Source organism: Phocoena sinus, chromosome 7 (assembly GCF_008692025.1).
Source record: "Phocoena sinus isolate mPhoSin1 chromosome 7, mPhoSin1.pri, whole genome shotgun sequence".
Classification (NCBI taxonomy): Eukaryota; Metazoa; Chordata; class Mammalia; order Artiodactyla; family Phocoenidae; genus Phocoena; species Phocoena sinus.
Window position 1 is genome coordinate 81,376,104 of NC_045769.1, and position 72,089 is coordinate 81,448,192.

The following is a 72,089-nucleotide window of genomic DNA, read 5'->3' on the forward strand; positions in this document are numbered from 1 at the left end:
GGGTTTTCTTTGTTTGTTTGTTTAATCTGGATGCTGGTTATGTGGTGTGTTTAGTTTTCTTTAAATGTAGTGAGCTATATACTCTTTTTAAAAATTTTTCTTGTTTTATTGAAGTATAGTTGATTTTCAATGTTGTATTAGTTTCAGGTGTACAGAAAAGTGATTCAGTTATACATACATATATATCTTCTTTTTCAGATTCTTTTCCCTTATTAGGTTATTATAAAATATTGAGTAGAGTTCCCTGTGCTATACAATAGGTCCTTGTTGGTTATCTATTTTATATATAGTAGTGTGCATATGTTAATTCCAAACTCCTAAATGCATTTTTTTGGTTGCACCAGGTCTTAGTTGCAGCAAGTAGGCTCCTTAGTTGTGGCTTGTGGGCTCCTCGGTTGCAGCACATGGGCTCCTTAGTTGTGCCATGCGAACTCTTAGTTGCAGCGTGCGGGATCTAGTTCCCTGACCAGGGATCGAACCCAGACCCCCTGCATTGAGAGCACAAGCCTTATCCACTGTACCACCAGGGAAGTCCCTTTCCCTATATACTTTCGATATGACACTTTTCTGTATGAATATTATATTTCATTAAAAAGGAAAAATATGAAGGAGGTTGAAATACATTTTTCTAATTTTTTTTCTAAAATTCTACTATTCTGTGAAAACTGCCTTCTTATAATAGGATACCCACCATAATTCAGGCACTTTTAGGTGACTCAGAGACATCATTCTGAACACTGAGGAATGTGCAGTAACAGATTTCTATTGCTTTTTACATTTTTCTGCTTCCTCCCTCTGTGCTCACTCTTGTGACTGTCACTATGCGTGACTTCTAGTAGCCTTCTCATCCTGACTTCTTACTTACTCCTAATCTCGTGCAGGCTAGAAAAGAAACAGATAATCACACTGCCAAATTTTTTTTTTTTTTTGCGGTACGCGGGCCTCTCACTGTTGTGGCCTCTCCCGTTGCGGAGCACAGGCTCCGGACACGCAGGCTCAGCGGCCATGGCTCACGGGCCCAGCCGCTCCATGGCATGTGGGATCCTCCCGGACCGGGGCACGAACCCGTGTCCCCTGTATTGGCATGAGGACTCCCAACCACTGCGCCACCAGGGAAGCCCCACACTGCCAAATTTTGCAGTAAATATCTGAATGCCTGCATTCTGAAAGCTTAGGGTTGCTGGGAATCTGACCTTTAGATAAGTGTGGCAGTTCTCTACTCCGTCTTAAAAAACCTTAACCTCAGAAAGGACCTCAGATTTTTACAGTGGCCTTACACATAAGCAGGGATTATTTTAGCTGGATCCTCAGAAGATTTGTTTTTGTTTTTTAATCTCTATACTTCCAAGAGTTTTCAAAAACAACTTTGTTGCCAACCCAGATATTCTCTTGCAGAACATTTGTTAACAAGACTATTTATTCTTTCCTTTTTTTAAAGCTCATATGTATCTCCCTATAATTTCTGTGCAAATGAAACTCCTGAGACTTTCAATTGGACAAGCAAAATAGGTCTACACTGGTGGTTCTTAACTTCAGCTTTGTGGTGAACACCAGAGTGACCTAAGGAGCTTTGTGCAAAACAGATGTCCACGCAGCATCATGGGAGGTTCTGATTCAGTCAGTCTGAACAGGCTGAGGGTTAGGTATTTTTGTACACTCTAACAGGTGATGTGGACACACAGTTAGGTTTGAGAAATATGCCTACATCTTCTATATGACAGCCCTTCCCTTCTAATACTGGGACGTGGTCATCTGTGTCCTGTCCTTTCTAAGTCACATAGCTCTGGTTTCTTCAACTGTTCTTGGGCCTTGGTTTGCACGTCTTATCACTTAGATCACTACCCCTGAACTTAACTTTCATAATGTGCTTTTTAAATATGGCAACTGAGTGTTGAACTCCAAGCTCAGATGTGGTCTCACTAGAGTGGAATTGAACTGGTCCCTCTCTTTGTTTAGATTCTGGGCTTCTCTTGTTGCAGTCTAACAATATGTTTGCTTGAGTCAAGTTGTATTGTTGTCTGACACTGACAGTATAGCCAGTCATAAAACCCAGGACTTTTTACCTGACTTTCCTTTCCTTCCTTGTCTGCCTGCCAGCATTTCTTCTCTCCTTCACCAGTAATATTTGAGTATTACTTGGGGTTTGGCCCTGGGCATTAAGAAGGGATCAAGACAGACACAGTCCCTGCCTTGCCAGAGTCAGGATTCAGACAAACAAAGCAGCAATTATAGAACTAGTCTTAGGCTAGTTCTCAGCTATGCTGTGCTGGTGTAACTGATTTATGAGCACCTCGAACTTGAGCCAGAAAGGATTGAGGGCTGTTGACAGAGCTCTTGAGGGAGTCTGTCATCTTGCTCACATGGAGGGCCAGAATCTCTCTTGAGTGAGTCAGGTAGGTTCTGGTATCGGTGTTTAACAACACCTAGAAGGGCTCTTTAAGTCAAAACTTTATGGGACTAGCCAGAGCATTTGACAAGAATGATGGGACTGTGATTGTGTGGTAAGAACTATAAACATTTTATTACATAGCCTTATATTATCTCATCAAGATTGCCAGGCTGGTAGAGGTAACCATCTCTGTTCTGGTTCCTCTGAATCCCCTTTTCTTTGTCCCCTGATGACTATAATGAGGGGTCTGGACCATGATTGATTCAGGATACTGTTCTCAGGGAGCCGTTATTTTGCTTAAAGAACCCTTTTGCTGTACCCAGACTTGTACTCCTCCCAGACGCTGGTTGCCTGTTTTGCCACGTGATAGGAGGAGCTATGGGCTGCCCCTGCTGCTGCTGCTCTTTGGTTTTCAGTCCTGAAGGCTCTGTGTGCGTGCTTTGTGTGTTTTTGCTGACCCTCTCTGAGGGTTAACTGTTCTATGTGTTCCTGCGATTGAGGGAGCGTTTTAAATTCCCTCTGAATGCAAGAGCCGCTTGTTCATCAGAGTCCCAAAGCCAGATCAACCCATGGAGTCGTGTCTGACATTTTCTTGGGCACCTCCTGAAACACCTCTTGGCAGCAGGAGCCCTGAAGCCTTCTCTGCCTAACCCTGGCAGCCAATGTTTGGTGTGCTACGCCTCCATTATCCCTGAAACATTTCCTCTTGTTGGTTTAGGGCTAGAATTACAAGTCTGTCAAGACTATTTTGAATCTCGTTTCTGTCATCCATCTCCGTTTTATGCTTCTGAAAATGTCATAATCATGGCTCCTTCAATGTTAGATAAATTTTGAACCAAAACACTGGCAGTTTCGGATAAAGAACTGAGAACAGAGCGAGACACCTCTAAGTGGATATCGATCCACTAACACATTCTATTTTGTTATGGCCGTTCCGCCAGTCCCCAGGTTTTTGTTGGTTGCTTTATATTGTGAAATATAAAATACACACTGAAAATTACCCCAAACAAAAACATACTTAATAAGTTATCACAAAGTAAACTGTATAATCTCTTCCCACATTAAGAATAGAAACTTTTCTCCAAGACAGTACACAATTCTTATCCTCTTCTCCCTACCCCAGAGTAGTTACCATTGTCCTGATTTTTCTGGCGGGCTACCACTCCTAGGGCACTGTGCAGACAGAACACTGAAACACACCCCCAGCCTTTCTGTAAAACATGCCTACTTACTTATCCTGGAGCTTCAGCCTGAGGGGCAGGCTTCAGGCTTACCATATATCTAGTGGCTACAGAAATGCTCTCACGGAATGTAGGCTGGGGATCACCATCTTTGTGCTCTCCTTCAGCCTTACTACTAATGGCCAAAAGAAGAGCTCTTTGGCACCTCCCAGAAAGGAGCTTATACATTCATTTGGAGCCCTGATTTTTACAACAGTTGCCCAGAGGATACCTTGAGATCATCTTGTCTGGAGGCCAGCAGGGATTATGATCATGGTCTGATAAGACTGTATAAATTTGCATACATTAAAAGCTGCTGCCTGAGGCCTGATTTTCAATCTGTTTGAAACTCGGTGCAGACTGAGATCCCTCCCTTTGGAACACTGATAGGGCTTGGCACACCCTCAACAAGTGAGACCTATCAAGAAAAATATCAGCTTTTCAAACTACTCTAAAAAGTTACAGTAATCAAAACAGTATGGTGCTGGTACAAAAACAGACACAAAAACCAACAGAACAGAATAGAGAGTTAAGAAATACACCCACACTTAATAGTCAGTTAATCTACTACAAAGGAGGGAAGTAATTACAATGGAGAAAAGACAGTCTCTTTGATAAATGGTGCTAGAAAAATTGGACAGCTCCATGCAAAAGAATCAAACTGGACTACTTTCTTATGTCATATACAAAAATAAACTCAAAGCAGATTAAAGATTTAAATGTAAAACCTGAAACCATAAAACTCCTAAGAGAAAACACAGGCAGCATGCTCTTTGACATAAATCATAGTGGATCAGTCTACTACGGCAAAGGAAACAAAAGCAAAAATAAACAAACAGGACTTCTATGTTCTAATTAAACATAGAAGTTTTTGCAGAACAAAGGAAACCATCAACAAGAGGAAGAGACAACCTACTGAATAGGAGAAAATACTTCCAAGTGATATGTCTGAAAAGGGGTTAATATTCAAAATTTATAAATAGTTCACACAACTCAATATTAAAAAAAAAACAAACCTGATTAAAAAATGGGAAGAATACCTGAATAGACATTTTTCCAAAGAAGACATACAGATGGACAACATGCATATGAAAAGATGCTCAACATCACTAATCATCAGAGAAATGTAAATCAAAATGATCATGAGGTATCATCTCACACCTGTCAGAATTGCTATCATCAACAAATAACAAATGCTGGAGAGGGTTTGGAGAAAAGGTAACCCTTGTGCACTGTTGGAGGGAATGTAAATTGGTACAGCCACTATGGAAAACAGTATGGAGTTTCTTAAAAAAAACTAACAATAGAACTACCATATGATCCAGCAATTCCACTTCTGGGTATTTAACCAGAGAAAATGAAAACACTAATTTGAAAAGATAGGTGCACATAGTTCATTGCAGCATTATTTACAATGGCCAGTATATGGAAACAACCTAAGTATCCACTGACGGATAAATGGATAAAGAAGGGGCAGTAAATGTACAGTCAAATACTACTCAGCCATAAAAATGAATGAAACCTTGCCATTTAAGACAACATGAATGGACCTCGGGGGTATTATGCTAAGTGAAATAAGTCAGACAGAGAAAGACAAATATTGTACAATTTCACTTATATGTGGAATCTAAAAAACAAAACAAATGAGCAGATGAAACAATCAAACAAAACAGAACTTATAGAGAACAGAATGGTGGTTGCTGGAGGGGAGGGGAGTTGAAGGTTGATCAAAATGGGTGAAGGGGGTTATGTGGTGCAAACTTCCAATTATAAAATGAACTTTTATAATTTTACAGTCTCTGTAAAAGTTCATTCATGTAGCTTGTAAGACACACATACATTTTCTGTATGGCAGACAAGTTTTATCCCATAGTAGAATGGCAGCCTCTCCTACTCATGTGTAGAACACAGAGCTTCACGCAGCTTCGGGGGTGTAATGTACAATGTGGTGACTATATTTAATAATATTGTAGTGTATATTTGAAAGTAGCCAAGAGAGTATATCTTAAAAATTCTTATTGAAAGAAAAAAAAAATTGTAACTTTCTATGGTGACTGATGGTAACTAGACTTACTGTGGTGATCATTTCCCAGTGTACACAAATATCAAATCATTATGTTGGACACCTGAAATTTATATAATGCTATATGCTAATTATACCTCAATTAAAAACAAATAAGTAAGTAAATAAATAAATAAGTTCTTAAATGGTTAAAAAATAGATTTTATTCCATGTTCTTCACGTTTATAGAATTTCTATTAAGTGATCAGCTGTCAATGGGATTTTCCCTCTTTAAAAGTTTTTGTTTGGTTTTGCTACTTTTAAGGCTTTATCACTGCTTTTGGTTTTTGGCAGCTTTGCTTTGATCTGTAGATGTAGATTTCTTAAAAGTTTATCTTGCTTTGAAGTTTAACAGATTTCTTAATGTATCCCATCAATTTTGGGAAGTTAATATTCATTATTTCTTGAATTGTTGCTTCTATCCTATTTTCTCTCTTCTCTCTTGTGGGACTTTAATACACATACATTACATCCACTCACTATATCTCTATGTCTCATACTCACTACAGGTATTACTGCTTTTCAAAAGTTTGCTATTCACCACTTTGCTTTTGGGAAAGTTCTACATTAGTACCTGTTTTCGTTAACCAAAAGGAATCTGAAGAGGATTTTCGATTTTACAAAAAAAGTTAATTGCTTCTTCACTTTACACCATTTTTGGCATATGAAAGTTTTAGTAGGAATGTTCTACTTTCAGATACCAGGGGGATCTTGTATTCTGTTTTCCATCCTTTTACCACCATATGCTTCATTCTAGATTTTTTTCTCTTTAATTTCCAGTTCACTAATTCTACAGCTGAGTGTAATCTATTATAACCCCGTTTATTTAGACCTTTTTCATTATTATATTTTTCAGTGTTACAATTATAATCAGGTTTTCTTTTATAGTTTCCAATCTCTGTTGAAATTTTAATTTGTCTTTTATATTCCTTAATACAGTAAGAATAATTGTTTTAGAGTCTGTATCTGATGGCTTCATTATCTGAAGCCCCTGTAGTTCTGCTTCTGTTTGTTGTTTCTACTGGTGTCTACTCATGTTGACTTGTCTCCTTTTATACCTGGTTACTTTGATTTGTTGCTATTCATTTTACTAGTAAAAATTGTTTGTAGAAATAATTTGAGGCCTGAATGATATATTACATCTTACTAGGTCTCTCTGATTCCATCAATCAAATTTCAGGCTTTGAGGTGATTCAGAACTGTACTGTGGTCCTCAGTGCAATCTGTCTACTTACAGTTTATCATTATTCCTAGAGTCTCACTATATTCATGGTTCCATCTATATGCAAAAGGCTTTCATCAAGGCTCCCACATGTGAGAATTCTAATTCCTATCTCACTAGCTTAGTGAGACATTCAAAAGCACCATTAAGTCTTTTTTTCCCCAGCTTTGACAGATAGTTGACATACTGTGTATGTTTAAGACATACAATGATTACCAACATAGCATTAGCTACCACCTCCATCCAGTCACATAGTCACCATTCCTTTTCTGTGGTGAGAACATTCAAGAGCTACTTTCTTAGCAATTTTCAAGTATGTAACACAGTATTTATTAATTGTAATCACCATCCTGTACACTAGATCCTTAGAACTTATTCATCTTATAACTGGAAGTTTATACCCCTGGTGAACATCTCCTCTATTCCCCCATTTCCGTCCCTGGTAACCACCACTCTAGTCTCTGTTTCTACTGAGTTTGGGTTTTTTAGATTCAAATGTAGGTGATATCATACGGTATTTGTCATTCTCTGTCTGACTTATTTCATTTAGCTTAACATCCTCAAGCTCCATCCACGTTGTCACAAATGGACCAGTAAGTCTTTTAGGTTCTCAGCTACTCCCACTAAATCAGCAAGTGTGCTTAGGAGAAAAACAACCCCCAAATTCTGGTTTCACTTCCATGGGCATCAGTTTTCTGCCAGATCTTATCCCAGTAATTCTCTTCTATTTTGTTAATGCCCAGTGTTACCAAAGAGATTTTAAAAATATTTTGTTCAGCTTTGCAAGTAGTCTTTAGCAGGAGTGCTGGTTGAATTACCTACTCTATTATTACCAGAAATAAAAGTCTTCCAATTTACACGGCTTCCCTTATCCATAGTTATAGTCATCCACAGGTATCCTTGGAAACTGGTTCCAGGACCCCTCATAGATACCAAAATCTGAATATACTCAAGTTCCTTATATATACTGAGTACCGCACAAGAAGCTTATGAAAATAAAAGAGATGCAGCAACTGAAGGCACTTTGAACATTGTAAACCTGTGTACAACATAAGCCAATATTTTATAAGAGTGAACAAAGATATAATAGAACTCTTTTAATAGGACATTTTCACTCATATTTAAATGTTATCAGCAGCTTCTCTGAAATGGTTTAGTATTATTTCTTCGATTCTCAGAGCATATATGTTTCTAAGGCTACTCCATTCTTATTCTAAAACAAAGGAAAACAAAGAGAAATTCTTGTTGTCCACATTCATCTCTTTAGGAAATACATCAATAGATACATATCACCTTCAGTTTAGTATTCTATTTTATACCAAACCAAGAAAACAATACAAAACAAACAAGCACACTCTCAGCTCCTCTCCATTTCCAGCTTTGTCTAATACACTTCAAGTTAAACAATACAGATTCAATCATGATTAGCCATCCAAAATGAGTCTTATGTCTTTGGCATTTCTATGTGACTGAATTATAAACTTGTCATTTTAATTTAATATTTTGATTAGAAAATTACTTCATCTTCTCTACAGTATTTTAATGTTATATTTGTGAGTTTATTCATATGAATATCATTTTTTCTGTTAGTCTGTTCATACAAATATTATTTTTCTCTGTATACTTTTTGTTGATGAGAAAATAATATTTAATAGAAAGATTTGATAAGAAAATAGTTATATGCAGTTGAAATTATATAACCAAAGTAAAAATGGAGAGAAATCAAGTAAAACACATCAAAGTTTATATTGCTTTTATCAGCAATAGAAAGTCATTGCTGATTTTATAGAAAGTATCACTAGTGGGGTTCAATCAAAGGTGTGTGGGAAATTTGAAACCAGTTCTTTTGAAGGAGACATACAGAAAACAGTCTTTTGTTCTTTGTTTTTTTAAAGGGGATCCCCATAGTAGTTTCAGAATATCACTGTTTATTGCAAATAAAAGTTCTATGTGTGTGTATTTATATTTATATTCATATATTTCCCCCAAATCTCCTCATTGCAACAGCCAAGGCTGTCATTTTGGTTCAAGTATTTTTTTTCAACTATTTCTTTGCCAGTTTTCCTCCTGAAAAATTTATTTGGAAAAAAAAACCCCACAATAACAGATGGATTTTGAGTAATCAAATTTCCTACTTAATGTCTATAGTGGCTTCTTATCATGGAATAGAATTATTCCAACATCTACAGTATTTGGCAAAGCTTTTGTCCAACATGTTTAGGGAAACTTGCCCAAGACTTGCAATCATAGTACTATTTTAGCTCTCTATTGAAATTCTTGGTTAACTTATCAAAAAGAAGTGTGAACATGGCTTTGGTTTAATAGAAAAACAAACTCCTGTCAAGATTAATTCTAAAGAGCACTCCTGCTGAAGTAGTTTGTATTTGATCCCATACAGAGGTCCTTAACATGAGCAGTCATTACAGAAGAGTCTGGCATTTCATGTAAAATTCAAGTGATCATTAATAATTATTGATATCAGAAAGGAGAGGGAATCTATCTTACTTTTTAAAACTTATCTTTCTGATTAGAAAGGGACTCTATCAACATTAAGAGGTGCGTATTTTTGGGGAAAAGATGAGATATGCAGCCAAATCTTTGAGATCCAGATTCTGATTTCCATTCTGTCATGTTCATATTCCATAGTTTGGGACATACAATAAGTCTTTAAGCATTTATTTCCTTATCAGTAAACCAAGAAGGTTAACTTAGTGAGACTTTAAAGGTAGCTGAATTACTTCTCAGTAGAAAAAGAGACAAGATATTAGGAAAGGTACAAAGGCATATCAAAGCCTTTCCTCTCATTAGTGTTGAACAGTTGAAGTACCCTCTCTTTGTTGGCTGTGTAAACCAGCAATCTAAAAGGCTTTTGATGACAAAAATGGCTGAAAGCCACAAGTCTGTGGAGACAAATATGCCCTTAGAAGAAACATATGACTTTTTCAGTTAAGAGAAATGGATTAAGTTGAAAAGGAATATACTAAACAAGAATTTTAAATATTAAGCATTGGCACAAGTTCAAAATCTTTAAGAATTAGAGAGAAAGGCATTTCCTTTGAAATTTTCCCTACAGCCATTTGTGTTTTAAATATAATACTGTGCAATACTGAATAATATTTAAGTTTAACTGATATTATAAGGAATTTTATTTTTGTAAGGATCTTGTTTGACTTCTCGCCTTCCTTTTACCAACCAAATTTCTTGAAAGTGCTGCCTATACCTATCGCTGCTGTTTCCTCATCTCCTATACCTTGTCCCCTGTCACTGAGTTTTTACTACCACTACTTCAACTGAGCCTGCAGTCACAGTGTGATTTGACTTCTCTGCATCACTGAACACTCTCTCCTTGAAATGCTCCCATCTCTTAGCTTCCATGGTCCCACCCTTTTCACCTCCTCAGATTTTTATTCCACTTTTCTGATCTGTCCTTTTCAGCCCCTTTTTTTTAAAAAAAAAAAAAAGAAAGAAAAGGAAATCAGTTTATTAATGTGTGCAGTGCACATCACACTGGGGAAGACTAACCAGAAATAACTCAGAATGGCACTCAGAATTCCAGCTTTTATAGCATCTTCAACAAAGGACTATAACGTTGTAGAGAAATGACAGGACAAAGGAGATCAGTTCTAGGCTTCCAAAGTAGGTAAATGTTGGGACAGTAAATATATAGTAAGAATCTAATGGAATAAGGTTTGTTTGCAGATTCCTCTGGTGCTGCTTCTGGGTTGATAAGAATGTCTTCTTTCCTCCTGTCCAGGGAAGGTACCTTTTCACATGGGAGTTTATCTTCATTTGGGGACAACCGTTTGCTGCAGACATACGGTTTGGCTTTCCAAAGTCTCTTCAGAAAGTCTTCCCTCTTTATCACACAGTGTCGGGATAACTCCATTTACTTCCAAGGGTATGTGCTGATGATTCCCAATTCTACAACTTTTCACAGATCCACCTCCTGAATTTGAGATCCTTCTATCCAACAGTCCTCTGGATATTTCCACTTGGATTTCCAACAGTACTTGAACTGCAACATTCCCACAACAGAATTCATCAACTGTCTCCCCTATCTGGGTCATGTTCCCGTGAGCCAGCCAGGAACTCGGGTTGAATACTTAGGTTTCAAACCCACCACAGTTATTCTTCACCAAAGGAATAGACAATTCTACATATTTGATATATACTTCTAAAAATCATTTACTCCTTTCTGTTATCATTGTCATCATTGCCTCCATCATCTCTCACTTCAACTGCTGTAACTGTTTCCTGACTAACTGACCTACCACTGTTCTGTTCTCTTTATTCCAGTCATTGTGAAATGCTTAAAATACAAAAAAAAAAAAAAAAAGTTATTTTCTTTCCTGAAACTCTTCATTGCCTTGCCATTGCTCTTAGAATAATGTCCGAATTCACTAAAAAGTTGAATAAGTTCCTGAATGATCCACTTTGGATCCTCCTTTCTAGCCTCACCACTCACCACTTTCCCCTCCCCTGTGCTTAAGCTCACCACCCTGAATGTCTCTCATTTCCTGGATACTCCTACTCCCCTTAGGCTCAGCACATTTAACAGAATGGTTTCTCTTCCTAGAACTGCCATTTCATCCCCCAGCCTCTCCTGTTTGGCAGTTACAGAGTCTTCATGTCTCAAATCGGCAGCTCTTCCTTGGGGAAGCCCTCCCGGATGCCCCACCTGCTACACCTGGGTAAAGTGTTCTGGCAGTATCTGCACAGATGCTTATACTTTCCTTTTCTACCAATGGTGCATACTCTCCACAAGAACAGGGACATTAATCTCATTTAGCCTCGCTTTTCACACCCAGCAGGACGCCTGACACATAGTAGGTACTCAACAACTATACATGTTTTGCTTTTATCTCATTTTGTTTCATTTTAAATAAACCATGCTTTTGCATAAAAACCTGATGGAAGCTACACTGCTCACCAGGGGTCACTGACCCTAAATTGTAAGATCTGGCTTGTTGGAGATGTGGAAACAATCCTTTGAAGGTTGGAACATACAAATACAGACATAACTGTTAATAGACAAGGGCCATTCAGCCTGGGCAAGGCCTAAATTGGGGTCACATAGAACACGGCAAACTGTGATTTTATGTAATTATGTCGATGATGATGATAATGGTGGCCATAGTAAAATAAATGTCATCATAGCACCAAACCCCAGACACAAGCTATTATTTCAAACCTGGCAATCTGCAACAATCAGAATCCATGATTTTCAGAATGTAATACTCAGACCATGAGACTCATTACCCTAATCAAATCACAAATATTCAGAACATTTAAAAAATCAAGTTTGTGCATTCCTTTAAGCACATTCAACTGCTGATTCCCCTCTGTGCTGCTTGTTCTGGTGGCCAGCAGCTAAGAGCAGAAATTAAAGGAAATGAAACTCATAACTTCTAACCTTGCTTAAGTTTGTTGTAAAATCTTTTACTATTTTTAAAACGATTAGGTTGGGGGTGGGCAAGGATAACATAATCGATACATGAGTTTGGGTGACATTCTGTGGAATTCAATTATTCTCTTCTTGTCCCCCATAAGGATGACTAATCATAATTAAGTTTTAAGTTAAATTTGCCTTTGTGTACAGGCAGCCCTGACTCACAAAACCAAATATAAATACGCCATATAAGGGTTTTTCCTATGAAATCCAGCATCTTCTCTGAAAAATAAAACATACATTTTTGCTATCTGTCACATTCCTTTTTACAATGGAGATTTGTAAACATCTTACAGCATGCTTACATGAGGATTTTGCCATCATGAATACCAGATGGAACACTGTCTTGCTATGTGAAAGAAAATATATAGGCAAGTCCTCTGTATTTGAAAACAAGGCAAGTCCATCCCAGAAAAGCATAAGCCGGTTCCTTAAGGATGCCTGCACAGGGAGCAGTCCAAATATTATATAATATTAGCAGATTAGCTCATTACAAATGAAACTCTTTTGATTCAATGTGTGCATCAAAATCTTGATGCGATTGATCTGAGCCGCATCAGCTTGAAATCAGGATCAAGTCCTTACTTTACATTTTTTGCCTAAATTCTAGTACACAGATGCTTCAACAAAACTCATGGAATAGGTAAACCATTGCAATATGAGCTGAAGTGCTTCCAGGTATATTTTTTTTCCTGGGAAATTAGTGTTAAAATATTCACACACAACTTCTTAGAGAAGCCACTTGGTGTGTACGTCTCCCCTCCTCCACAGCATCCTTATCCTGACTCCGTAACAAGATGAGTCAAAAATTAAAAATAAATGCAGCCCTGAAAATGCTTTAGAGCTTGGCTCCCAATTTTTCATTTCTGCAACTTAGAATTGAATATGGATGAGGCTTTGGGTTTTGAACTTCCAAGAGAGAATTAGCTAACTACCTGTTATTTTAAAGCATCAATAAAAAGTATATATAAGAATGTATATCCTTATTAAAAAACAACTTTCAATCTTGAGTCTCTTTGGGGCATGTCTAAGGTCCTTTCCATCCCTGCTCACATGCTGAGCACCATAAGCCACAGAGGTTACAGGGGTTGTGGGCTTTTGTTTTTTATGTGATCGTTTCTAAGTACAATAGATGACTGGTCAATGCATTGTACATCTCCGGGTGTTATGGCTAGGGAAAGGGAGGTCCTACCTATGGCTGTAGTCTTTCCTGCTCCATCTTGAAACAACTTTTGTCTCTTTCTTATCCTAAAGCAACTCCATGCAGAGTTCTAAGGATCTTTGTCATCTTTCAAAAGATCCCTGATTACATTCATTATTGAGTTAACATATAAGATGGAAAATTGATTTCTTAGAGATAGCATTAAATAAGATTTCCTAGAGATTGTAGTTTAATTATCTCCCCCTGTAACACTACTATCATCTAACTTCATTACAATAACCAAAAAAGTGCATCATATGTGTCCCAGGTAGAAAAGTCATCTCTTGTAGTCCAAATGCTGGACCATGCCTTTATATTTTTATGTTAGAATTCTTGTTCTGTCAGCTACTCTCAGAATTAATGGGATGCTAAGAAGATTCCAGGAAATCTTATATTTTGAAGCAAGATTTTAGTTAAAATGTGGCATTAAATATTCATTTTCTTAGCAATTTGTAACCATTTATCTTACTGATTAAGACATTTCAGATCATCTGAATATTTATTTTTAAAATGTTCCTCGTAACAGGGAATGGTGTGTGTTTTTCAGAGATGGGGTAGGTACCTTGGGACAGAGTTAGGAGGAAGACCTTTCTTTTTTCTTCTTAAGAATAGCCACGTTAATTGACACAGTGTAGAACTTCCAGGGAGATACAATGGATTTTATAGTAGTTGAAGAGCTCAATTACTCATTCAGCTCAATACTTTCCCTTTACACAGATAAAATGCACTTATTAGCACATTACAGATAACTCAATTGAGACCCAGTTTAGTGACTTCCCCCAGGTCATGCAGCTAATTGTGAGAGGAAAGGAATTACAACTCATGCCACCTGCCTGCATTCCCATGAAAGAGCTTCTCCTGCCATAACACACTGCCTCGTTGCGTAAGGGTGAAAGACACATGCCAGTGTCATGAATTTGGAGATGCTCTTCTTGTTGACTCGTCTCGGAGAGTATTAACAACACGATCCATGCATAGTTCATCCCTCACCTGGATTTCCAACACAGTTTCTCTCTGAGACTCCAGAGTCCCCAGTTCTAGTTGCAGCCTCTCCAGATGTTTTGTCCCCCAAGCGGAATTCACACCCGGGGTCACTCCTCCTTTCTGTTCAAGATCAGTGGCAGTGTCAAGAGGAAGACTTTCTACAGAACTCTTGTACATCTGATATTTGAACAATGTGCATATTACCGACTTAGAAATATTAATAGTTTTTAGAAATGCAACACAGTTTCTTTGATACAAGTTACAAATGTGTTCTGATGGCTCAATCACTTTCTGAGGGGAGGCGGTCATTGCCAGCCAAAAGTTGCTAGGGGACTTCCCTGGAGGCGCAGTGGTTGAAGGTCTGCCTGCCGATGCAGGGGACACGGGTTCATGCCCCGGTCCGGGAAGATCCCACGTGCCGCGGAGCGGCTGGACCCGTGAGCTGTGGCCGCTGAGCCTGTGCATCCGGAGTCTGTGCTCCGCAGCGGGAGAGGCCACAACAGTGAGAGGCCCGCGTACCGCGAAAAAAAAAAAAAAAAAATGTTGCTAGGAATTCAGATCCATTTCCCCTCTCTTATAGGCCTATAAATAAAGACCATAAAAGTGGTTCATGTGGCATCACAATTAAAGATGTTTGCTTCAGATTAAAATTTGTAGTTTGATTGGGAGCTGAAAATTACTCTAGGACCTTGAATTTAGAATCCCAGGAAGTTGTGGGGATTACTGTGTATAATCCATGAGAGAGGGAGAAAAGGATTGCGGTCCTTCTCCAGGACACATTCCTGTGTGCTTCCCCAGCTGCTGGCCTCTCACACGTGGTCTGCATTATCACTCCAGGGGCTGGAAGCCATAAAGAATAGTAACATATACAGGAAATGGTTGTAAAGAGATAAGAAAAAGTGGCTTAACAAAAGAAAATTGAAGACACCTGTTCATCATTATCATTTAGAGAAGGAAAGAGGAAAGAAACATGGAACATGGATTCTATAAGAGAGGCTTACCAAATGCTGACTGAAAATCCCTTTGTGTCTTTAGTGAACACTACTAAAGAAGATGTTTGTGAACTCCTGGACCCCTCATAAGGTAATTATCATATGCAAGTTTGGATGGGTAATATACATGACATTTCCATGTGGATTGTAGGCTTTTGGAGAGGAAGTACAATGACTTTTGTCTGACAGGTGTGGTTTAAGGGGTTAAGAGCATGTACTTGGACCAAATCCTGGTTCCATCACTTACTAGGTGTATGACCTTGGACAAGGTAGGTAACCTCTTGGAGCATCAGCATCTTCCTCTGTAAAGTGGGATGATGATAGTATGTACCCAGAGAGTAGTTTTGAGCATTAAATAAAATAATATATGTAGAGTACTAGGAACAGTGACTGGCACATAGTAAGTGTTATGTCAGTGTTTGTTAAAGAAAAATACATGTGAGTAAAAGAGTAGTACTGCGCTTAAGTAAACTCTACTCAATTAATTAATGTCCAGTTGCCTCTGAAAGCATTAGTTGAAGCCTTAGGGCTTGGAATGTTCATTATTATCATCTACTCTCTTGTCCAACTCTGCTCCTACCAGACCAATTCTTTGCTTATCAAGATTTGGTTGTGCTTATTCCCAGATCGATTTATGACAGTAATTTTTGCATTTTTAATTAAACAATTGAATTTATGAATAAACATCAAAAATGCATTTAAAAGAGAGAGTTTTTGTGTGAGAATTAGGTTGAAGGCTTTGGAGAAACTTGATAAAGAGAGGTTGTTGTAAAAAAATGCTCTTGGATTTGGTGTTTATGAAGCAACTGAACAGATTGAGAAAAAAATCAAAGAAATCTGGAATGAGTTTATGCTGAAAATTGTTTTTCAAATGTCCTTAAGTTCTGGCTCCACTTAATAGAAACTGAAAGTGGAAACTGTAGACAATGTACTGTGGGTGTGGTTTGTGCAAGAAAGACAACATAGGATTCCCAAGAAAAGAACCCAGACTCAATAGCAAAGCTTGATTCCAGCAAAAAAAAAAAAAAAATGTGTTGAATTCATGTGAGTTTATATATTTTAAGCTAAGAGAAAACATATTTAGTTATTATGGATCACTGTTTGACAATTCTCTGAATAAATAACATTTTCAATGCCAGGTGAGGATTTCTACCACAATTAAGACTATTGGGTTTTAGAATACTTGGCCTGGATTTGAATCCAGTTTCTGCCACTTACTAGTTATGGGAACTTGGGAAAATAATTTGCTTAACCTCTTTCGGAGTCAGTTTCCCCACCTCCAACATTGAAGGATCAACAGTGCCTGTGAGGTTTGGAGGAGGACTCAGTGTAATACTACATGGAAAGGAAGTCCTCAGCGTAGTACACAGCACATGGTAAACAATGACCACTACTATTATGCTTTCCTGCACTCCATTCATCACCTAATTTAGTGCCTTACACACAGTTTTTACAGAAGAAATGTTTATTATTTTTTTAAAGTAAAGATGATGAGTAAATCATTCAACAAATAATTATGAGCATACTATTTGTGAGACACTAAGATATGATGCTGAGAACACAGGCCTGAATTAAGATTTAGTTCTCTGCCTCCTTTGAGAAGCTGTTTCATTATCCAGAAGTTGCCTTAGAAATTGCAATGAACCAAACCATTATTGATTTTGTCTTGTAGCTAAACACTAAAAAGAAAAAGAAAATTTTGATATTGATGATGATGGGTCAGGATCTAGCTATTAGTGTTTTGGGAAATATTCATTCATCCTTTTATTCAATAAACATTCATTTATCAGGGAATATCCTGGAGGAGGCAAACAAGTCATTCTGGGTGATAAAAACATACAAAATAATATAAAAATGAAATACATTTTAGGAGAGCACAGAGGAGAGAAATGACAGCAAATCCCTGTAATGGTGCATCATGTTTCTAAATGCTTCTACCTACTTTACCCATACATAAATCTAGAGAACCTGCCCATAAAATCAGACATGTCAAGTAGGATAAGCTCCTAAAATTGATGAAAATATGTGTTGTAGGTATGAGCATGGATTTCGAGTAAGACCAAGATTGGAATCCTAACTTTGCCGCTTATTACCTGTTTGACACTGGGAACATAACTAAACCTATTTAAGTGTTAATTTTCTCACCTGTATGATAGGGTGAAGACTAACTACCCCCTAAGGGTGATTGAGAGGATTCCAGGAGAAAATATACTTAAGCTGTCTGGAGCAGTGCCTGGCACAGTATCACTTCAGAAGGCAGCTGTGATTATGACATGTAGGAATCAACACCATTCTCAGGTGCAGGGCAGAGTGCCCAAAAGTGTCTCCCATACCACAGACAGCACACATGCTTCTTGAAACCCTTGACATAGACTTCCATGGTATTTGTGGCTTGGCTCAGTGTACGCTCCTATGTTAACCCGCTGAGCCAGCCTCCTAAAGGGCATCTGTTCTACGTTTTAGTTAAGAGCATGTCTGTACAGCGCTCAAGAGCTGAACTCACTCAAAGACATCCTCCCTAAAGAAAGTCTCTTGATGTTTCTATTTGTTTATTTGTTCATTGGATTTGTTCTATTTGAGGGATACAATGGGACTCCTGATGCTTGACTGCAAGTTTCTTTAGACTTTGTGTCTATTGCTCTCCAAAACATGCCCAATTTTACACAGACCTTTTCATAATATAGTCAGCTCCTCTGGCTACCTCCTAAATAATTAACTACAATATTTGATAATCTTAAAAGTGTTTGGCAGTAAGATAAGCAAAATGAAAAGACAGAAAAACACACAGCAGATGAAGGAGCAAGGTAAAAACCCAGCAGACCTAACAAATGAAGAGGAAATAGGCAGTCTACCTGAAAAAGAATCAGAATAATGATAGTAAAGATGATCTAAAATCTTGGAAATAGAATAGACAAAATGCAAGAAACATTTAACAAGGACCTAGAAGAACTAAAGAGGAAACAAGCAATGATGAACAACACAATAAATGAAATTAAAAATACTCTAGAAGGGATCAATAGCAGAATAACTGAGCCAGAAGAACGGATAAGTGACCTGGAAGATAAAATAGTGGAAATAACTACTGCAGAGCAGAATAAAGAAAAAAGAATGAAAAGAACTGAGGACAGTCTCAGAGACCTCTGGGACAACAATAAATGCACCAACATTCGAATTATAGGGGTCCCAGAAGACGAAGAGAAAAAGAAAGGGACTGAGAAAATATTTGAAGAGATTATAGTTGAAAACTTACCTAATATGGGAAAGGAAATAGTTAATCAAGTCCAGGAAGCACAGAGAGTCCCATACAGGATAAATCCAAGGAGAAACACGCCAAGACACATATTAATCAAACTATGAAAAATTAAGTACAAAGAAAACATATTAAAAGCAGCAAGGGAAAAACAACAAATAACACACAAGGGAATCCCCATAAGGTTAACAGCTGATCTTTCAGCAGAAACTTTGCAAGCCAGAAGGGACTGGCAGGACATATGTAAAGTGATGAAGGAGAAAAACCTACAACCAAGATTACTCTACCCAGCAAGGATCTCATTCAGATTTGGTGGAGAAATTAAAACCTTTACAGACAAGCAAAAGCTGAGAGAGTTCAGCACCACCAAACCAGCTTTATAACAAATGCTAAAGGAACTTCTCTAGGCAAGAAACACAAGAGGAGGATAAGACCTACAATAACAAACCCAAAACAATTAAGAAAATGGGAATAGGAATGTACATATTGATAATTACCTTAAATGTAAATGGATTAAATGCTCCCACCAAAAGACACAAACTGGCTGAATGGATACAAAAACAAGACCTGTATATATGCTGTCTACAAGAGACCCACTTCAGACCTAGGGACACACACAGACTGAAAGTGAGGGGATGGAAAAAGATATTCCATGCAAATGGAAATCAGAAGAAAGCTGGAGTAGCAATTCTCATATCAGACAAAATGGACTTTAAAATAAAGACTATTAGAAGAGACAAAGAAGGACACTACATAATGATCAAGGGATCGATCCAAGAAGAAGATATAACAATTGTAAATATTTATGCACCCAACATAGGAGCACATCAATACATAAGGCAAATTCTAACAGCCATAAAAGGGGAAATTGACAGCAACACAATAATAGTAGGGGACTTTAACACCCCATTTTCACCAATGGATAGATCATCCAAAATGAAAATAAATAAGGAAACACAAGCTTGAAATGATACATTAAACAAGATGGACTTAATTGATATTTATAGGACATTCCATCCAAAAACAACAGAATACACATTTTTCTCAAGTGCTCATGGCACATTCTCCACGATAGATCATATCTTGGGTCACAAATCTAGCCTTGGTAAATTTAAGAAAATTGAAATCGTATCAGGTATCTTTTCCGACCACAACACTATGAGACTAGATATCAATTACAGGAAAAGATCTGTAAAAAATACAAACACATGGAGGTTAAACAATATGCTACTAAATAATCAAGAGATCACTGAAGAAATCAAAGAGGAAATCAAAAATTACCTAGAAACAAATAACAATGGAGACATGACGACCCAAAACCTATGGAATGCAGCAAAAGCAGTTCTAAGAGGGAAGTTTATAGCAATACAATCCTACCTTAAGAAACAGGAAACATCTTGAATAAACAACCTAACCTTGTACCTAAAGCAATTAGAAAAAGAAGAACAAAAAAACCCCAAAGTTAGCAGAAGGAAAGAAATCATAAAAATCAGATCAGAAATAAATGAAAAAGAAATGAAGGAAATGATAGCAAAGATCAGTAAAACTAAAAGCTGGTTCTTTGAGAAGATAAACAAAATTGATAAACCGTTAGCCAGACTCATCAAGAAAAAAAGGGAGAAGACTCAAATCAATAAAATTAGAAATGAAAAAGGAGAAATAACAACTGACACTGCAGAAATACAAAGGATCATGAGAGATTACTACCAGCAACTCTACGCCAATAAAATGGACAACCTGGAAAAAATGGACAAATCCTTAGAAATGCACAACCTGCTGAGACTGAACCAGGAAGAAACAGAAAATATGAACAGACCAATCACAAGCACTGAAATTGAAACTGTGATTAAAGACCTTCCAACAAACAAAAGCCCAGGACCAAATGGCTTCACAGGCGAATTCTATCAAACATTTAGAGAAAGCTAACACCTATGCTTCTGAGACTTTTCCAAAATATAGCTGAGTGAGGAACACTCCCAAACTCATTCTACGAGGCCACCATCACCCTGATACTAAAACCAGACACTGATGTCACAAAGAAAGAAAACTACAGGCCAATATCACTGATGAACATAGATGCAAAAATCCTCAACAAAATACTAGCAAACAGAATCCAATAGCACATTAAAAGGATCATACACCATGATCAAGTGGGGTTTATTCTGGGAAAGCAAGCATTCTTCAATATACGCCAGTCAATCAACGTGATACACCATATTAACAAATTGAAGGAGAAATACCATATGATCATCTCAATAGATGCAGAGAAAGCTTTTGACAAAATTCAACACCCATTTATGATAAAAACCCTGCAGAAAGTAGGCATAGAGGGAACTTTCCTCAACATAATAAAGGCCGTATATGACAAACCCACAGCCAACCTTGTCCTCAATGGTGAAAAACTGAAACCATTCTACTAAGATCAGGAACAAGACAAGGTTGCCCACTCTCACCACTCTTATTCAACATAGTTTTGGAAGTTTTAGCCACAGCAATCAGAGAAGAAAAAGAAATAAAAGGAATCCAAATTGGAAAAGAAGTAAAGCTGTCACTGTTTGCAGATGACATGATACTATACATAGAGAATCCTAAAGATGCTACCAGAAAACTACTAGAGCTAATCAATGAATTTGGTAAAGTAGCAGGATACAAAATTAATGCATAGAAATCTCTGGCATTCCTATATACTAATGATTAAAAATCTGAAAGTGAAATTAAGAAAACACTCCCATTTACCACTGTAACAAAAAGAATAAAATATCTAGGAATAAAGATACCTAAGGAGACAAAAGTGTTTGGGGTTAAATTCTTTCTCTGTGGATTAGTAATATATTTCAGCCTCAACTCTAGATACCTTGCTCTACCAACAGAGTTGATGTCCAGTAAGTATTGATTGATTGATTGATTTTGCTGAGTGATTGAACTCCAAGGCCTCATACAGTGTCCTTATGCACAGCTGTGTAAACTCTGTTGAATGAAACTGAAGTTTGTCACATCCCCAGAGTAATAAGGAATGAGTTAGTCAAGTACCTCTTCTCTGACATGTCATCCATCAAACAGCCTTAATATCTTAATATCTGGCATAAAAGCAGCTTCAGGAGAATAAGAATATTATGGCAAAAAAAAAATCACTTACTCAAAGGGTTAAACAAATAATAGTATAAGTATCAAAATGTATGTGTCTATTGATAAGGGGAAAAGAGAGAGAGAGGAGGTCACTTTCAAATTGCAAGTGAAAATTAAACACAATTTCGTGAAGTTCCCAATTGTTTAGGTTTCATCAGTGTAAAATTCCAAATCAACATGCTAGGAGGCTGATGGACCTAAATTAGATCCCTAGATATGCTCCTGAGTTTAACAAGTGACCTTATACTGTTAGACAGATGTGCTGGGAGAAGGAGGAATTGCTCCACAGCAGCTAGTGTGGGGCAACTTTAACCACCTTTGCTCAATCCATCACAACAGATTCATAAAGGGAGAAAAACTGAAAATTTCATCTCATCATATTAATCTCTGTTTGGCATGGTCCAAAAATAATTTTGAAGAAATGAGTTTGCATTTTAGGGTTCTCAGAAAATCCGTTGGTTTTCATTTCTGATTTGGAGATGATTACACAGATAAATTAATCGATTGAGTTTCCCCACCCTTCTCCATCCTAAGCAACTTTCCAATTAGGTCTAAACTCATTCCTTGTACCTACTTCTGACAGAAAGAAACAGAAATGGCATTATATGTACACTCTCTTGCCTATATCCAAATGAGATGAAGTGACAGAAGAAGGTACACACCTAAACTCATTGTGGGGCTTGCTGAAGTGCTATTTCCTGTAGGGATATTTGCAGGGGGCCGGGGGTGGTTCCCAAAAGGCTGTTATCCTCTCTGTCCAATTTTCTAACTTTCCCACTGCTTCCTTCAATTAGTGCCCAGCCAACTCCTTCAATCTGCTTTGTCTCTTATCTAGAGGAAGAAAGTAATTTGTAAAGAAAAGCAAAGGGGATAGAGACAGAAAAGAGAGAAGCTATGTCCTACAGCTTCCAAATGCCACATTTTCACAGAAGTTGTCCAGGACCAAGAAAAGGTCCTACTGACATCAATGAAGAGAGGAACCCCTTTCTTTGTGATTGCTAAGGACCTTTGGCCTTGCTTTACAGAAATCACACCCTGGTTAATTTTGTGTGGCTTGGAATGTGATGTAGAGGAGGAACACACATTTGAGTTTAGAAAGAACTCCTCCTTCTACCCCCTTAAGCTCAACTCAGCACAAAGGAAGAAGGTGACATTCTGGACTTCAATTTGACTCTGGAGCCTGTGTTCCCCCTCATCTTACAAGCAATTAATTCACAGTGAACTCGATCCCCATGACCTTCAGGGAAGCACAGAGTTATTTCCCGGTTCATCCATTTCTATCTCCTTGTCCTGCAGGCAGTTGGGGAGCAGATCTGAGAATGAGTAATCCAAAGACTTGAGTGGGAAAATATTTCAGCTCTAAAACAAAGGTTTGAAGATTTGTAGTACTTGTCTTCAGTGGATGGTGACTGAAGTAAGTACGTACACAACGGAAGTGAAGGAGATTCTTCCTTGAAACACACACACACACACACACACACACACAAAAACACACACACACACACACACACACACACACACACCAGTGGAGTGGAGCATCTAGCCCTTGTCCTTATTCCCCTCTGAATTTCTTACATGCTTTCCTTCCTAACCATGTGTTACTTTCACAGACTCTTATTTGAGTTTTCTTGATGAACTAGACATTCTAAAAACATCTAGCTGACAGCTTCTGCATGCTGTAGCTAAAGAAACTATTGTCATGAGAATAAAATAAAAATATGCTAAGGCATCACTGTTTTGTATGGAAATTGCCATACATGTCTTTAATATTTTGAGGATAACTAATTAATTATTACAGGACAATTTAAGCAACACAAAAATGAAAGTTCTGATTTCAGAGGTACGATCTTATTATACCCTTAAATATTCTCACATACTTTACAACATGTGTCTTGGTTTTGGGTTAGGAAATTGTTTGCCATGCTCAGAGCTTCTATTTCTTATACAAGGGACATTAAGACATACTGTTTGCAAACTTAAATCCTCATAAATTAAACGTGTGTTTTTATGGGCAACCTGAAGCAGTAAGGAACACGAAAGATGCTGATTAGTATCTGGGACTCTGCATTTGACATTGCTCCACCCAGAGTCCCCATGCCTCTCCATCTCAAGTTTCAAAGACTCTTCCTCCAGCCAATTCAAGAACTACCTAAACTAACAATAAATAAGGCACTAATTATGAAATATGCCTTTAAGGTGCAGCTCTGCTACCACAAGTTGGGTGATACTGAATCGCCACTTAACTCTGCTGGTCCTCAGTTATTACATCTGCAAAGTGAAAGTGTTGCAATGTGTGATTTTTCAGGAACTGTCCAAGCCCTACCATTCTGCTTGTCATAGGGGTGTTTCAGCTACTTATGGTTGTCTGTTCCCATTACCTTTTTGTAAGAATTTTATACTTAAGAATAAATTTTACATAGGCCTGACTAGTCATAACTGGAAAAGAGTTCTGTAAAACATGGGTATAGGCTAAGCACATTATTCAAGTAAGAGTTTTGCCAAGAAAATTAAGGCTTCCATTACAAGAACTTTTACACTGATCTTAGAGAAAACTCAGTGAGGGCCAGATACCCTCATTGTATTGATCCAGACCAAATTTCAGTGTCTCTACTTCTTTTTAAAAAGATGCAGAAACACTTTATATAGTCCTTACATTGGCAAATGCATCATTACTTTACATAGCCCTGACATTGGATCCTTTTTTCTAATTGTTTTTGCTAATACTACCAAAGTAACAAAGTTTACTTTTAGAATTCATCCCTTTTCTAACACCAGTAATCCTGTGGATCTGCAAAGGGTCACTGAAACTTCAAAACTACAGTCAAACTGAGACTTAATCTCTTGCTAAATTATTTTGTCAAAATGAAAACCATCATTTGGTTCTTGTGACTATTTGAATGCATACTCTTGGCAATAGGGAACAACTCTTCTTCAGTGGTGAGTGGCTATTGCTTGCATACATATAATGCAAATACATCATCAGTACTTTATTACTGGTCTCAGAAGAAAGACTTTTCCATTTTTTCTAAGTCAAACAGTAAGACATATGCGCCGTATTAAAATTTAAATAGAGTGGTAGCTGGTGGAATATTATCCTAGGATTATGTATTTGGAACTGAAAGATCTTGACGCATCAAGGTCAGCCCCAAGAGTAGTGACTCCAGGGCTTAGCGTTCTTTTCAGAGTACAGCAGTAGATGTTCACTCTACATTTCTAATTACTTAAGTCAGGCTCTCCCAGTCCTATGAGGGGAAGATTGTCAAGGAGCAGAGAAACAGCAAAGACAACCAGGCATGCATTAGAAAATCATCACATCCTTGAGCTGAGCTCAATTCCTCTTAGGTCTGGGTTATGTGGCTCTGTGCAGAGGGAAACAATGCGGGTATACGTATACAATGTCTCAAATGTGTTATTCTTTTACACATTTGTAAGAGCTCTTTACTTAAGAACAACTTTGCTGGCACATTACAACCCAAAGGGAATGTGGCTATCTATAAAATCTGTCACATTAAATCCTGGGAACTAGAAGATATGTTTGGTAATTTCCTGGAATGACTTTTCCAAAAAACCTTCCCAAGGAATTAAACTTCCCAAAGGTGATCCTATTCCTCCCGTGTCAGTGAGAGGATATTCGATTAGGAAATGTCATCCTAACGCAACGTGAGCAAGGTCTCAGGCCGTCTTTATTATCTAAAATCTACGAGCAGGTGAATCCTTGTTTGCTAATTTCATTGGGTGCTATTGTGTGATGGATGCAAGAGGTTCCCCCTTCCCCTTTCCCTTAATATTTTTTAAATGAAAAGAGCAAAATCCTCTAAGAAAAGGTTTTCTGTTTTTCAATCCAGTATTCTGACCATAAAAATATAAACCATGCTGTTAAAAGATGTTAACAACTAAAAACTTAGATGTAATAGTTTGTGGAAAAGAATAAAGAAAGAATGTATATATGTGTATAACTGAGTCACTTTGTTATATAGCAGAGATTGGTACAACATTGTAAATCAACTATACTTCAATAAAAAAAATTCTACTTAAATACCTGCCCCCCCAAAAAAAACTCCTATTAGAATAACCAGCATATCTACTACTTGAATTGTCTGCAATGGAGAGCTCTGCTGAATTCTGGACTATTTTAATCAAAGCCCAACCATCTTTTCAAAGTCCATGAATATAAAGTGATTAGACCTGCTTCTCATTTGATTAAGGACATTTAAGTATGAAGCGGACTGCTAGCTATTCATGTGCCAAGTCACCTTGCTAGGATTTGTGTCAGATATCAATATGAGTTTCTCAGATGAAAAGAGTAGAATCTGCTTTGGACGTCAGTTTGTACTGTGCAATCTGGGTCAAATAAACATACCTTACCCTGCATTATCATCTATAAGATAAAGATAATAATATTTACTTTAGAGTTATTGTGAGTAGAAAATAGTAAGCGTTAAAGAAAAGTAGTGACCATCCCCTTACCTTTAATTTTTCTTGGCTGATGCTGTTGTTTAAAGATACATCACATTGTCTCAAAGAAAGACAAGAAATATAATGTTAGTGAGTGTATCAGTCATGGTCCAGTCAGGAAAATATTAATGCTCTGAAAATTTCAAATAGCGGTGAATTTATTACCAAAAAATTGCTTATAAAACTTTCGCGCTAGGTGGCAGAGTCCAAGGCGAGAATGGCGGCACTTCACAGAGTCAGAAATAATGCATTTACTGCTGTGGTTCCACCAATGCTGCTGGAGCCCGTGATCATCTGTCATCCCCACTACTGCCGCCTGCTAGTCCCAGATCCACTGACACTGCCAGAGGTCATAGTCACCACAGTCATCTCTATTTTTTTGGCCATGGCTCCTGCTGGAACCAGAAGCAGAAAGACTACCCCCTTGGTTGACCTTGGAATCCAACTGAAATGCTTCCTACTGGGAAAACGTAATAGAAACCTGTCAGAAAGAGAGTTTGGGGAATGCATTTTCTAGGCATCCAGACCCCTCAGTACAGGGGAGAGCCCAAAAGGGAAGGGGAAACGGGCTGAGCATGAGCAGACATTATCCAGAAGAAATAAATACTCATGTCAGTTACCACTCTAGCACCAGGAAGCAAGCAATAATTCTGGTTCGAAAAGATGCACTGTGTTGATCTCGTCCCCAAAATCCCATGGAAATGCCATAAAAGATATAAAGGAACTGAAAATGAGAAAAGCACCTGTGATGTTTACTTTATGTGTCAACTTGACTGAGCCACAAGGTGCCCAGATATTTAGTTAAACATTATTCTGGGTGTGTCTGTGAGTGTGTTTTGAGGGGAGATTAACACATGAATTGGTAGACCAAGTAAAGAAGATTGCCTTCCCTGATGTGGGTGGCCCTCATCCAATCCATTGAAGGCCTCAATAGAACAAAAGACTGAGTAAGAGAGAATTCGCTCTCTTTGCCTGTCTCCAAGCTGGGACATTGGTCTTCTCTTGCCATTGGACTTGCACTGAAACTTACACTATTGGTTCTCCTGGTTTCCAGGCCTTTGGACCCGAGCTGGAACGTATATCATTGGTTCTTCTGGGTCTCCAGATTGCTGACTACAGATCTTGGGACTTCTCAGCCTCCAAAATCCTGTGAGCCAATTCCTCATAATAAATAAGTAAATAAATAGACAAGTATGGATATAGATACAGATGTAGATATCATATTGATTCTGTTTGTCTGGAGAACCTAGACTAATATAAGATTCATCAGTAGATTAGAAATGTTGGTAAGTTTCTAGAAGAAAGAAAGTAGATAGAATCATGTTGATGAATAAACCCCAACAGAGAATAATGTATTCTGAAGATACACAGGAGTCGGTGATGCTGGGAGGGGCAGCTACCTTCCCTGGGAGGTGCCCAGCAGATCCGATGATGCTGAAGCCAGAAAGGAGGAAGGATTGTAATTAGGGCAGCTGCTAATGAGAGTCTGTGGAAATAGCTTGGGCAAACTGTTCTTCCCCATCTCTTGTATGGAAAAACCAAATCTTGTGCAAGAAAAGTATGCCCCAAATATGAAGTTAAATAAAATTTGACCTGACTTTTATGCCAGTTATGGAGTTCAGAGAAAGAAACTCCATTTGACTTTGAAACATCGAACATTGGCATTCAAGTGAAAAGCTTAATAACATAAGATTATATTTCTTTTTCTGAGCATAATCACACTACTTGGTTCTGGCAGTGCAAACGTATTATTGTAAATACTGCTTATTGGTTTTTAATCAATTTAAAGTCGAAAACATCATTACAGTTATAGAGAAGAATACATGAAATAAATTTTGGCAATGGAAAAGCAAAGGTACAACCTACAAAGGTTGGGAGGGAGAAATGTAGGCAGAGAAGTAGGAGAAGACACTCATGCATTTATTCCTCATCTACAACAGTGTAAAGTCAATGGATTCTGTCTAAGGTGATGGGTCAAGAAACATTTATGTATATTGCTTAATAGTTGTAAAGTTAATCCCTAGAAGAAAGGGAAAAAATTAGTAACAGATCGAGAATGAAAGAGATAGGACTAAATTCTTCATTTTCATATTCAGAAGTATGTAGACAAGGTCTAAAACTGACGAACAAATCAAGTTTCAAACATGTAATTTAGTGTTGTGACTATAACCACAGAAAACAAGATCAGAAAGAGTAAAAATTTGTTGCCTCTTGTGAGTAAGGCTATGGTTAGTGGAAGAAGGAGATGTTTTTACTTTTTCATTTTAATATTTTTTGGGCTATTTAATTTTTATTCTACACACATATTATGATTTTATAATAAATATAAGGGAAATGTTCCTGTCGGTGGAGTGGGTACAGTGAGAGGCAGGCATGCAATCCTTAGCTCCAGGCTTAGTTATGCTGATTTTATGAATGTAAAGTAGCTACAAATGTAAATTGAAGAGAGATATAAATGCTACTGTCTGATAAAATAGAATCAACAGTATATATGTTACCAGGGGCACCATACCTAAGCAATCATGTGAGCATAAAACCTTTCTTAGAGTCAGCTGTCAAAGCAGCAAAGGGTTTTCAGGCTGGTTTAACCTTTTTTCCTTTTCTCCCCAACTTTTAATTATAACATTTAAACTCATAAAGAATTATTGGCAAGACAAACATGAAACTTTCTCAACAGGAAGTACTCCTCAGTTCCTTGTTGAAAAAATTATCATAAGAAAACAGTAAGTAAATAAAACATATGATGCCTGACAAGGTTATATGGTTAACAAGTCACTTTGATTTTACACTGGCAGCACTCTTCTCACTTCTGGTTGAGTGTACACAATTTGCGGGAGTTCCCTTATATTTTGTATGAGTCTCCATAAAAAAAAAGTCTTTGGAGCTCAGGCTCAGTGGTTGAGAGTTCACCTGCCAATGCAGAGGATACGGGTTCGTGTCCTGGTCCGGGAAGATCCCATATGCCACAGAGCGGCTGGGCCCGTGAGCCATGGCCGCTGAGCCTGCGCGTCTGGAGCCTGTGCTCCGCAACGGGAGGCCACAACAGTGAGAGGCCCACGTACCACCAAAAAAAAAGGTCTTTGAAATGAAGTTCCAACTCCCCCTGCATTATGAGAGGTCAAGTCTCAGTGCAAACTGAAGATTCTGGCATTTGGACCATGCCTCTGTCGCTCCCTAGAAACTTATACTAGTAGCTCACGTTCCTAAAGCAAAATAGCGACAGTTGGCATCCACTTCTTAAATAATCCATAGAAAAGTGTGAGCAATTTCCTTTGGTCCAGAATTGCCATGAGGCTCAAAGGTCAGGGTCAGAATATTTGGGCTAAACTAACAAGTTAATATATCTTTTTGGACCATCTTCCTATTCCTATTGCCTTCACTACCTTTAGTTAAATCTTAGCAAGTTTTTGACAATTTAGTTTGTCTAGATTGCTCACAATCCTCATTTGCAAAATTATTCCCAGTCTTTTCTTTAAAATAAATGCCCATGATCTCTAAACAATCTCATCAAGTTACATCTCACTGGATGCATAAGGACCTTAGTGTGTAGCTTTCCAGATAAGACTCAGAGCCCAGAGCTCCTATTTCGAGTGGGTCCAACTTGTTTACAAGTTTCCAACCGCATCAAGAAAACTAACATGGTCAGAAAATCCTTGGAAATTCATATATCATTTTGAAAAATAAAGTCTCTCTGTTTAAAAATGAAACAAGCCAAACCAGCCTATGCTAACCCATAAGCAAAATAATTTCAGTGCCTGTGTGTAAGAGAATTTCCATCTTCTGAACTACTTGCTGTTCCTACATGGTCAAGATTAATGTCATTCCATTCTGACTGGCTCTTCCTGTCCCCATGGGTGGAAGTAGGTTTGGAAACATGTTGTATGGAGAAATTTCCCAGTGTATCACAGTTACCAAACCAGCTGTGCAAGGTCATTTTTACACAGATACAGCTGAAATCTTACAGATTTCTGACAGGCTTAATTATTGGACCTATCTTGTGAGCTCTGGGAGCTGGGCCAGACTATGGAAAATATGGGAAGTTTTCTGGACAGTGGATAAGGATGCTCTTGTGTATCATAAAGAACTCTGGTCTGGGACTTAACAGTTCCAACTCCACATCAGCACAAATACAGACCCCAGGCCTTTGTTGTTTATCAGAACATACACAGCAATAACAATTAACCACAATGTTTAGAGAATTGGGGGTTTGGGTTTCCATTTAATTTAACTTTCTGGTTGACTTGGGATTAAACAAACACTTTTTCTACTCAAGCCTTTGGAAAGGGGAAGGAAGGAAATAACCTTTATTGACTACTGTGGCAAATATAATGCTAACTCTTTTTTTTTTTTTTTTTTTTTTGTGGTACGCGGGCCTCTCACTGTTGTGGCCTCTCCCATTGTGGAGCACAGGCTCCGGACACACAGGCTCAGTGGCCATGGCTCACGGGCCTAGCCGCTCTGCGGCATGTGGGATCTTCCCAGACCAGGGCACGAACCCATGTCCCCTGCATCAGCAGGCGGACTCTCAACCACTGCGCCACCAGGGAAGCCCATGCTAACTCTTAAAAAGTCTGTTATTTGTCTTCACTATAAGCCTATGAAGTATGTTTTTTTGTTTGTTTGTTTTTTGTAGTACGCGGGCCTCTCAGTGTTGTGGCCTCTCCTGTTGTGGAGCACAGGCTCCGGACGCGCAGGCTCAGCGGCCATGGCTCATGGGCCCAGCCGCTCTGCGGCATGTGGGATCTTCCTGGACCGGGGCACGAACCCGTGTCCCCTGCATCGGCAGGTGGACTCTCAACCACTGTGCCACCAGGGAAGCCCGAAGTATGTATTATTTTAAAAAAAACTCATTTGAGGAAAACGTCTTAGAAAGGTTAAGTAAGTTGCTCAAATCACAAAGTTAGTGTTCAGAAATATAAAGTTAAAACCTTCGTTGGTCTGCTTCCAAAAGACCATATCTGCCTAGTATTTTAACAAGTTGAAATTCAAATTCTTTGTATGTATAGATTTAAAATAATTAGCATATTTTGATATTTCTTAAATCAATATTTTTTGTCATCTATTAAATGGTAATATCTCAGCTTACTATTAAAGATAGAAAGGTGAATTCTAGGTAGTAATGCCTTCAAGAAACTTTCAGCAGAATAAGCATTACTTAGTAATAAATATTTAGAATACAGAGTGTTTATTTCTGTGAAATAGTCGTTTTCACAGTATTATGGGGACAAGATAGCAGGAGCTACCACTAATAGCTAGGGGTGGGAGAATGTCATCAAAAAACTTCAGAGGGAAGGCAATTTGAGTTTATTGGTAAGAAAGGTATGCCAGGTGGGAAACAGCACATGAAATGGTAAAGAGCCATAAAAGGACATACTTGAGGCTCTGCAAGTGGCTTAGCACACTTAGAAGAACAGGGACACATGGGACACTGATGAAAAGTGAGCCTGAAAAGCTAAGTGTGGAGTTACAGCACCCATGCAATAGTATGTGGTCTGAGTTGTACTGTGTGGATGGAATTTTAAAGCATATAAAAGTGGAAAGACATCACATTTCCATTTTAAATGATGTCTTCAAATCGGAGGGAGAGCATTTAAAGTTATTTAGGAGACTCCAAAAACTTGGTGAAGGATTACCAATTGAAGAGAGGGGGAGGTTTCCAGTTTAAAAGAGGACTCTGCACAGCTCCATAGTCATCTGCAGGAGCCCAGGTGCCTCTGGGAAGTGCTACAGGTACAGAAGACAGATGATACGGGATGTAATTTCACTGCCTCTCAGGCATAGTCGAAAAGTTAAATTTTAAAAATCTGTTATTGAATTAGGGACTTGATATTTGCTCTTCTAATGAAAGAGGAGAATGGAAATACTGTTTGAGTGTTTTGTTAATAAATGTTTTATTGCACGTTTCAAAAGATCATTTGCTGTTATTTCTCTTGATGCTGTCATCCAAATCCCCCACAAGAGTGGATCCTATTCTTTATCTGCAAAGTGACCCTACCAGGAGGAGGGTGGCTATACCAGGGGGTCTGTGGAGAAGTCTAAAAAAGCTTGCCACAAGTTTTGTATTTCTTTGAAGTCATTTTCACTTAAGTCATGTGCATCATATATTCTTCTCTATAATATATTCATTTTGAAAAATTTAAAATACTATTGTAAATTTTGTCACTTTTCTCCAAAATTCTTGAATAAATTCAAAATGCCAGGAAAACATACTATATTTAAGAGGTAAATTCCCGTTTCTTGTCTGGTATAACCCTACTGTACTTGGAGACTCTGGTACTATCTTATTTTGTTAGCCAAAGGCAGGCAGCCCATTAATTTAGGGTTTTCATTTCCTATGTCGATAGGAAGTAAGTACTATTTCCCAAACTTTATTCACAAGAATCATACTAGCTGTTAAAAAGAAAGTCAGGTTCCCAGGATTTATCCATGGAGAATATTTTAATGTGTCCATGGAACTAAGATTAAAGAAAAATGAACATAAGTGATTCCGTTGGTGTTCTGCAGTCCCCACACTGAGACACTCAGTGAAACTCTAAACTATGGACAACACCACATGGGCCACTGTCCCTATTATCTTCTACTGAGTGGTCTAGCACACTAAGCCTGCAGCTGCCTAGGCCCCATACCCCTGCAACATGAGGTACAACACAAATGGACCCCCAGGCAAAGGAGCCAGAATTTTCATATCCTCTGGGCTGTAGGTATTAATGCACTCAGACTTAGAGCTACTCGACAGTGGAACTGTAGTATATTATGAAAGCAAATTGTGCTGTATGAAAGAATACTTTAAAGAATATAAAAGTATATTATAAGTATATTATAAAATAGTGCTGAACCTATGGTCAACTAATCTATGACAAAGGAGGCAAGGATATACAATGGAGAAAAGACAGTCTCTTCAATAAGTGGTGCTGGGAAAACTGGACAGCTACATGGAAAAGAATGAAGTTAGATCACTCCGTAACACCATACACAAAAATAAACTCAAAATGGATTAAAGATCTAAATGTAAGACCAGACACTATAAAACTCTTAAAGGAAAACATAGGCAGAACACTCTTTGACATAAATCACAGCAAGATCTTTTTTGATCCACCTCCTAGAGTAATGGAAATAAAAACAAACATAAACAAATGGGACCTAATGAAACTTAAAAGCTTTTGCACAGCAAAGGAAACCATAAACCAGACGAAAAGACAACCCTCAGAATGGGAGAAAATATTTGCAAACGAGTCAACGGACAAAGGATTAATCTCCAAAATATATAAACAGCTCATGCAGCTCAGTATTAAAGAAACAAACAACCCATTCCAAAAGTGGGCAGAAGACCTAAATAGACATTTCTCCAAAGAAGACATACAGATGGCCAAGTAGCACATGAAAAGCTGCTCAACATCACTAATTATTAGAGAAATGCAAATCAAAACTACAATGAGGTATCACCTCACACCAGTTAGAATGGGCATCATCAGAAAATCTACAAACAACAAATGCTGGAGAGGGTGTGGAGAAAAGGGAACCCTCTTGCACTGTTGGTGGGAATGTAAATTGATACAGCCATTATGGAGAACAGTATGGAGGTTCCTTAAAAACTAAAAATAGAATTACCATATGATCCAGCAATTCCACTACTGGGCATATACCCAGAGAAAACCATAATTCAAAAAGACACATGTACCCCAGTGTTCATTGCAGCACTATTTACAATAGCCAGGTCATGGAAGCAACCTAAATGCCCATCGACAGACGAATGGATAAAGAATATGTGGTACATATATACAATGGAATATTACTCAGCCATAAAAAGGAACAAAATTGAGTAATTTGTTGAGACGTGGATGGATCCATAGACTGTCATACAGAGTGAAGTAAGTCAGAAAGAGAAAAACAAATATCGTATATTAACGCATGTATGTGGAACTTAGAAAAATGGTACAGATGAACCGGTTTGCAGGGCAGAAGTTGAGACGCAGATGTAGAGGACAAACGTATGGACACCAAGGGGGGAAAGCGGTGCGGGGGTGGGGATGGTAGTGTGCTGAATCGGGTGATTGGGATTGACATGAATACACTGACGTGTATAAAGTTCATGACTAGTAAGAACCTGCTGTATAAAAAGATAAATAAAATAAAATACAAAATTTCAAAAAAAAACCCCAAAACTAAATAAAAATAAAAGTAAAAAATAAAATAAAATAAAATAGTGCTGAAGTAAAAAAAAGGCAAAGACAAAAAAAAAAAAAAAGCCTATCTAAAACAAGTGGTTATAGGGAGCCTTCCAAAATATGTTAAGCAGAGCCTTCCATGATCATTTCAATAACATCAGGAGTGCGGAGGGAAATAACAGTTATTAAACGCCCACTCTCTATCAGTTAGAGCTAGTAATGAGGTATGAATACTTTCCCATTTTTTCCAGAGAGAAGACAAAGGCTTATTGAGGTTAGTTAAATAGTAAAGTTAAACGAAAGCGTACTGGAACCCGCCTAGACTTATTCTTAGGCTCTCTCTGGAAGCACTGATACCTGTTTGTAACGCGGAACTTGGCAACATTTATTTGCTTCGGGGCTGTCCATTCACATCCCTTTGCCACAGCATGGAAGTCTAAAGAAAGTCGCCTCACCAACAGAGGACGAAGGTGAGATGACAGATAACCTGAGGGAAGTTGTTTGTCACTGGAGATGCCAGCAAGGCCTCAGAAAAGTGGAACACGAGGCCACTCTCCCGGCTGGCGCACGTGACCTGAACTAGCATGGGCACCGCCCTGCACCACCTAACCCCCACGCCCAGTGTCATTGCTTTGCTCTAAGAGCCAGAGGTGCAAACACATCACTTCAGCCCACGTGTGCCAGGAAAGTGTCTCCGGTTCTAGGGAAAGATCACTGGCTGATGAGTTATCAGGACCCCAGACAGCTTTCAAAATGGAACAAAAGAATCAAGGAAGCATGTATTTCCATTCCAGATTCTTAATCCCATTACAGTGAGCTGAAATGAAACTGGAAGAAAAGATCTAAATATCTCCTTGTCTACAGCAACAAACTTGGACATGGAAGGTCTTCAAGACAGCATTTAGCCCAGTGCCTTCCTGGCATTTTGGGCATTGTGCTAAGTCCCACGGAGAGAAAAATCCCAAGACCTAGCAGGCAGAGAGTGCATCTTCTAAAGAATTTGCAATTTCACTTGTTTTATTCTGAGCAAACTTCTCAGCCCCAAAGGGCTTTAGTAAAATGACAAGTTGGGACCTGCCAAGGTAATGCCTAATTAGTCACACCCAAATGCCTTCGCTTCCTACCTTGGAAGTAAAATATTGCTGTTGCATGACTGAGAAGCCTTGCAGCTCAGGGACACACCTGGGCTCCAAGTCATGCAAGCCATGTGCTCTTCTAATAAAACTGACACACAGAGCTGCAGTGCTCACAGGTTTCTTTCTCAGGCCCTCTTGCTGCTGGCAGGGCAATCTTTGATGTTAAAGTCACATCCGTTTCTTTTACCTCAGAGAAGAGACGTGGTGGCTATCCTTTAAGTGGCTGGTCTCAGTCCCCTCATTTTATAGAGCCAACTGTCTGTCATTTGGGCAGTAAAAGTCTTCAGGGAAATGGGGAATTGGCTCTTTCACACTAGCATTTTATGGTACTTCAAAATCAATTACAGATTGAACCCCAAAGTACAGTTTTCTCTGTTTCTGATATGCTTTGCTGGATTCTGCTGAGCTAATTGGAAACATTTCAGTCCTGGAATGTCAGAGGAATGAAGAAAAATGAAAACTACCTGTCGTTCACTCCAACACAAGGAGGACCTTTCAGTAACTGCAATGAGGTTTCATGCACGTCTAATCCCAGGGATCTTTAGAGACTCCACAGCAGTTTGATACATATGGAGAACAGGAGCTCCAGGTTCTAGTTCTAGCAACATGACTGTGGACAAGCCAGGGTCCACCCTTTATGAAATAAAGATGAGGAATTAGCTACCTCAAATGTATTTTTGGATAAAGTTTCCAAGATTCTAGTGAAGCATTGTGTGTTGGAAAAAAAAAAAGTGGATCAAGAACAGGGAGCAAGGGCTCCCCTGGTGGCGCAGTGGTTGAGAGTCCGCCTGCTGATGCAGGGGACACGGGTTCGTGCCCCGGTCCGGGAAGATTCCACATGCCACGGAGCGGCTGGGCCCGTGAGCCATGGCCGCTGAGCCTGCACGTCCGGAGTCTGTGCTCTGCAACGGGAGAGGCCACAACAGTGAGAGGCCCGCATACCGCAAAAAAAAAAAAAAAAAAAAAAGAACAGGGAGCAAATGATAATATCTTTTATGCAAGCACAATGCTACATTGAAGCCTCTCAACAGCTGTATGAAGCAGGTTTGAGTGTCCCCTTTTTATAGATGAAAAAACAGAGACTTGGAAAGATTGAGCAGGTGGCCCATGGTCACATTTAATCAGTAGCAGAGCAAAGATTCAAACCCACATCTGTCTCCTTCCTAAGTCCACTACACTTCATGGCCTCCCATGGGGCTCACAAAAAGGTTGTGAGGCTGTGTGTGCATTACTTTCCTTCTTTGGACCTTAAACCTCTTTTACACTCTACCCTGAAGGGACCTAATAGGGTGTTCCTCAAGCATATCAAGTGTGGGGAGGGGTCGTGAGGAAGCCAGGGAGAAAGGTTCAGCTCTCACTTCCCCCACTCTCTTCCTTTACTTCCAAAACAGTTCAACTTTAGATATTTATATATTGATCCTCTTAATGAGATTTTTTTTTAAATGGTACCACTGCTTGAAAAAAGAAGGATGGAAGGAGGGGAGAAAGGAAGCAACAAAGAAGGAAAGAAGAAGGAATAAAAGAAATTGAAAACTACCGAGTGACATTTTTAATTTCATCTCTTAGGATTTTTAGAGCTTGAGCAGTCAAAGTGGCAAATCTAGAAGAGATTTCACATTTGAAAACTGTTTTATAAACTGCTTCATGAGCCAGGTTGCACTCCGAAACTTTTATGCTGCGGTAACAAAAATTCCCAAATCTCCAAGCTTACTGCACCTAATGTCTACTTGTCACTCATATTACTAGTCATACACAGATTGACAATGGTTATGCTCCATGATGCCTTTCAGGACCCAAAAATGAAGGAGAAGCTCCTATCCAGGACATACAGTTTGGTGCCAGAGAAAAAGGACCAATGGTAGACCCACGAGATAACACTTCAAGCTTCTGTGCAGCAGTGAATTATGTTGATCACAAATAACGATTCATTTCATTGACTTAAACAAATCACAAAGACAAGCCTGACAGCCAGACATGGAGAAAAATTATCTTCTTACGTGGAGTGGCAACCAATAATGAGGAACAATATAAATTTTCTTACAGGACTTACGTAACATGACTTACTCTACCCTTTAGTCACAAATTATTGTTTCTGTCCCTTCCTTGAATAAAATAGACTCTCCCTCACTCCAAGAAAGAGACTATAATGTCCACTCCAATCCAATCATAGCAACAGGCTCATTGTCTGAAATTTTATGATATTATCTATATCAGGGCAAGGTGGGGATACTTTTGATCCAGAGACTATGCAGTTAAAACAAGTACACTGCATCCCCTGTGACACATATGTGACAGTTGAATAAGGGATGAGATAACCACAAAAAATAGCCCCATTAAGAAACGGGAAGATGAGAGACATACAGCAGTCACTGGACTATAGCAATTCTGAAATATTGCTGGTCAGACTTTGCAAGTGTCATCTTCCTGGGCATGGGGAATGTTCCTTGATTAAGCCTTGGGTCTGCTCCCTGGGAGGAGCTGCCTAGACCATTTGCTCCATGGGGTCTTGGTTCCACTCTCTGAAAGGGTCATCCTTTCTCAGATGATTCTGGTCCACATATGAAGACAGTGTTGGAAATGTGCCTTTTGTGGGGCTGCGTAACTTTCTCAACCAGCTTCCTTCTGTAGAAGGTTGGGACAGCAAATCTGGTTTTAACCTCACAGTCTATTATAATCCAGGTTGGTGGCTCTTTCTGTAGTACAATTCCCTCTAAAACTAAATTGGCTGTTTATCTGCTTGATTTCAGACAGTACCATGTACAAACAGCCACACCTATAACTCTTTTGGAACCCTACCTTTCTCATAAGACATAAATAGAGCAAATGACTGGGGACAATAATGCAATGTTCCATAGGCAGAATAAAAAAGAAAGGTCCAGGCAGTCACATGGAAGATAAAGGCTCTGCAGTCTTTTTGCAGGTCCACAGGAAATTTAGAATAATTATGAAAGCCTGTATATGTACAGAGTCAAATTTAGATTCCTCAACACTAGACTGCTTCTTCTTAGGGTGTGTGCCAGCCTGTGGCCCTTTCTCTGATACCTGACGTTGCTCCACTGCCCTGTCTTTGCCCGCTTTGCAGAGTTTACTTCAAGTGCCCTTAATGAGAGGGTGGCTGGCTAAGACTATCTCCCCTACTCAAAGTTTAGTGAGTAAGGGTTATACACCTGAATGGAGGAACTAATCAAATTTCTTTCTGAGAATTTGGTTGGGGACTCAGAGACTCTAGCTAATCTCTGCTGGAGGTTTGAGCAAGGAGGCCATCACTCGGGCTCTGTTATCCTGGGCACAGAGAAGCTGATAGTCTGGAAAGAGACAGAGATAGAGAGACAGAGAGAGAAAAAAAAGAGGCAGTAATGAAAGATACACACTATTGCAATCAGAGAAATCTGTCTGCCCTTGGAAACTATGACACATTCCTTTTCAGAAAGTTCTTCTTTGCCTGAGATATTTGAAGTGAGTTTCTATAGTTTGCAACCAAATAATCATTCAGACCACCCATTAAACTTAACTTCAATTTCCTTCAACAAATCTATCCTGAGTTTCTATGAACACGTTACTAAGAAAGAATTCCCAAAGAATAGCAAGATGAATACAACACAATTACAAGACTTAGGGTGTTTAAAAGTTTTTAAGCGAGATAAGTATATCAATACCCACAATGAGGATAATAATAGGATAAAATATCGTGGCAATTTAATGGAAATCATGGTCACATTTGATTAGAAGAATCAAAATTTTTTACAGAAGAGGTGTCAATTGAGATACAGTTATAGGATAGACAAGATTTGAGAGGCAGAGATGACAGCTTCAGTTGGAGTAAACGGCATAAGTAAAGGCCTGGACTTAGGAAATTTGGTGAGGTATTATTTGCCTGGAGCATAGGAAAGTATTGGGAAGAGGAGGCAAATACCTGGAAAGGTAGTTTGGGATGTTGTTACAAAGTATATACAAATATTTATCAACTTAATTAGGTAGATAATAGAATCCCACAGAAGGAAATGATGCAATCATTTGGAGATGTGGTCCAGCAGCAATGTGTATGGTAGGTTTGCATGGGAAAGAAACTGTAAAGAGAAAAATTAATAATCTATTAAAAGAACTGCTAATGTCTTGAATCAGACAGTCTCAGTGTTAGCTGAAAGGAAGTGTATATAACTGGAAAGAGTGCAGTTAGAAGCTGGAGGGCCACACATCTCACTGGATATGAACACAGAGAGCAGAGGGATTTGAAGAGGGAAAAGCTTTCAATTCCATCAAAGGAAATAAGGACAAGAATGAGATGTTGAAGGGAAAAGACATTTGGACTTGATAAATTAAATATGCCAGGACATCCGGGTTGAGATAGATACCTGGTAGGCCATTGAATATCATGAAATCTTAGAATTTTCACCTGAGAGAATGCTGAGAAATCATTCTGTAAGATCCCTCCTTTTCTAGGCAAGAAGACTGAGGTCTAGAGTAATTCTTAGCGCCTTGCCCCAAAGGACAAAGCGTATAATCTAGGAAATCTGTTGATAGAGATGTAAAGAGTGAAAATTCAAGGTTGATAGGTCAAACAAATGCCCAGACTCAGCAAGAAGAGCAAAATGAGGCTATGTGACAACTCTCCATTTGCCAGTCAGTGTGGGAAGTGTGTAAATGCTGGTCATTGGCAACATGGCGCGCCTGCTGTGTGCTAAGTACCCCCCTAAATTCTGTGCAATGCTTCAAAAGACATGAACAATACAGACACCATGTGCCTGGGGAAGCGTGGGGCTCTAATTGGGAGGGCAGGCCAACTCTGAGAGAGCAGCCTTCACTGAGGGGTTCCAACCCAGTGTGCAAACAGAGAGACCTGAAGCTCTTGGGATTAATCAAGGAAGAATCACAAATGTTTCTAATCCAAAACACAGACAAAAGGAGAGAAGTTATTATGTCTTAATAACAAAACCAAGATTTATAATCTTGTAAATTCTACCAAGGATCTTATTGTCAGAAGTTGGAACTGACTTGCTTTCTTCATTCAGGATGGTTAGATTCTGTTCACTGAATTTACATTCAGGAAAGTTGGTGGTATTAAATATGCTCTGGGAATACCTACAAATTTTCAAATTAAAAAGCAGGAATCAGTACAATAAATATCATACGTTATCTGGGATCTTCAGGTTTTAGGGGCTGCTAAACTATTTTAATAAGGAGTTGTATTTTCAAGGCAGAAATAGAAAAAGGAGCATTAATTATAATTAAATTTTATTCATATCTATGCATATGTTATTTTAAAATAAATTTAAAATTTATCCTTTTGGGAGATTTGGGTCTGACATATGATTGGTTGAAATATATATTTATTTTTGAAAAGTCTTAAATTACAAATGAAAACTATTTTGAGTAATACAGTAGTAGCAGCATCCTTGGAAGATTTGGGACAATTCCTAGAATAACATTCAACGTTTCCCTCTAGTCTCCTCTGACCCTCATCATATTCTAAAGGACTAAAGAAGATGAGAGATAGATTAAAAAAAAAAAATTCTCAGCAGTGGCCATGTAGGCAGTCTTCCTGCCTGTTGGTGATTATTTGGACCTATATATATGCAAACAAAGAAGGGCCCTCTGTCCACTTTAATTTAGAAATCTTGCTTTGACAGCTGGGATTTTGCCTTCTTTATCAGGCAGTAAGTTCTTAGTCCCAAGATTTCAGCTACGGGAAGGAACTTGCCTTCTCCCTCAAAGGTTCACATCGGAAGGCACGAGGGAAAACGTCTCATACAGCATCACTGCTGTTAGGCAGTGTGTGGGAAGCCAAGTTTTGTCTCAGGGACAAAGCCTTTCAAGGCACCCACATTTTTAAGAGACACACAGATGGTGCTACTTAAGACCTGAATAGGGCGTTCTTTGCATTCCACAATGCATTTCTTTCAGAAGCAGCGTTTCCAATCCTGCAGGTTATCAGAATGTCAAAAATGTTTAGGCCAGAAACACCTACATAAGCTCTTACACAAAAAGAAAAACACACACAGTTTTTCGATCAAATACATTTTAAGGCAATTTCCTTTTTTTCTGATACTAATGACATTTTCTGAATGGGGAAAAAAAGCCATCTGACAAAGGTTAGTGTCAAAATGTCAAGGTAGGCCTGCCCAACAGAGGATCTCCACCGTGAAACATCGTTATTGTCTTGCAGAAAGATTTGTGGCTGCTAGAGAATAACATGCAACATCTCCAAGGTCATGTGGGGGAAAAGCTAAGAGAATGATTTTTTTTCTACCGGCAGAAAAGAAATCACATTGACATATGCCCAAAAAGCAGTCAATTCAGTTTACGGAGAGGTAACAAAGAATGTGGTGGTTGGATTTTGGCTGTAAAACACAGTTGCTGTTCTCCTTCCACTCAGCATATTAATGAGTGGCTCACAAATTTGACAACATTAATAAAATAAAAACATGTTTTTAAAATACGTTGTATTATAAGTTTAAAAAAATGGTTTTGAAGCCAGTAAACTGGAATTTAAATTCTAGCTTAGACATATACCTGATAATAGGATGTTGAGGAATTTACATCTGTGAACATCAGATCCTTTATTGAAGTATCAATATCTACTGGGCCTGTCAAACAAACAACACACACCAAATTCAGGAACTGGGCCAGAAATTGATTTAATGGAAAGAAGGTAGTTCACAGAATCAGCTGAGGGTCTGGAGTCCCATGTTTGGGAACCAAAAGAAAGCAAGGGAGACTGGGTGTGTGAGTCCAAGCCAGTGGGGATTGCCTGGTTAGAGCCCTGTCCGGGCTAGACCCCTGAGTACCAGTCGCTAGATGCTGCCACTACAGTAACTGTCCACTTGTCCCTGCTTCTTTGGTGTAGAAGCCAAATTCCTGCCAGAGGCCTCTGATTGGTCACACTTTAGATCACACGCCTCAGGCCAGCTTCTGGAGTTCTAGGAGAAGAAACATCTGACCTTCCCGGCTACCTCTGGGAGAGGCCTAGCCTAGCCTTCCAACAAGAATCATACAAAAAGGATTTCTGAAACACAAACACAAAACATCCTTTCTGTAGAACTGTTTAAACAAAATAATAAGATTCATCTAAATTTCATATTATATTGCTCAGCCCAATCTGTTTTAATAGGAAGGGAAGAAAAAAGTATTGATAGAGTTCTGGCTATGTTGTCAAGAGCGATTATACTTAGAAGCCCAGTTGAAGGGAATGATATCTACATATACCGTTATACATAATTTATGTATACACATACACACAAACACAAATTGAAAGAGAGAGGAGCTGAGGTTTAACAAAGTTAAGCAACTGCCCCATGATTAAAAGAAGTGAAAACTGGGGAATTCCCTGGTGGTCCAGTGGTTAGGACTCTGCGCCTCCACTGCAGGGGGCATGGGTTTGATCCCTGGTTGGGGAACTAAGATCCCACATGCTGTGCAGCATAGCCAAAAAAAAAAAAACTTAAAAAAAAAGTGAAAACTGAGAAGTCAAATCTATTAGGACCCTTCACCAACACTGTGCAGGTCAGTAACAACACAGTACTTGGCACACTGTTTGCCAGAAGAATTCATTATTGGATTATGATCAGATGACTTTGTTCGTTTGTATCACTTTATATTTAAGTAGCAGTTAATTCTAAGAAATCAGGAAAATTGTACAAATGAAACATCTGGAGTTTTTCTCTTCCAGCTGAGTGGTGTGAACCACGGTGGCTGCCAGCAACTTATATTCACTGACCACCTACTCTGACCACCTATGATTTGACCACCTACCCAAATCATAACTGAATGCTCTGAGCAACAGAATGAGATCTTAAGGCATTTTCCAAACCCAAAACAGTAAAACACAAACCCAACTCTTTTACAACTTAGCTGTGAAAATAAACCATAACCACCAGAAAAGCCAAATGAAAGTGCAAGAGTGGAAAATAAATTATCAAATAAAATGAGAATGTAGAGAATTCCACATGAGACAGACAGCAAGTTCCGTGAGGTTCCAGGAAGGTGAGACCTCTGCGGGTGGCATGCATGGGAAAGGACTTACAAAGGAAGTAAAACTGGAACTGGGGTTTGAAGGAAGGATGGAATGTGGGTGAGTCTGTAGAAGACTGGGAGAACATTTCAGCTGGAGTGACACTGTGACCGAAAGCGGGGAGCCAGAGATCCATGCAGCTGCTCAAAGGACCTTAAGTAGCACTGGGTTGGCTTGAGTGAAGGCCTGAGGACAGTCTTGAGCAGCAACTGCATAATCCAAAGCCAGGGAAAGATGACAGGACTTGGAATGTGTGGCATTTTCATGATTGTCAGGGTTGATGGCCCAGGCAAGCCCAAGTTTCTGTGAGCATGAGAACTGGGGCGGCATGGCAGGCACACCCAGGCCTTCCACCTGAAAAACTGATCTTCAAACGTGAAAGTGCAGCCCAGCTGCTGGAAGGCTGCCATCAGGGCTGGGTCACCCAGACCTGTGACAGACACACAGTCAGCCTCCTGATCACACGCAGCTCCAGGAGCCTGGCATGTCACTGAGGGCAGGATGTGCACTTGTCACAAGCATGAGTAGTAGAGGTAAAAATGGAAAGAGAGTTACGTGGAAAGATACTCCATCTGGGAGGGCAGGCCAAGGATGGTATAATAACCTGTAAGTGGATCAAGGGGTGTCATGAAGATTTGGAGGAAGAACCATATTCCAAGTAGGTGGGGGGCGGCTGAGCTGGAGGGGAAAAGCAGGGATGCACAAAACACCTCGTGGGAGCAGAGGCCCACTTGGGCGAAGCCTGACTATTCACTTTAGAAAGAAATTCTCCTGAGCATTTAACAGAAGGTCCATTTCAAAGTTTAACCTTACAAAAAGACTCTGCTGTTTGCAAGTTTTTTCATTTTTAATTATTCTTTACTTTATACCAACAACATATTTGACTAAATTTTCCCATTAACATTAAACTAATATATTGTTACACACATAGCTTCTACATGTGTATACAATTATAAAAATCTCTTTAGTGGTAACATTTTTGCTTGAAATTTTGAATATGCATCTATTGCATGTGTGAACAAATAGCATTTACATACATGCAATTGTAAAAATCTAATGAATTAAGAACAATGTAATGTCATTTGCAATTAGAAGGAAAAAACACAATACCCTTTATTTGCATAAACTACTTAAGAGTGAATGTTATTCTGAACTGCTGAAGTTGGGGAACTTTCCATTCTTGCGTTGGTTGAACAAGACAATATTTCTCCATATTTTAATAGATTTCTCACATACAGACAGTGTTGCTTTTAAAACAAAGACTTTTGGGGGAGAAAAAAGGACTTAGAATGTAAATAAGGAAGGGAACATTAACCACAGGATATTTGCTATACTTAAACACACAAGAACAGACAAAACATACCTCCCTGAGACTGATCACATGAAGATATTTAAGTTTTAGTTTTGTGGGTTTTTTGGTGGTTGCTTAACAACAGTATATGAATCATGACTTGCAGAAAGCTGAAGTTTCTCTTTTATTTGGGAAAAGTGCTTTAAAATTCCTATGGGGAATTTAAATCTTCATATTGCCAAGTATAACCAAAACTTTCCCAGACTTCTACAGCCTATGGCTACAAATGGGGACCCACTGATATGAATGTTCAGTGTTGCTGGCTCATCACCCCATGTGTATAACTGGGGCTGGCCTTAGAGCCCTCCCCCTCCCAATCGCCTCATGCTCCGTCCCCAGGTTATCTCCCACAGGGTCACAGGGACAAATCCACACCCAGTAGATGCTTGCTGCCTCAAGCTTACTTGAGTGGCCATTTCAAACGTGTCAACAACTCCATGAAAAACAGTTTTCCTGCCTGCATGCCATCTCCTTGGGCCACTGAGGCCTATAAAACCATCAGGATGCCAAATTGCACTGGCTTCCCTTGAACCTTCATAGTGCTGAAAGTGAAATGAAAGAAAGCCATTCTCCCCAGTTCTGGACCCCCAGTTAGGACTGTTTGAAGGTCCAAGCTTCATAAAGTCTTTGGTGAAAAGGTTCCTCTTGGCCTCTGCCTGTGGAAAGCTCAAACATTAGTCTCTGTGATCCAAATAGGAGACAAATACAAACCTCTCCGTCTCCTGTTTCTACCCCAGGGACCTGCACTCAAAACTTACTCCCAAGGGCACCATTCCCCGCTGTGTACATCCGTTCATGCTGGAGGTTTACAGATCATCAGTTTTGCAGGCATAGCCAGACTTTCTTTCCCAGTTTAGGTTTAGCCAAAATGCCCTTGCTATTGAGAATGCATGTATCTTTGTATCTAAGCCTTAACTATTTTCAAAGTATGCACACAATTTACAACAGAGTAGAAACAAATGTGCTTGCAGCCTACGATATTCCCCACCCTGGGATATGTGCATGTCATCTATGCTGAGAACGGAAGTCCATCCAGGGACCCAATGGTAGAAACTTCACAAGGTCTAGGACAGCAGTTTGAGAGCTCTGTCCTCTGAACAGCCTTGAGAATGACTCGGGAAACCCAGTCCTCACACCTAGTCACTCCTTGTTTGGAATCCTGGGCAATAGGCCTAAAGAGTGGATCTTTTTAATGTTAGTAGATTAGGTATTTTGAGGTTGCTCCCAGTACTAAAATTCGATCATTTTGTTAGTCTAGAGGCTTTTTATAAAGCTCTACCCACCTTTCAACCCTTTCCTGCAGAGGATCAAAATGCTTTCACCAGAAAGGGTTAAAAACAGAGTCGCACAAAGGTAAAGCATTAATAAACAGAAACCTTGCCAAGCATAAAGCTAGTAAAGTAGTTGGTATCTAAGGGACAATCACTTCTTTAAACATGAACAACAAGGTCCTGCCAGAAATTCAGCATCCGCATTTTTGTGGTCCCCTTGCTCATAGATTATTATCTTTGGATGCTCTTTGGGTGGGTGGTCCCTTGTGCATAATGGACACTGTTGATTCTGCAGTAGGGCTTGACTTAAAATAACCACAGGTTTGGTATTTTCTAGTACTTATTGCAGATTTCCTTTCCTAAACACCTCCCTGTTTTACTTAAGCTCCAAAAGGAAGCTTAGAGTCCTACTGGTAAATCTCCTCCCTTTTTACCAGGAAATTGCTGGTTAGCCATTTGAAGAGAATTAAAGCAAAATATCAAATGGCTTTAAAGGCAGTAGGGTACTTATACCTCGCTCTCTCAGTTGCAAAGAGCAGACAAATTCTGGACTTTTTCTGGACCATGAGAAGGATTTTACGTACTGATCTGAGTAAACTAAGATCATTTTCCAGTCTCCTGAATGTTAAAATAGACCAAGCTTGGTTGTAGAACAAAATCACCATAAACTTTTCTATCTTACATGTACTATCAAGGTATCAGATAACAATTGTGAATGAGAGGTGGTTGCCACACTCTAAAACAGGGGTTTGCAAACTGCAGCCCAAACTAGCCCAGAATGAGGCTGCCACCTGCTTTCATAAATAAAGTTTTATTGGAATACAGCTATGCCCATTTGTTTAGAAATTGTCTGCAGCTAACTTCACACTCAACCAGAGTTGAACAGTTTTGACAGAGGCTATAAGTCACACAAAGTCTAAAATATTTCCTGAATGTCCCTTTACAGAAAAGGTTTGCAGATCTCTGTTTAAAACAATTCCATTTGGGGGGTTGCCAAAACCTCAAAGGCTGCAGTTTTGAGAACTCTAACCTCAGAACAACATTTAGTTATATTTACTGCATTTAGGACAGTGTCACCCAAGCTGAGTTTCCTGAAATACTTGCTAGTAGAATGTTACTAGATTTAACAAAAGAAAAAGAGAATTGTGGTCAAAAAAATTTGACAAATGCTAGAATAAGCCAAGTGAAACAGATTTCTTTTTAGTAGCCCTTTTCAGGTCATTTAATGTGCTGATATATATGGCAAGTCTACAAAAAAGGGTTAGATGATACAGAATTTCTAAAGTCACTTGGTCTTAGAAAACCTTCCTTTCCATGGGGCATCTCATAGAGTTAATGTTCAAGAACATACTGTGGGAAAAATGACTTGTTCAGAGCTGCCAAGTCGGATAATAGTGTATCAGATCACACCACTTGTGTGTCTTCAAGAATGCTTAACTTTAAGAAGAATAAGTTGGCTGACAGGAGAAAAGTAAGTACCACAGGTTACACAAATTACTCTGGATTCACATATAATTTAACTCTTTTAGTAGCAGCGCCTCTCTCAGAATGCATTAGAGACAATATTATTGATGATATCGCTATGACGACAGAGCAGAAAAGAACTCCCTGCACAAAACTTTCACTCAATGCAGCAAAATTCTCAGGTCCTTTCTTCACCTCTAAAAATTTAAAAACGCAAAAAAGTCTATGGAACAACTGTTCAAATCTTAGTCCCCAGTGAATTCTGACCAGCTTACTTCTGACCAGCCAGCAGTGAGTATGGGAAGGTACTGTTGGCATCAAGAGGTGGAGGAAAGCCTTATGTGTCCTTTGGGGGATGTTGCCAGAAACAATGGAAAAGTTCCTGAATATCGGGAAATGTTTTCTCAAGATCAAGAGATGTACTGGTATGTGGGAGAGATTCCAAAGCACCTCTATTGCCCGAAACATTTCAAATTTGACTGCTGGCCGCCAGTGCCAATTTTGCAGAAGGGCAATTTCAGTACAGCGGCACACAGGGTCCTAGGCTGCATAAGTAACACAGGACTAGTGAAACTGTCATTTTGTTTCCAAAGGCAGGATTTTCTTTTCCTTTTTTTTTTAAACCAGCAAACATATTTTTAAAATTTCTACTGACATTGTCAACTATTTGCCTAACTAAGGATGTTCTTGATAATAAGCCAGGTATTTGTTCACAGCAGTCAAGCAGGACTTGAAAACCAAAAGAGGAACTCTGCAGTCCAAGGATTTGGCAGCTGTGAGTGACCTCCACTTCAGAGAGCACGAGAAAGCTGTCTACTAGCTTGCAGGAGGACAGCTTTCATCTGGTGGATAGATCTGCAGTCCTCTAGGTTAGAGAGGATAAGCCACCCTTACTCAGTGCAGGGTAAAGGAGTAGAGTGGTTACATGGCAAGGCAGATCAAAACTGATCTGAAATTGTAAGCTTTCCCAGCACCACACCTTGTGAACATTCAAAAACATGCACAGGAGACAGGCCCCACTCAGGGATCCTTGTCTAAAGACTTTATCATGGTGCTTATTATATAATAGTCTCCGGCTGGCTGCTAGAAGGAACCTTCCCAATGATTGGCACCATGAGCCTTTCCAGAATCAACAAACTCTATAACTCAGGACTTCAAAAACCAACAAAAGGGATTGTTTGGGAAGAACCAAAATAATGACATCAACAAATGATTCTTAGTCAGATTCATTATTAATATTAATTGTACTAATGACCTCTAATTTTTAAATTTGAAACAGACCACTATTGATACTGCATTTGTTACCTTATCAATCCTAATAGTAACTTATAAAGTGAGGGTGATTAAACATTTCACACAAGAGGAAACAGAGGCTCAGAGACTGGTTGTTTTGCCTTAGACCATGTATGCTTCAAATCCAAGTTTGTCTGCTCCAAGACCTAAAATCTGTTGCATGCATTTCATGTACTGAATCTTATTTAGGTCCAAGTTCCTCCCCACTAAGAACACCCTACTGCTCAGAAGCTCACAATCAAATACTTGCTGATGAGAACATTCATTTAGCAAATATTTACCAAGGGCCTGTTCTATGTCAGGCAATGTGCTCGGTGTTGGGGATACAGCATTGAACACAGGGCCAAACATCTCTGGAGCCTTCAATCATGGGGAGGGACAGATGCTTAAAAATAAGTTATTATTATATTATATTATGTTATGTTATGTTATATTATATTATATTATATTATATTATATTATATTATATATTAGAAGGTACAAAGTGCTGTGGAGGAAATAAGGCAGGGATGAGAGACAGGGGATGCCAGAAGGATACAGTGTCAAATAAGGTAGTCAAGGAAGGCCCTCAGAGAAGCTACCATTTGAGCAAAGATCTGCAGGAGGTGAGGAAACCAGCACGGGGGACATCTAGGGGAAGAGAGATCCAGGCAGTGGGAACAGCAAGGGCAAAGGCCCTGAGATAGAAGCTGGTTAACATATTTGCTCCAGAACAAGGAAGGCCAAGTGGCTGGAGATGAGAAAGAGCTGCAGGCAAAGTGATGAGCAAGGCAATCAGTTTCCTTTTCGGCTGCCCTGCACCTGTGCTCAACTCCGTTCTCTTTCGCCACTTCTCTCTTCGGTTAAGGTAAATAAACTTCCATTCTTCTAAGGTACCCTGTCTATCTGCTGGCAATACAGTTAATCTTTTACTTTTTCTCATGTACTTTTTCTTTTCTTTTTATTTTTTCTGCCCTGGTTCCACTAGCCAGTGGACATCTTGACCAGTGTGCCTGCTGTTCTGACAGCCCACATACAAAAAATTCCAAGAATTTTATCATTGATTTTCCTCTCTCTCTTCTCTCTCTCTCTTTCTGGTAACTCTTAAGACTCAATCATCTGACTTTTTGTATTTGTGTAGGGATTCAGTATTTAAATTTTGTAGCAAGTCCTTGGCTTTGTCAAAAAGAGATTAATTTTCCCTGGTTTTCCTTTGCTAACAGCCCTCTTCCTCCTTACATATCAGTGCTTTCTTTCTTTTTTCTTTCTTTTCTTCTTCCAGAAAGCAGTGAGATGTAGGGAGAGGGGCTCTACCAAACAAGAAAACTAGTCTCTTCTTGACAAAGCCATGGGACTTCTCCAGAATTCAAGTACCCAATCCCTCTGTCTAACTTCGCCCACCTCAGAAATGCAAAGTTTCTTTTTTATTTAACCTTCTAAATTTCAGCTGATTACTATTTTCACAGTTATGATCTGACCGTCAAACATAAGCGTCTGAAATTAGCACATGAAAAAAAATAATAATTTCCTTTGGCAGCAGAAGTTTTCCTTGCTCTGCCCATATCCTCCAGAACATCCAGCTAACTTCCAACTGCCCATATCTGCATCTCTGTGCCTGAGGGCACCCTCTCCAGGAAATGCAGGAGGCACTCACTCACATGCAGACACAGGGCAGGCAGGAGTTATCAGGGAATGCGTTCCCCCAGAAGAAGCCCCCCATCCATGACTCTCAGGAGTTTGTGTATAAATACTTCAGCTCCATTGCCTCTCAGTGGAGATTCATTGAGGTGTGGGTTTTACAGCACTTCCCTGCAGGATTAAACTCCATTCACTCACCAAGGTAGATGGGTTGGTTAACACCTTACCCGTAATTGGCCTCTTCCTTTCCAGGTATCAATTCCTCACGCCCTTATGGTATTTCCCATAACTTCCAAATTACTTGCCCTTGAAAAATTACTTGAATTTTTCTTTTTTTCTTTTGCTGATAAGTGAACATTAAAAAAGTTTTTAATTTTATATTGGAGTATAGTTGATTAACAATGTTGTGTTAGTTTCAGGTGTACAGCAAAGTGATTCAGATATACCTATATGTGTATGTATTCTTTTTCAAAATTTTTTCCCATTTAGGTTATTACAGAGTATTGAGCAGAGTTCCCTGTGCTATGCAGTAGGTCCTTGTTGGTTATTTATTTTAAATATAGCAGTATGTATATGTCAATCCCAAATTCCCAATCTACCCGCCCCCCCCCCCCCCCCCGGAAACCATAAGTTCGTTCTCTAAATCTGATTTGCGCTTGAATCCTCATCTCAGGTCTTACTCCGGATGAATCCAGACTAAGCCATTTTCCCATTAATATTTAGATTATACAAAGTCATATATTACTTGAATGAAGACACTTTTCATTGTTGGGGGAGGTATCTACTCCTTTTCATTATCTAAGCTATTTGTCCCCCAAATACGTGACTGAAACCTAACCATAAAAATGAGTGAATTAGAATAAACAAATGTGCTTGAATCTAGGTATGCCACATCTACTTAGGAGATGCTGGTCAGAATGTATGTAATTCAGAATGTGTGCTCTTAAAAATGCTGGAAAGTAGAGCATTTAAAAAGTTGAATGATCACAGTAGAAAGACAAAGCTATATAGAGCAAAATACTGAAGACAGAACGATTTGGAACAGATGGACCTGGGTGCCTTGCCTGGGTCCACTCCTTTCCAGATGGGTCACTCTGGGCAAATTATCTAATTTTCTGAGCAACTTGGGAAAACTACATTTTCTTATCCAATGAATAAGTCAGAAAATGTAAGTAAAGTGCCTGATACAGGCCTTAGTGTAGTAAGTGCTCAGTAAATTTAGATTTCCTGAAAAGTCAGGCAGGTATCACCCAGGCAGGCAAAGATTCCTAAGTCATTTCCCCATTCACGCCACAACCACAACCACAACTTTCCCGACGTCACACAAGTAGCTAATGATGCTTACTGGTTCTAATCTGTGGTTGCTCTGGCACTGGATATGCCAGAAGTAATTCACATTCCTTATGGTAGTACAGAAGTGCCTTAGCTAAGGTAAAACATTTTATTATTCCAAAAGTAATTTACAGCTATGTGTCTCTGGTTCTGTCACTTATTCCCTACTTTGAACTCATTCAAGATGTTTGAAACTGGCCAACATTTGTAGGCATTTTGTGTTGCAGCTGGAGGACATGGCCTCCATTGGAAATGAACTGAGATAAACTGGCAAGTAGTCTTTAATGCCTACATTCCCTGGCAGTTGACTGGATCCTGCTATGTACTCCTCCATCATGGGTTAACCCGCGTATGGCTTCTACTTTAACCTTTCTACCTATAGTGTCATTTCTAAGTAATTTGTTCCCCTCTCAGTTTAATTTGATAGACAATTCTAGTATTTGGAAGAAAAAAAATTCAAAGGGGATTGATATACTTAAAATCAACCAGGATTATGTGATGACTGAGGTCATTTCGTACAATGAAAATTTTGATCTGGTTTTAGCTTTGAGCTTGAAAATGTCAGATACCAAAACTATAAGCTGCTTAGGAAAAGGCTGGATGAGAAATCATGCTACTTATTTCTCAGATACTTTCTGTGAGTTTCAAACCTTAGACATTGAAATTATGTGGAGCTTTCATGTTGGAAATTAGAAAGTATCATGATAAGGGGCCTTGGCCGAGTGCTTTATACATTTGTGTTTTTTGGAACTAACCATTATTGGCTCTGGCATTCTTTGTCGACGGGGACTGGGTTTAGCCTTCTTTTTGTATGGCTATCATTAGCATGAGGGTGCAGGCCCAGCACACAAGGGTCTGCACGCTGAGGTGCCTCTGCCCTCAAGCCCCACCCCACACAATGAGTTGCTTCCTTTATCCTTCAAGAGGGTCCAGGGTAACAAGTCAGGCTTGCTTTCTTATCACTTGTACTGTCTTGAAAATCCTCTTCTAAAACACATTTTATTCTTAGGCATTTACAAGTAAATACATTCTGCCCTCTGACCCTCAGCTAGAATTCTTCCTAAGGACCCTGAACATTGTGTGAATGTATTAGTTTGCCACGGTTGACATAACAAAATACCACAGACTGGGGGACTTAAACAATAGGAATTTATTTTCTCACAGTTCTGGAGGCTGGAAGTCTAAATCAAGGTGCCAAAGGGCTGGTTTCATTCTGAGCCCTGTTATATATGTAAGTGTATTTATTTATTCATTATTTTAAAAAAATTTAACATTGCTTTCACTTAGAAAGTCCCGCTTTTTATGAGCACTGCAGCATATACAGAGCAGGCTGTATTGGAATCAGTGTGCGGGTTCTACCTGGAGTCATTTGGATTCCCCTACCTGTCTCAACTACTTCCAGAACTCAGTAAGGGCTGCTGGTTGCAACTGGCAGGACTTTGAGATGCTTATTCTATTTTAGTGTTTACTTCTGAAATGCTGAGGTTTTTAAAAAGAAACTCATTAACTCCCTCTGAGACCTAGCCTCTCATCTCTGGCTGGTTTCTCTTATAGTTGGCCTCAGTAGAAGAGTCAGCTCAGGAAACGGAGATGAAATGTGTTGAGCTCCTCTGAAAACGGGTATCAGTGAATCCTTGTACATTTAAGCTTCGTTAAAAATACATGAACAAATCAATTTGCCAAACAGATGACTGATTGACATGGTCTAAAGTTTGCTTAATGGGTTACATTCTGTTGTGTTTCTGTAAAGAGATTTCCCAAATCTAGTTGCCTATAAAGTACTTTTTACTGAATTCTTTGTACAGATATTAGGTCAGGTTTATCTAAGCTCATCTATCGATTAAGCCATTCATCCAACAATCTTAGAATGCGTTCCAAACTCTAAAAATTATGGGTCTAATCTGGGGATTGCTACACATATTGGAAGGAGGTTCTGGAAAAAGGTAGGAGAGTCTCAGATGCTAGAAAGATGTTATAAGTTTTAAGGATATTGTCCATATATTATTTTAACATGAACTTTATTAAAATCATAATTTGAATTCTGAGCACAATTGAACTTAATTTGTAAATGTAAAAGTGAATTATTTTGTCTGAAATAATCTCGATTCATATTTTTCAGATCATAGTAAGAACTTTCTATTTTTAGAAGCTAAGCCAATATAAATTTAAGCCAATGGACATTTAAGCCAATGTAAAGCATTTAAACCTTTTTATAAAAAAGATAATATATTATTGTTGAATGGCAACACTGTAGAAAGGTATAAAATAATAAATAACTAGTCTCTTTTTCTTGTTGCCTTCCTCACCACAATTCCAACTTAAATCATCTCAATTTCCTGCTCCAGAGGAAATCACTGGTAATGATTTCTATTATGCCACATCAGATATGTCCTATGCATATATATTTGTTTTACAACTGGACTCCTACTCAGTATAGAGTGCTATGACTTGCTTTATAAGCACACTTATAAATGTATTTATATATGCTTGCAACCTTATTTATTGGCTAAATCCCTAGATGTGTCAAATGAGATTCACATTTAAAATTTTGGGAACCAGTACCAAATTGTCCTCTATACAGCACTACACATCTATTAGAATGGCTAAAATCCAAAAAAACACTTGGCTGGTTAGGATGTAGAGCCACAGAAATTCTAATTCATTTCTGGAGGGAATGCAAAATGGTACAGCCATTTTGGAAGACAATTTGGCAGTTTCTTACAAAACTAAACATAGTCTTACCATGTGATACAATTGTGTTCCTAGGCATTTACCAAAGTAATTTGAAAACTTACAAATGTATGTCAGGACAAAAACCCCCATGTGAGTGTTTATAGCATCTTTGATTTTTAATTGGCCACAACCAGAAGCAACCAAGACATCTCTTAATAGGTAAATGGATAAAATGTGGTACAAAAGATAAAAATAAATGAGTTAACAAGCCACAAAAAGACATGGGTAACTCTTAAATGCATATTTCTAAGTGAAAGGGGCCAATCTGAATTCATACATATTGTATGATCCCAAGTACATGACATTCTGGAAAAGCCAAAACTTCTAAAGAATATAAAAATACAAAGAATACAAAAGAATTACAAATAATTTATGTAGACTTTCTATCAAGGAGGTGGGACTCCCAACATTGTGTGGGCTGCCCACAGTGACTTCTTTCCAAAGAGGACAGTATGGGGCTTCCCTGGTGGCACAGTGGTTGAGAGTCCGCCTGCCGATGCAGGGGACACGGGTTTGTGACCCGGTCCGGGAAGATCCCACATGCCGCGGAGCGGCTGGGCCCGTGAGCCATGGCCGCTGAGCCTGCACGTCCGGAGCCTGTGCTCCGCAATGGGAGAGGCCACAACAGTGAGAGGCCCACGTACCGCAAAAAAAAAAAAAAAGAGGACAGTATGGAAATGGAATGAAAAAGAGTGATTTTACAGTGGAGTAATGTTGACAGGTCAACATTGATAGTGACAAGCTATGTTCCTAGTATATACCCTTGATATGATGTGTTGAAAATGGCACTTTATCTCTGTGGTCTTCCTCCCAATACCAGTCTGATCATAAGAGAAACATCAGACAAATTCCCTTTGAGGGACATTCTACAAAATACCTGACTGGTACTCTTCAAAATTCTTAAAGCCACCAAGAGCAAGGAAAGCCTGAGAAACTGTCACATCCAAGAGAAGCCTAAAGAGACATGATGACTAAATGTAATGTGATCTCCTGGATGGGATGCTGGAACAGAAAAATGACATGAGGTAAAAACTAAGGAAATGTGAACGAAGTTTGGACCTTAAGTACTAATATTAGTTCATTAATTGTAACAAATATACCATAATATCATAAGTTGGGGAAACTGGGTGTGCGGGTATATAAGAACTCTGCACTATCATCACAACTTTACTGTAAATCTAAAACTGTTCTAAAATAAAAAGCTTATTTTAAAATGTACAGAAATTTATAATGCTGCCAACATTTAGGAAAGTTTCTGTTTCCCCAGGTCTTCTGCAACATTGACTGTCATTATTTTTTGTCTTTGCCAACTTGATAGGTTAAAAAATGTTATTTCATTGACTTACTTTTTAAGCCTTTAAGTATGAATAAAATTGAGCATCATGTATTTTTCGGTCATTTTTAGTTATTTATTTTTAATTTTTTTTGATAAACTGCCTATTCATTTTCTTAGTCTATTTACACTATCTAGTTGGTATTTTCTTCTTCTTGGTTTGTGGATACACCTTGTATATCAAGGAGATTATTCTATTTGTTACATATAAAAAAACAACTCTTTTCCATAGTGTAACATTTGTCTTCTGACATACTGTTATAACTTATGAGGACTTGACTGACTGACACCACCTTTCCTTCTCTCTCCTACCCCATCAACCCTCCCACCTGACTTTTATCACTACTTTTAGTTCAAAATTGGTTAACCTTATAACTTAAAATAGTATGCTAGTTCATTTATTCTTTGTCCTATCAATATGGAGAGTAGCTTTTGACTTTATAAGATAAAAATTTTATTATCCACACTCTTCCTTTCAGTTCACCTACTGTTTCAATTCCAAAAATATATGTATTTACACACATTCTATAATCATGGCTAAATTTTAAATTTATAAATCTGTTTACATTTTTATGACTACATAAATACTGTTCTCTGAAGATCTGTGAATCACTATGATTTCATTACCTTTCTTATACCTTTCTTGAGTTTCTAATTGCCTTGACTATCCATTTTGTTTTTCCTTTTTTGTGTTCTGCTTTTTCTTTTGCATAATTTGCAATAAGTGTGTCTTTAAATTCAACCAAATTTCTGAGAGGAAGGAGTTGAGCAGCTAGCCTAAAACATTTCCTCCCTTTCCAGTGGGATATGCCTACTTGAAGGAAAGAAACCCAATGATCTGGCCTGAGGCCTGTCCACTGGACCTATATGTAAGTAGAATAATGAGATTTCCTAAGAGGAAAATACCTAATCTATAGAATGCCCTTTGTAAGATATCTCTGGCCAAAGTATTACCTGTAGCAAATACATAGAGAATCTAAAGATTTTGAAACATGCCTCATAAATGAATCAACTCTCTGGAGAATAGGATGAAGATGTTTCATAACTTAAACATTCTCTGCTATGTGAATAAGCCCACAGACCTCACTTAGAGACTCCATTTATTATTCTGGGCCAGATGTGTGTGCCCAATGTCAAAAGGAAGGACCCAGGGAACCATGATTACCCATATCCTTAAAATTGTTAGTAAAGCTTGATACTAACTGAAATCTCTGATTTGTGGGAGTTTGATTGAAAATCCAATCCTGTGTATTAGCTCAATATACATCCACTTAAATCTTCCAAATATTCTTTGACTATAACTCCCCTCTCCCATATACTCATTTCCTTTCCAGGTGTTTCTGTCCTACTAAAAAACATAATAAATTTGCTCCTGTCCTGCCATAAAGAAGGCTATTTCACCAAAAGATGAATCTCCATAATATTAATTTAGTAAGTAACCAATTTGTCAAATTTACCAAATTTATCTAATTCACCTTATTTTCAAAAACATTTAAAAATATTATTTTTATTTACTGTATTGAATATTATGTTCACCTCTCGAATAGTCAAGAATAGTCTATATAATTTAAAATATATTTATTATGAAAAAGAATATGCCAGAATTCAAGGGAATTAAAGCACTTAATTAATTTTCAGTAAGTTGAACATTACTTAAAATAATGCTATAAGATTCATGTATATAATCATATAAGGAAAATATTAATATTTATCAAAACAAGTCATTAACAAATTGGAATATTTGGTTAATTCAGTGAATTTTGAACATTGATCCCTTGGTGAAGTAGTTTACAAGAAATTGATACTTAGCAAAACAGTCATTAAGTATATTGATTAGCTACAATTCTGGATATTTGCTTTGCCCTTAGTTGTTTTTTTAGTTTAGTTTAGTTTAGTTTTGTATTGTTTTGTGGTACGCGGGCCTCTCACCGCTGTGGCCTCTCCCGTTGCGGAACACAGGCTCCGGACGCGCAGGCCCAGCAGCCATGGCCCGTGGGCCCAGCTGCTCCACGGCATGTGGGATCCTCCCGGACCGGGGCACGAACCCGTGTACCCCGCATCGGCAGGTGGACTCTCAACCACTGCGCCACCAGGGAAGCCCTTGCCCTTAGTTTTATAATTAATATTGTGGAAGTCTCATGGTGAAATGCCATTTCTTATTAATGAACTTGCATTTGGCACTTGGGAATTTTAGAAATAAATGCAACTGCTAAAAGTTCATAGCATATTGCAAATAGTTATTGTTTCCAATATTATAGAAGTTAACTGTATAATTCATAACTACAACTTAAACTTTATATATTTAAATTTTTTTTTTAATTCTAAATTTGAACTATACATGGGTCCATTTCCCATTCAACAACTCATTTGAGCCTACAACTCTACCACGAAGCAATAGCTATGAATTATTCTTAGGTTAAAAATGAGAAAATTGATATTAGTAAGTTTGAACGATTTGCCCAAAGCTCTTATAGTTAGTGGCAGAAGTGGAATTTCAACCTGCGTCCTCTGCATCTATGTCTAGCTCTCTGGAGAATTTTTCATGATTCATGTGCCTTTACATTATTTATTCTAAGTAACAATATTACACTAAAACATTTGCTATAATTTATTTTAATCAAGAATTTAAAATTTTACTTATTGTGGAAGCATTATGCTTATACAAATTCTATAAAACTTATACATATAAATAATAATAAAATAAACTCATATGTCCTCATAATGGAATAAAATTATATATACTCTTCTATTGCATTCCTTTAACGTCCCCTAACCAATATTCTGACTTTGAGTTAATAATTCTTATTTTTAAATTATATTTTACCATTTGTTTAGTGTTACTATTTTCCAAGTTTATATGAATATATTCATACTGTATTCTTCTATAAGGTGCTTTTTATGTAAGTGTAAGCTTTTGAGATTTACCCATGTTAATAACTGTGGCTTATTCCTTTTTACTGCTATATACTTTTCTTTGAAATACCCTATTTTGTGTTTATATTTTTTTACTGTAAATGTATACTCAGTTGTTTCTGGTTTGGGATTTAAAAATAATTATCTGTTTGCTTGCTTGTTTTTCTACTATGAACTGTGAAGATTCTTATCCATGTGGTGGGGTGTACATGTATAAGAGTTTCTCTAAAATTTCTAGAGTGACATTTGGAGAATATGCTCAGAGTTCTTATAAAGATCATAGAAAATAACACCAGCATTTATGAATGTGACTAAACGAATCCTTATATTAGGTATATATGAACAGGAACTAGATGAGAAGAAGCAGCATTACTGTTTGAACAAATATTTCATTTGACTTTTCTGCACTCATCAGTGATAACTGACAATAACAACTAAGAATGAATGTGACAGTAATATAGAGATAGTGTGTATACATTAATGCATGTGTGCAAGTCTTTTTTTACTAGTATTTATGCTTCTTCATCTTTTCTTTATGAAGAAGGCCCTTCTGTGATTTCTTGTAATATTTCCAGTATCCTGAAATCACTGAAAATAAAACCTACATTCCAAATTTTACTTTTAATAACAAAAATGTGAGCAAACTTCTTTCCCACTAACAAATGTATATTTTTAGTTAATTTTTAAAAAATGGAATGAATAGGGAACTATTCTGCCAAGGCCATTAAAAATTGAAGCTTGTGGCTATTCCTGTCATGGAAGAGTAATGACCAGTATAAACTCATCCCACTTGAGAAATGAATAATTTTCAAATTTCATTTTATTTCCAATGGAATCTCTGGTCCATCAATACATACTTACATGTTTCTTGGTTCACATAATTTCTATAATTGAAAGAAAGAGATCCAAATATATATTCTGTTTGCAGAATTATCTTCTACCATGGTGGGTTTTTGTACTGTAATGTTCTAGTACCAAGAGCACTTTTCAACAGATTGGTCTGTGAAATAAATCATAAACACACATACAATGGTCCCAAACAAAATAATGCAGCAAACTCATGACAGCTGGCCGTCTGGATGCTATCAAAATCCCAAATGTATGCTATGAGATGTCCAAAGGCAGTGAAAATCCCATGAAGTAGAAAAATTATGAATTACTACAAATATATGCTATCTAGGGGCTTCCCTGATGGTCCAGTGGTTAAGAATCCACCTTCCAATGCAGGGCACATGGGTTCAATTCCTGGTCGGGGAACTAAGATCCCACATGCCGTGGGACAACTAAGCCTGCACGCCACAACTACTGAGCCTGCATGCTCTAGAGCCCGTGTGCTACAACTGGAGAGCTCGTGTGCCACAACGAAAGATCCTGTGTGCCACAACTAAGACCCAATGCAGCCAAATAAATAAATATTACTATATATATATATGTTATCTGTAATACTTCTTTACAAAAAGATATTTCAATATTTATGCATACTGATTATTTTAGGAGTACAAACATGACAAGAATAATTGTCTTTGCTATCTTAACAGTCTATTGAAGACTCTAGTGGAACAATACTTTATCTGCCTTTCTGTCCAGAGAAAGGTAATTCATAACATAAATAATTCATGCCATCTTATGGGCATATTTTAGTAATTATTATATATAGGGAATTGTGTATGAGATCTAATTCTTAATTTCAAGGAACTTAAAATGAGGTGTGAAAATGATTCATGTACACATAAAACACATTAAAATATAACAAATAATGAACCTAATAGATCAAATATATCCCTCTGAAGTGATTTCTTTAAAAACCTGAAATACAGAAAACAAACTCAGACTTGAATTGAAATATTCAAAATTCTCATCATTGTAGATTTCACACCCTTATAATAGGTTTATGTTTCAAAAACCCCAGGTGGAAAGATAGATTTTTCCAGAGTAAGCTCCCCAAACAGTATACAGATTATTTATTGCCAGAGATAATTATAATTCTTCCTTTCCTCTATCAGGACTATTCCTGGTCAGAGGATAAGATTTGGAAAATCTAGAGAAGAATACCTTTAGAGACGTAGAAGACCTCAGGTTTTGCCCATAGAAGTAGGAAGGCCATTAAAATCTGCTGGGAGTCAATATTTGTCTTATAGTTAAACTATGCTACTGACTTTTTGGAGTAGGTAAATAATCAGCTCACTCTTCCCTGAACATCTCCAATCTAAAGGAATAGGGGTAGTTTGGTGGAATAAGAATTGGATTAGGAGGCAAAAGACAATCATTTTGTTCATTTAATTAGTACTCAGGACGGCCCTTTGACGTGTATCTTAGTTGCTTTGTCAGTTAAATTGGAATTAAAATATCTATCCACGATGGTAGCTATGAATATTAAGGAAAGTTCTGTGAATACAAATGCCTTATATAATGCCTAAAACAAAATGTGTACCCAGTAACTATTAAAAAATATATACTGATCATGTATGAAGACTCTTTAATAAACAGGTATTCTTTTTGACCTAGAAAGTCTGCTTCTAGGGATATTTTCTAAGAATATAATCCTAAAAGAAGAAAAAAGTTTACTTGAAAATATGTTTACTGAAGACATACTTCTGTTAACAAAAATACTGGAAACAACCACAAGACCCCAAAAGAGAGAAATTATAAACTTCAGTTGATATATTATATAATCTTTTTTTTTTTTTTTTTTTTTTTTTTGCGGGCCTCTCACTGTTGTGGCCTCTCCCGTTGCGGAGCACAGGCTCCGGACGCGCAGGCTCAGCGGCCATGGCTCATGCGCCCAGCCGCTCCGCAGCGTGTGGGATCTTCCCGGACTGGGGCATGAACCCGTGTCCCCTGCATCGGCAGGCAGACTCTCAACCACTGCGCCACCAGGGAAGCCCGATATATTATATAATCTTTAAAAATGATCTTTACCAAAAAAAACCTTTACAAAGTACTTATTATAATACTATAATATTATCTTATTATTATGCTGTGACATATTAAGAAATATCAGTATCAAAAGCTGGATATACAATATGACCATAAATACATGAACCAAATAGAGAGTATGCCTTGAAAAAAACAACAACAACAACACTGGGGATTAGGGATTGGGGATGAATACCTCAAATTGTAGTAGGAATTGGTTTTGGTGTGAGAAGGTTATGGATAATTTTAATTTTTCTTCTACTTGGCTGTACTTTCCACATGCCCTATTCCAATTATTAATTACTTCCATAATGAACGAAGAAGTGTTGGTATGTGTTTTATCTTCCCAACAAACTAAGTTTCTTGAGGGCAAGAATTGTGTGATTTACTCCTTTGAATCATAAAGTACCATCATGCCTAAATTAAGTGCTCACTAAAAATTTTCCAAGTGGCCAGTGACTGATAGCTTTTCCCCTCTTAATTTCAGTTCTTTCTAGGACATCAAAAGGGAAAAAAATGTGACTCAATCTGTTTTGTTTCTAAATCACATCCAAAAGATTCCATACACATACCAAATTATGAGGCTAAAAACTAGGCTGTTATAAACTGTTTTGAAAGGGAAATATTATAAAAGAGTCAGTTTGCTGAAGTTGTGTGAGTAATGCAGCATGTGCAAGATCTGGCATCAACTCATACTCTGATAGCACCAGACTCCCAAAAGAAAACCACTTCTTGTCTTTTCCTCTCTTAAGGGAAGAAATATTATCTGCTTTTACTGAGGAACTAAAAGATGAGGTGAAAAAGAGTTGGTGGGGTATTTCTACTGAAAACCCTGTCCAACACTATGGTTGATAGTAATAAATGGTCTCAGAGCCTCCTATACTGTGTCCCATCTGTTAAAATGGCACCATGCCTAACTGCCAGATGGTGTACTGGCTTCACAGAGATGGAGGCGCCAAAAAGATGGCTTTAGAAGACATTGTTAATACCACCCCCCTGAGTCCCCTGCCTCAGTTACAACTCACCTGTGTTGGTGCTCCTGTCACACCTCACACTGCTTTCATAGTTTCTAGAAATAAGTGGTTCCAAACACTTACTATGTCACTTCCTTGAGCTGCCTACTGGTTCCTGATCTTACAAAAGTTGAAAAAGAATACTAAAGTAGGGGGAAAAAAGGCTGAGAGTATCCAAACACTTGAAGTTGCCAACATCCACAGCAAGTGCCCGAGGGCCATTATAATCATATGATGTGTCAAACTCCATTATGTAAGGGTGGAATGTGTAGGCACCGCTTATTAAATTTAACCAGTCTCAATGAGAAGAGAGCAGCTCTGCTGCACGGGAAGACCAGTTTATAAAGTACAGTCACCCGAAAGAGAAAAAGTAGTTCTAGTGACTCAAAAAACAAAACAAAAACACAATTTTTCTCAATGGAAGTCAATGGAAGAAAAGATAATTTCAAAATGTATTTATGAATGGCTTAAATATTCCTCAAAACTGTTGTGTTAAGTACACAAGAAGAAGTATAGATTCTGTCAGCAGGTAATTTTCAAAAAAAATTAAAAGTAAGTCTTTTACATTACAGATGTATCACTGAGCGTTAATTCATTAATTATGTGACCAGTAGGATGACAAAGTTAGTTCAGAGAACACTTGAGAAACTAGTTATATAGGCATTTAAAAACATGAACATTAATTGTCTAGGTAAGACACAAAACTTGCTCAGGTCCAACAGGGACAATAAGACAGCAACTTTCAGGGTGATCTTTTTTATAGGAAAAAAATCTCTAAGCAACATGTAGCTTCAGAGCTATATTCTCCAGGGAAAGCAAATAATCCAAGGGTGGACCGTTGACAAAATGTCCCAGTATGTCACTGAAAAAAATATGCTGTTCTCTTTTTCGTCTTATTTCTAAGATTAGGATAATTTTTCTTAATTCCAATGGATACATCAGAATAGAATCTTTTTGGGAGGGAGGCAGTTCTGGAAAATCATGAGAATTTTATTCAGCTACAGTAGAGATGGGGTGGGTTACCATTTCCCTAGGTTGCCATCAGTTTCCTTATAGGCAGTTAATCTCTCTCTCATTTTTTTTTTTTCTGGTGGTATTCTGTCCCATGACATCCACAATCACCAAGGAGATCACGTGTATTTCATTCTGAATCCGTTTACCCCAGGATCTTTAATGACTTATTCTTATTGCAAATGTTTAGCTAGCCTCATCATACATATTATACCAAGCTAGTATAAGCATTTTCTTATGTAAAGAAACAAAATATTTCCACATAAAATATAGGTATTTGCTGATTGCATCCAGAGCATACATTCCTCTTTTTCTGTCATCTGCTCCACTAACTACTCCCCTCTAAGATCAAATGGGTTTGGAAGGGATCTTAAGTACTACATGGGATTCAGGCCTATATAAATCTGCCCTCCACACCTTGAACATGTGTGTGTGTGTTCCTGTTTGTACATATATGTGTTCACACATATATGAATGTATACATATGTACACACATATATACAAAAATATATATACATACATAATTGTATATGTGTATATATGTAGCCATGTACTTATTTAGATAGCAATTCTAAGATTCTGGCTTTTCACGTTTATATGAGTTAAATCATTCATTCATTCCATAATTCCATCAGGTGTTATTTTCTCAGTTAAGTAATATTCTTTCCATACAGACATTGGGCTTGATGCTGGGCATATAACTTTGAAAATAAATGAAGACAGTAAGCCTCTTTCTTGGAGCTTGAAGTCTTGAAAAACTTAAACTGAAAGCCAAATTTATCATCTATCATCTGTCTATCTACCTATCAATCTATTATCTAACCATGTATAATGTGAAAATGAAATACAGGGTGCTATGAGAATGCAAATCAGGGAAAATAAACTACTCAAAACCAAAATAGTAATTTTCCCTGAAGCAATCACGAGAAAGCTAAGAAATTACAAATAAAGTTTATCCAGGATCTCATGGGCCATGTTTGAAATAACATTGGAAATAATTAGATATAGTTTTTATATCAGAAAGCCAAAGGCTCTGTCTTCCATTGTGTTCAAGAGGACAGTGATCCCTGTGTATCTTGGCTTTCTGCAGTGAATGATGGAAAACCCAACTCAAAATTGTTTAAGAAAAAGAGGAATTTATTGCCTCATATAATGGAACAGTGGTTTCAGATATTGCTTATTCTAGGGTTCAAATAATTTTTCTCTCTCTCAATTTTTAGGTATTGCCTGTTCTGTATTGGCTCCATTATCTAAGCCCACATGATTATAAGATAGTAGCTTATAGCCCTTGAGGTAGTATTCTTCCAGGTTTGAATCCAGCAAAAATGACCATTCCCCATCATAAGATCTGAGATTCAAATTAGACCAGCTCAGGTCACTTCCAATCCCTGAAATAGTGTCACAAAACACTAGAAAATAAAAAACATAATATTTATGCCCAACCACAAATCTATAATATTAATTATTAATATTATTACTTTTTATGGATGCATACTCTTTGATTGCTTCTCCAATATGACAATTCCATAATATTTTCTACAGAGAATATAGAAAGCTAATTCAATGGTTTCTCTGGCACAGTTGATAACATTTTTATTACTGATAGATTAAAAATGTATCTTGGTTATATGATTTATTAGTAGTATTATGTTATTTTTTACAGTTGTTGTCAAATATGTGAAAAACTCTTGAGGCTGTGCCTACCTTACTCACAACCAGCAATTAGTCCTTATTACTAGTTCCAAAATCCCATCCTGATAGCTTTCTGGGGCTACTTTTGGTACTTCTGTTTTAACCTGTGTTTCTCTAAATACAGAGGCTGAGCCAAAGTCTTGTATGTAGTTTCTTAAGGTAGGAAATGATCTTAGAGGGCAAGAGTATGAGAAAAGGATAGTGAAAGGAAAGGACAGTAAGCCAATTGTATTGGACAGCACTGCAAGGGGCCAATCACACCCTTGGGAAGCATAATTAGATAAATCTCTGAATTATCTTTTGAGAGAAGAAAGGGAAACATATTTACACTGTGGATTCCATCTTCAACTGGTCAAGGGTGACATTTGGGCATTAACATCTCATTGCACATGCTTGAGTGCCAGGTGAATCCCCAAAGGTATCCCACACATCACTATGTTAGAGAAGCTCTGGGGTGGAAAGTGATAGGTAAGTACACTGTGTAGGTCCAAGAGAGGTTTTGTCAGGTTATGCCTGTGCAAAGCTGGTCAAAGCAAGTGCAGAACAGGTTGGAGCAACAATGGCTGAAGTCAAAGTAAGGCTGAGAGGATTTGAAGAGAAACACACACACCCCATTTTCCTTTGTGGAAAAAATACTTAGCCTAGAGTTCATAAAATCACTAATTTTGGAATATTAAAAGGCAGGCAATGTGCATAGGTATTTATATTTAAATATATATCATATTCCAAGAATATTTTTCACCTGTGAAAAGTAATCATAATGAAATAAAATGGTTTTTTTCCCATCTCTCTTGGACACATTTTCTGTATTATTGCTCCTTGTCACATATGAGGAAAGTAAGGTCCTATCTTAACCCACATAATACCATCTTAAATAAATACTTAAATAATAAAACCACAAATAAAGCTTTTCAAGGAAAAAAATTAAATTCTGAATAGAATCTAGCCAACTATTTCCATGCCTATATTTTTATGGGTCTTCTTACAGCAGTATTCCATTGAAAATTCCAGTTCTCTAAACTGTAAATTTTCATACAATACTCTAAATACTTCTCTTTTGTGTGTGCTTCTAAGTCTTCTAAATGTAAAATAAAGAAAATGTAATCATCCCCACTGGGTTAAAGATTTTTCTTAGATCTAAATGGACAATAAATTCCTAGTTAGAGAAGGTGATTTCCTGTCCTTGACTTATTTCTCAGCTGTTATAATCATTTGTAAAAAGATTAAGAAACACCTTTGACATTCTCCTGTGGTTTTGAGATTGCTATGTAGCTATTCATCCTCCACATAGAAATCAAATGAATGAATTACTAGCATTTAACAAAAAATGAAATCTTCATGTGAAAAAAGCTGGGAAATAGTTGGAGAGAGCGCACACTGTAATCTAGTTAGTAAATAATAATGTAAACCACACTGCAATGGAAGTGAGAAGGAGAACAAATAGGTTGGCCTGATGAGATTTCATAAAACTTTTAGCACTGAACAACTGGGAAAATTTCCTTGCCTATTCATATCATTCATATCAGCTAAAACATTTGCTCTTAAGAAAAGCATGGATAAAATGGAAACTTTCTGTAGAGAGTTCATATAAGTTTATTTGTTATGCAATTTTTTGCTTCACCTGGCATAAAAGCATTAATTATTTCAGGACACCAGGGAACCAGGTAAATTTACCAAATTTACCTTTGTAAGTTTTTATGTACAAAATAAGTAGGAAACTTAGCACTTCTTAAAAGCCACAGATATTTTTCTCAGTCTATCCAGGAATATAAATTAATACATTTGTTCTTTCAAAACTATCTTAATTGCACAATTAATTTATGCTAATTTGGAAAATTGGGAAAAACATATGAGAAAAAAAATACTATTTGCCTATAACCTTAACACCCAGAGAGAGTCACTCAACATTTGATAGTCTTCCAAACAGCCTTAATGCCTATACATGAGCGCACACACACACACACATACACACACACATACACAACACACACACACATACATATATACATGAAAATAGATCACATTACAGCTGCTGTTCTATACTTTGCCTATATGCTCCAAAAATCCTTTTGTATCAGTAAACAACAACCTTCTGTATCAGTACACATTTACTATGTGTATATACTATGTATATGTATACAACATATACACATATACACACAAACATATGCCTACATATGTGTGTATACTATTTTCAAATTTATAAGTTAAAAACTAGAAATCTACATTAACATTTCGGAATAAAAAACAGTGATCTTGTTTTTGAAATAAAAATGATTCATTCTCATTAAAAAAAATTCCTTCTAAGCAAAATTGAAAAGAACCAAAGAAAAAAAAGATTAATCCCATGACCTGAAAATAACCATTATTAACTTTGGAAAATCAAACCAAATATTCTTTAGGAATATATTCAAATAGAAGAATAGTTGGATAAATGTATATACGAAGCAACTTTACAAAATGAGGTAATAAAATAAATATTATTTTAAATAAATGTATTTTCCTTAATTTTCCTAGAATTTAAAAGAAAAAAAAAGAGCAGGTAACACTGAAGGAAATGTTGACACTTTTGAAAAATACTTTTCCACTGCAGTAGGTACTAGTTCCTAAAATATCTCTAAAATTTATAACAGCAGGCTAGGTGATACAGAATGCATAAGTGATCTGGAAGATAGAATAATGGAAATCACCCAATCAGAACAGCAAAAAGAAAAACAAATTTTAAAATATGAGAACATCTTAAGGGATCTCTGGGACAACATCAAGCATACCAACATTCGCATTACAGAAGTCCCAGAAGAAGAAGAGACAGAGAGGAGGGTCAAAGATGTATTTGATAACAGTTTGGCTGAAAACTTCCCAAACCTGAAGAAGGAAACAGATATCCAGGTTCAGGAAGAACAGAAGGTCCCAAACAAGATGAAACCAAACAGACCCACACTAAGACATATTAAAATTAAAATGGCAAAACTTAAAGATATGGAGAGAATTCTAAAGGCAGCAAGAGAAAAACAAAGAGTTACATACAAGGGAACTCCCATAAGGCTATCAGCTAATTTCTCTGCAGAAACTTTGCAGGCCAGAAGTGAGTGTCACAATACATTCAAATTGATGAAAGGGGTAAATCTGCAACCTAGGATACTCTACCCAGCAAGATTGTCATTTAGAATAGAAAGAGAGATAAAAGAACTTCACAAACAAGCAAAACTAAAAGAGTTCATCAATACTAAACCTACCCTAAAATGAATGTTAAAGCGTCTTGTCTAAGTGGAAAAGGCTGTAACAAGAAGAATCTATAGGAAAGAAAAAATCCAGCAGTAAAGGCAAATATTTAGTAAAGGCTGAGGATCAACCATTTAAATAAGCCAGTATGAAGATTAAAGGACAAAAAAATTATAAAATCAACTATAACTACAATAATCAGTAAAGGCATAAACATGAAGATGTAAAATATGACATCAAAACACAAAAAGTGGGGAAGAGGAGTAAAAAATGTAGATTCTTTTACAATGTGTTTGCACTCAAATGACTACTGTTTAAAACAAGTAAATATAGTTATAGGTCAACATATATAAATCTCATGGTAACCACAAATCAAAAACCTATATTAAATGCACAAAAACTGGAAGGAATGGGACACAAGCATACCACTAAAGAAAATCATCAAACTACAAGGGAAGAAACTGAAAGAAGAAAATAACGAAGAACTACGAAAACAATTGGAAAACAAGTAACAAAATGACAATATGTAAATACCTATCGATAATCACTTTAAATGTCAATGGACCAAAAACTCCAATCAAAGGACATACGGTGCCTGATGGGATAAAAACACAAGACCCATCTATTAGCTGCTTACAAGAGATTCACTTCAGAGCTAAAGACACACACAGACTGAAAGTGAGGGGATGAAAAAAGATATTTCATGCAAATGGAAATGACAAAAAAGTGGGGGTAGTAACACTCATATCAGACGAAATAAACTTTAAAACAAAGTCTATAACAAAAGAAAAGAAGATGTATTACAGAATGATAAAGGGATCAATACAAGAAGAGGATATTATACTCGTTAACAAATATGCACCCAATACAGGAACACCTAAATATATAAAGCAAATATTAACAGACAATAATACTATAATAATAGGGGATTTAATCACCCATTACATCAAAGAACAGTTCATCCAGAGAGAAAATAAATAAGGGAACAGTGGTCTTAAATGACACAATAGACCAGTTGGACTTGATAGATATCTACAGTACATTCCATCCAAAAACAGCAGAACACACATTCTTTTCAAGTGCACATGGAACTTTCTCCAGGAGAGATCACATGCTAGGCCACAAAACAAGTCTCAGCAAATTTAAGAAGACAGAAATTATATCAAGCACTTTCTCTGACCACAACGGTATGAATCTAGAAATCAATTACAAGAAGAAAAATGGAAAAGTACAAACACATGGAGACTAAAAAAACAATGGGTCATTGAAGAAATAAAAGAGGAAATCAGAAAATACCTCAAGACAAATATGAAAATGTAAACACAACTTTCCAAAATCTATGGGATGTAGCAAAAGCATCTCTAAGAAGGAAGTTTATAGCAATACAGGCCTACTTCAAGAAACAAGAAAAATCTCAAATAAACCTAACCAGGCTACCCTGGTGGCGCAGTGGATAAGAATCTGCCTGCTAAAGCAGGGGACACAGGTTTGATCCCTGGTCCAGGAAGATCCCACACGCCGCAGAGCAACTAAGCCCATGTGCCACAACTACTGAGCCTGCACTCTAGAGCCCGTGAGCCACAGCTACTGAAGCCCATGTGCCTAGAGCCCATGCTCCCCAACAAGAGAAGCCACCGCAATGAGAAGCTCACGTACCATAACGAAGAGTAGCCCCTGCTTGCCACAACTAGAGAAAGCCCACGGGCAGCAAGGAAGACCCAATGCAGCCAAAAATAAATAAATAAATATAAAAAAATTTTTTTTTAATAAAAACCCTAACTTATTATCTAAAGGAATTAGAAAAAGAAAAAACAAAGCCCAAAGTCAGCAGTAGGAAGGACATAATAAAGATCAGAGAGAGAATAAATAAAATAGAGATCCCCAAAATCAATAGAAAAGATCAATAAAACCAAGAGATGGCTTTTTGACAAGATAAACAAAATTGATAAACGTTTAGCCAGGCTCATCAAGAAAAAAATGAAAGGACCCAAATAAACAAAATAAGAGATGAAAGAGGAGAAATAACAACAGATATCACAGAGATACAAAATATCTTAAGAGAAGACTACAAACAGTTATATGTTGACAAATTAGACAACCTAGAAGAAATGGATAAATTTCTAGACACATACAACCTCCAAAGACAAAAATCAGGAAAAAATAGACAACCTGATCAGACTGATCACAAGTAGTGAGGTTGAATTTGTAATACAAAAACTCCCAGTAAACAAAAGACCAGAACCAGATGACTTCTCAAGGGAATTCTACCAAACATAATGAAGAGCTAATACCTGTCCTTCTCAAACTATTCCAAAAAAATAAAGAGATGGAACACTCTGAAATTCATTCTGAGGCCACTATTACCCTGATACCAAAATCAGTAACAGGCCATTATCTCTGATGAATACACATGCAAAAATTCTTAACAAAGTAACAGCAAACCAAATTCAACAATATGTAAAAAGGATCATACAGCATGATCAAGTGGGATTTATTCCAGGGATGCAAGGATGGTTCAATATTTGCAAATCAATCAATGTGATACACTACATTAACAAAAGGAAGGCTAAAAATCATGATAATCTCAATAGATGCCAAAAAAGCATTTGACAAGATTCAACATTCATTTGTAATAAAAATTCTCATCAAAGTTGGTACAGAGGGAACATATCACAACATAATAAAGGCCATTTATGACAAACCAACAGTTAACATCATACTCAACAGTGAAAAGCTGAAAATCTTTCCTCTAAAATAAGGAATAAGACAAAGATGCCCATTCTCACCACTTCTATTTAACATAGTATTGGTAAGTCCTAGCCATCACAATCAGACAAGATAAAGAAAGAAGGGACATCCAAATTTGCAGGTGAGAAATAAAACTATCACTATTTGTAGATGATATGCTTCTACATATAAAAAACCCTAAAATCTTCACCAAAAACCCAGTACAACTAATAAATGAATACAGTAAAGTTGCAGGATACAAGATTAATACACAGAAATCGGTTGCTTTTCTATACACTAAAAATGACCTAACAGAAAGAGAAAGCAAAAAAAAAAAAAAAATTCCGTTTAAAATTGCATCAAAAAGAATAAAATATCTAGGAATTAAACTTAACTAAGGAGGTGAAAGACCTATATTCTGAAGACTATAAAAAACTGATGAAGAAATTTGAAAATGATACAAAAAAATGGAAAGATACACATGTTCTTGGATTGGAAGAATTAATATTGTTAAGATGTCCATACAACTCAAAGCAATCTAC